Source organism: Hydra vulgaris, chromosome 15, assembly GCF_038396675.1.
Source record: "Hydra vulgaris chromosome 15, alternate assembly HydraT2T_AEP".
NCBI lineage: Eukaryota > Metazoa > Cnidaria > Hydrozoa > Anthoathecata > Hydridae > Hydra > Hydra vulgaris.
The window spans coordinates 41995063-42067151 of NC_088934.1; the positions used below are offsets into that span (position 1 = coordinate 41995063).

General features: G+C 28.5%; 3 protein-coding genes across 3 annotated transcripts; 1 reads left to right on the top strand and 2 right to left on the bottom strand.

Annotated features, from left to right (window-relative positions):
• Window positions 1–14158: 14158 nt before the first annotated feature.
• On the bottom strand, window positions 14159–16700 carry LOC136091597 (uncharacterized). The gene is made up of 4 exons (XM_065819289.1): window positions 16391–16700; window positions 15807–16150; window positions 15542–15734; window positions 14159–15462 (listed from the first exon to the last, which is right to left on the bottom strand). The coding sequence occupies exons 1-4, from the start codon at window positions 16637–16639 to the stop codon at window positions 14284–14286; spliced, it is 1965 nt and encodes a 654-aa protein (XP_065675361.1). The 5' UTR covers window positions 16640–16700; the 3' UTR covers window positions 14159–14283.
• A 23607-nt stretch (window positions 16701–40307) lies between these two features.
• Window positions 40308–41009, top strand: LOC136091966 (uncharacterized). Its single transcript, XM_065819686.1, has one exon. It carries the CDS (start codon window positions 40308–40310, stop codon window positions 41007–41009), a length of 702 nt encoding a protein of 233 aa, XP_065675758.1.
• An 8877-nt stretch (window positions 41010–49886) lies between these two features.
• LOC124813738 (uncharacterized) lies at window positions 49887–60344 on the bottom strand. Its single transcript, XM_065819227.1, has 2 exons — window positions 60048–60344; window positions 49887–50530 (listed from the first exon to the last, which is right to left on the bottom strand). The coding sequence occupies exons 1-2, from the start codon at window positions 60318–60320 to the stop codon at window positions 50375–50377; spliced, it is 429 nt and encodes a 142-aa protein (XP_065675299.1). The 5' UTR covers window positions 60321–60344; the 3' UTR covers window positions 49887–50374.
• Window positions 60345–72089: the final 11745 nt, after the last annotated feature.

The following is a 72089-nucleotide window of genomic DNA, read 5'->3' on the forward strand; positions in this document are numbered from 1 at the left end:
TGAAAAATCGATCAAAAAATACTCTTAATGAAGCAGTGCAGTGGATGAAAATAAAATGGATGCGATTTGAAAAGAGTCGCCCATACATTATTCAATACAAATACTCCATAAAAAGTGACTCATTTATGGAACTTAATACTCTAATAGCACGCGGTCGACCAACTTTGCTTGCAAATCTGTCATTGGCGCCTGCATACAATCGCCGCCTGTCAATCTCGGTGCCAAAAAAGAATGACCTGATGTCACTTATAGAATCAGGCATCATCCCTCAGGAGCATGCACCCTTCTACCATGATCTGCCAAGCAATGCAAAATGCAGAGACCGCTTTCCACAACCAGATGCCACTGAAGAGACTGATGATGACTAAATTTAAACTCATTTGGAATCAACAATACCACTTAAGATGTTCACTATCCTACATTAGATACATGATAGTATGTAATCATTGATAAAATGCCCCCACATAATACTTTGCTATATTTTACAAATGGTTTTGAAAATTAAAATCCGTTTTTCTCCATATTTTGGTTTTTGGACATACTACGTTTGTGCTCTATACAGTCAATATATAAATTAATATTGACAAACTTTTCATATTTTGTTAACTGTTTGACTGTTTTATTATGATAATTCATTTGCCTGAATGAGTTTTACTTTATTTTATTTTATTTTTAATTATTTCTTAAGGCCGAGAAGGCCACTAGAGTCGAGGAGGCTACTTTATAATATTATAAAGATTCGAAAAAAAGTTAAAAACTTATAGAAACTATTCATCAGCAATAAACGAAACCAAGGTATTTTTTTTATATAACGCAAAAAGGAAACTTATGCGTATAAAATTAAGTTAACGATTTTAAAAAATAAACCATTTTACCAGGGGCGCCAAAAGCAATTTTTGGTCTTTGAGATTGCTAACTTCCAGACATGGAGCAAACTCTAAACATTAATATGCTTATACTTATGTCAAATATAGATGTTTTGCAAAAAATTGCGATGATTGGATCTTGGGAACAAAAAAGCCCTAAAATTGGGAGAGCAACAAGTTGATGAAATATTTTGACAAAATAAAATAATGACAAAATAAAATTTGCAACCCCCTCAAATTGAGGGGGTTTAGACTTTATATAGTCATAATTCTTGAACGCTAAAATATTTTACAATGAAATTTAAAATTTATCGACGAATATAAGTCTAGTTAAAAATATTACAAAAATTATTTCATCAACTTGTTGCTCTCACGTTTGGGGCAAGGGGGAGGAGGGCAAAAATTTTGGGGCTCTTTTGTTCCCAAGCTCCAATCACCGCAATTTTTTGCAAAGCATCCTTATTTGACTTAAGTATAAACATATAAATGTTTGGAGTTTGCTCCATATGTGGAAGTTAGCTCAAAGACCAAAAAATGCTTTTGGCGCGCCTGCAACTTACCCCGTTTTCCCTAACTTCTCAGCCAAAAAGTTTTTAAAAATTACAAGGTCATTTTCTCTTTGATTATATGTAAATTTAGGAAGTGACTGTTTTAATAAATAAATTTCATTCAGTAAACAACACAAAAGCACTTTGTTCTAAACATGATTTTTGGAAGAAAGCAAAATTCGGCCAATTTTGAGATAACGTGGTCGTTGTGGAGACAACATGGTCATTGTTAAGACTTTCTCATTCTTATTGCACTTTTTATTCATTTGTTTCCATCTTTTGTCTCAAAAGTCGGGTGTTTTCTATTGCTTTAAACTTTTTGTAAGGACTTCATTTAACTCTTTTAAGTTATTAACTTATTTAAGGATTTCATTTAACTCTATTGAGCATTTCTTTATTGAAACTTATTTATACCAAGTAAATAAACAAACAAATTTTATAACAATTTCACTCATTCTATTATATTTACATTATGCAAATTTTTTATTTATTTTTATTGGACGAATAATTAACAGATTCCTGGAGAGATTCCTTAATTATAAAACTACTATAAATTTTTTGAAGTTTCAAATAATTTTCTTTTTAGGTGTGAATTAAAAAATGACTTTGAATTGAAATAAACATAAATAAAATTTATGTTTTTCTCAATTCAAAAAAGATCAGGTTGTTTTTATTGCACTTTTAATGCAATCAGCTACGCAACACAACACAACGCAACACAAAGGCTAGATGATTTTTATTGAACTATTTGATACCAAATTTGATTACATAAAAAGTAAATAATTGATAAGAATTAAAAAAAAAAAAAATCAAATTAAAGAAAAACGGTATTAAAAAACTGCAACACTGCATGCAATGTTGCAGTTTTTTAATACCTTGCATGCAAAGTATTAAAAAATCAATAATGGTAAATAAAACATTTTTTAACATCATGTTTGACCTTTTCCTCTAACTTTTGAGCGGCTCAGGTGGAATAAGTTATTAAAAGAAAGAGGAATGCTACCATAATTTTAAAAAAAATTTTCGGCTCTCAGAAGCATGTAAAAATCTATAATGTAGCACAATCTTACGTTTTATAAAAAAAGAAAAAATAAGCGATTGATATTAAGAGCACTGGCCATATAGCTCAAAGCTGGTATTTACAGAAACCTTACAAAAATATTTAAGGTGGTACTAGCCCATAAAAATTAAAACAGTCAATTTATTTAATTTTGATGCAATTTTTTTTTTAAACTATGTGCATTAAAAAATTATTTAGAGTAAATATAATAAAAAGTATTAGTATACTCGAAAACATGCTGAGTCAGCAAAAAATATACAATTTTAACTACATTTTTAAACAAGGATTTCTCATGAAATAGTCAGTGTGTGAAGCTAAAATTTTGCAAAAAGGTTAACAACATGTTGATTGAGGGATTTGACCAGAATCACTATCAGAACTTTTACAGAATCAAAATGGCTGCACTTTAAAAAATAATTTTTTATTTTTATGTAAAATTTGTGCTGCTAATGTTAATATCTCGACAACAGCTAACTATAAAAGTCTCTTTTTGGTCAAATCCCTTCACAGTAACCTGATGAACAATCTGTGAAAATTTTAGCCATAATCTCCAAGTAGTTCAAAAGATATTCTTGTTCAAAGTTTAAAAATCTGTTAACAGAGAAAACGCAAGAAAACAAAATAAAACAACTTTAACAATATATATCTTTAAAAATTTCCAGACACAAAGGAGTCATCCTTGCTAAATCCTTTTTTTATACCTCTCAATTTTTTCCTTCTTGATTTTGTAACTTCTTTTTCCTTCCTTTCCATATGAATGACGCGATTTTTGTCTTTTTTAATTGCACCGAGAAGGAAATATTTTCCACAATGAAATCCAAGTTGCCTAAATGTTTCTTTATGGGAAACGTAACCTCCATTAAAAGATATAACTGCAGAGAAAACAGCTAACTCTAAAACATTTTTTGAAACAAAATGTGTTTTGGGGCATTTTTCCCAGATTATTTGATTAAAAGATTCATTAGGATTTTGGGTATAGCTGTGTAAACATTTTGACAAAAGATTGTCCGAACTAAGTTCCATAAATATTGGGTGTAATAGGTCTTTTATAGCAACTGGTAGGTTTAACTTGTTTTTATAAGTGCATTGTCCTGTAATCTTATCCCTTTGCCATTTGCACCAGCTAGTATTGGTTCTGGGACAAAATTGATGACGCGTAGCTGCATCACCTTCGCAGCAGTGCCATAAAACTGCAAGTACAGCTTTTTTCATAGGGTAGAGTTTATCATTCTGACAAATAGCCATACCAAAGTAATTCTGCAATAAGTTAATACTTGCATCAGTTAGTCTTCCTTTACCTGAGAGAGTTTTACTGTCATTCAACTTTTCTTTTTTTTTTATTGCACGTAAATTCCGAAGTCTTGTTCCAAGTCTCTTTTGAACATGACCGAGACACTCTAGTTTTTTTGGTATCAACGTTTCTCCATAAGGTCTTGCTTCCCTTACTTTGCTGTATGCTTTAGTGTCCCCATCTCCTATGTAATGACTGTACCTTAAGTTAAACTTACTTAATGAAGAACAAAAAATTGAAATAGCACCAGCGGACTCCATAGCACCAGATGATTCGTGATGATTAATTGCACACTTATGTCTTGTTTTCCATAGTTCATAACCAGCTGATCCTTTTTTTTTGACCAAATCTCACAAGATTTACAAAATTTTGACATAGTGTAATAGTCTAAGACCTTTTTATTATCCTTTGAAATTGCAGATACCACACCATTCAGGGATGAATAACCCCTTTTTTGCCATGTTCCATCAATAGAAATATGACAGTCATATAATATGACAGCTTTTTGGGTACTTTTTTCAGCAGATTTTTCATATGCACAATAAAGAGTCTTATTAATTTTTTTATAAGTAGTAAATGCAATAGAAAATGGCATATTCATCATTGTTGTAAATGTTTCAATTCCAGCATGACCTTTGCCTATCTCGCGAAAAGCCATAACTGTGCGATAGTTAATTTCATGTGCTTTTTTTACAGTTTTACTTTTTTGTAAAGGTATATATTGAGGAGAAGTATAAGAAAATCTGCATGCTGAACAAACACTACATTTTATACATAATTTAAGTGAAAACCCTTTGTGTTCATTTTTATTTTTGTGTAAGCTCAACAGGTGAGCTACACTCAGAACAGCGTGAGAACTCCTCAAATAAATCTTTCATAATGCCAAAATGTATAAATATAAAAAAATTAAGGTCGTTAGATGTCTGTTTGTTTTTAGCTGAACTGCCACTACAATTAACTGCTTTGTTTAACTTTTTAGCACTTGTACTATTAGTACTACTAAACATATTTGAATAAGAAGCACTTTCAGGTGAAATGTTTTGTTGATCAGACATTTTATGTTGATTTCCATGAAAATAATTTCTTTTTATTCTTTTGCTATTTTTTTTATTTCCCATCTAAGAATAAAGCAGTAAAATGTGAAAAATAAATGCAATAAATTCAATAAAATAATCATAACAAGCTGTTATTGATATACTGTTATAAATTCACTTCCTTCTCACTATACAATTCAATTTAATATTACTAATGGAATTAACGTATTTGCAAAGTTGATATAAAGCAAAGGAGATATATATGAAATGTAGAATAATAATAGAAATTAATTGTTTGATGAAATTTAAGTTAGCCCAAAAGTAAGCATTGTTTATTGTTGCTATGCGGTTGCTAAGGGCTTCTTTTTGAGATCATATTACCAAATTAACATTTTCTGTCACTAAATTACTTAAAAACATAGTAAAACTATACATTTTTGAAATCTACAATGATTCTATTTTTCAAATTTAGAAAAAAAAAATCTGAAAATTTTGAAATTTGTCGGGGTAGTACCACCTTAAAGCATTTACGAGATTATCAGAAATTCTATATCCAAGCTAAGGTGTTCTGCAAAAGGAAAAAATGAATTGTTTTCCAAACAAAGAATATTATTACTGATCTGGCTTGTTTATCGCCACGTTATTATTGTTCTATAAGAATTAGATTTGTCAAAGAATCTTTTGATATAACAAATAAAGAAATATTGAACTATTTTGAAAAACTAATAAACTTGTCTAACTAAAACTAGTAATATAATTATCTATATATTACATTTATTTAATATATAAATTACAAAGTTCAGTGGCGGATCCAGCATTTTTTAATCTTTGAGATAGCTAACTTCTAGACATGGAGCTAACTCCAAACATTTTTATGTTTATACTTATATCAAATAATGAGGGTTAGCAAAAAATTGCGGTGATTGGAGGCTGGGAACAAAAAAGCCCTAAAATTTTTGCTACACCTGCCCCAGACGTGAGAGCAACAAGTTGATGATATATTTTTTGTATTATTCTCAACTAGACTTATATTCATCGATAATTTTTAAGTTTCATAGTATTATCTCTCAGCGTTCAAATATTATGACCATATAAAGTTCAAATCCCCCTCAATTTGACGAGGTTACATACTTTATATGGTCATAATTTTTTGCAAACCCTCATTATTTGATATAAGTATAAAAATAAAAATGTTTAATCTCAAAGATTAAAAAATGCTGGATCCGCCACTGAAGTTATAAATTAGAATAAATTTTTAACATTTAAAAGAGAATTAATAAAAACAGGGTTTAAAGAAGATAGATGAAAAAGATCACAGCAATATTTTTATAGAGCTCCCTGAGTGAGCTTTACAAATCAAAAGATTGTTAAAACTACAATGTATAACAATAACAATGCTATCAAATATTTTTTTAAATTATGTTTTTTCAATTATGTTTTTTAAATTATTTTTAAAAATATTTTTTAGATTATACTTAAGTGAAATAAAAATCGGTGTCTCAAAATTAAAAAAATATACTGTAAAAACTGCAGAATTATATGTCCGTTTATACTCATGGTATCCAATGACCCATACTATGCATAAAATCTTTTCTCGTGGTTCTATTGTAATAGAACATGCTTTGCTGTCTATTGGTCAGTTTTATGAAAAAGCAGCTGAAGTGCAAAATAAGTATTTTCTTTATTACCGGGAAAATAGTTCAAGAAAGCTATCCACAGAGTCTTTCAAACATAATGCGCCTAATAGACCATTAAATAGCTCAGATCCAGTTTTTACTGGCAAGAGATAACAAACAAGAAAAAATACCAAACTTTACTTAAAAACCATGATGAAAAAAGACTTCAAAACAAAATTAAAACATTTGAGTGCAAGTCTAAACAACAGAATACTTTCAAAAATATTCAGTTGTGTTTTCAAAACACTAAAAATGCCCTCATACGTTTGTGCTTGATGATAAAGAATTGTTCTGGTAAGCGCATTCAAAACTTAAGATGGTCACAAGTACTATGGGACAAAAAAAGTCCCATATTACTTAATAGTAATATAAAAATACACCTGGTTTTACTAAAGAAAAAAAATTTTTATTCTATGTTGATTGTTTTAAGAAAAAATACGTTTAAATACATTAAAGATTACTTTATTAGTAGGAGAAGGGTTTTTAAATATATTGATTCTACACGCGCTCTCACTTGATCATTTCATGAGCAACCAAATTACCCAAGCATAGTCATATAACCCCAATAACCTCAGGTTTTGGTTAAAATTTTGTATGTTTTTTGTTCTTTTTAAGAAGAAAAATTTGTTTCCAGGCTCTAATAGATACTGTTAAAAAAAACAACCAAATTTTACAAATTTAAAATAAAAGTAACTGAACAAAAAATTACATTTTTAAAAACACACGACTCATGGTTGAGAACCTCAACTTATATCGCATGTATTTTTAGTTTCTTTCCTCAATTTATTTTATGCTTTTTTTATAATTAACTTATTTAACAATTTTTTCTGATCACGTGAGTGTAAGAACAAAACGTTAAAGAACTCACGAAATGCATAATGAATATTTGATGTTAATAGTTGATAATAAACAAAAAAAACTTTGAAAATATTAACAAAAATTCAAAAACTCATCTGTTAAAGATAAAATTGTAAACTTTATGTATATAATGTATATAATGTATATATATATATATATATATATATATATATATATATATATATATATATATATATATATATATATATATATATATATATATATATATATATATATATATATATATATATATATATATATATATATATATATATATATATATATATACAGAACTTTCGGGAAAAAACGCCTTTTTATTTTTAATTTTTTTTTCTTTCAATATAATAATAATGTTTCTAAAAAATGTTTTCCAAAATAAACTCAAGTAAACATGCAATAATTAAAAGTTTAGGAATGTTTTGCCAATAAAATCAGTTACGATGTTGAAAACCAGTTACGATGTCGAACGGTTTATGAACCCATAAGTAGTTACAACAAGCATAAAGAACAGTGAAAACCCCAAAATTAACCATTTTATAGTTTTTTCGCGTCTTGAAGGTTGTCGTGAATTTTTGTTGGATATACTTCCAATGTTTAAGTTTTCCTAAGATTAAAACAAAACTTGTAATTTTACCCGTAAAAAGTTTACGGATTTATTTTTAATATAAACGGTATTAATTAAAAGATCGTGAAATTTAATAAAAATACTTTATGATTTGTTTATTTAAAGGAAAACTATATGTTTGGTTTTATCTACATTCATTGAAAGCTTGTTACTTAAAAAACACTTCAACTTTACAATTAAGGTGCTCCAAAGAGCCATACATAACGATTAGTGAATGTGAAATAGCATTTAATAACAAAATTGCAACCTTCTTTACAAGCGCTGCTGCGTTGGTGTTGCATTGCTGATACGCCACGTTGCTAGTACTTTGCTCTAATGGCTTGATTGACTATTAGCACACTTTCGCGTGTTCAGTTGAATGCATTTTTTTTGAAAAAATGCATTCTACTGAACACGCAGTAGTCAAGCTAGTAAACTTTTTTATTCATACGAAGATATTAAAATACTCTAAACACGTTAATGAACAACTAGATAAAGTTAATGAGTGGTTTGTAAGTTACAAACTTTCTCTGAATGCTGAAAAAACTAAATTTATATTATTTCACAGATAAAATTAATACTAATAACATCCCATTGAATTTATTAAACCTTATTATAAACAAAACTATTATTTAAAAGAATTAATCAATAAATTTTTTAGGAGTGGAGTTGAATGAAAATTTACGATGGAACTTTCATATCAACAGTTTAGAAAAAAAAAATTCAAAAAATATTGGAGTGATACATTCTTTTGAATTACATACAAAACTACAAAAAAAAATTTACAGTAGGGGAAGTTGGTGCACAGTGGATCGGATTTCTTTATTTTTTAAATTGAGCAAAAGTTAAAATATGTATTTCATTTTTTTCAAGGTGAAAGGGTTGAGATATATGTCCTTCATGATAATAAATCACTAAAACCCAAATATTCATTATTTAACGGCTCACAGAAGGGTTTAAAGGGAGTTGTGTTATATTATTCATTGTGACCCAGCACTGGGGCACAGTGAATAGTTGAACACAGCCGTGAACTAATGATAGTGAATAGAGGCATAGCCAAATAACTTTAAGGTTAAGGGAGTAAATACACTATACTTTTGGTATACTTTTATTAATTAGATTATATATAATCTAATTAGTTAAAGTATTAAAAATATTGTATAAAATCGAAAAAATAGACGTTTTGGTAATTTAAAAGAAAAAAAAATTTTTATTGATAAAAAAATTTATAAAAGTATTAAAAAATTATTCAAATATTATTATTCATAACTTAAAACTAATAAATTCATTTTCATGTAGTTTGTTTGTTAAAAATGCAAAAATTTAATCTTTATGATCATTAATGAGGCAGAGTGAATCAACCTACTCACTGTACCCCAATTCACTGTCTAATTTCTTGGGACATGAGTGTTGTTAATTTCTTGGGACATGAGTGTTGTTAATTTCTTGGGACATGAGTGTTGTTAATTTCTTGGGACATGAGTGTTGTTAATTTCTTGGGACATGAGTGTTGTTAATTTCTTGGGACATGAGTGTTGTTAATTTCTTGGGACATGAGTGTTGTTAATTTCTTGGGACATGAGTGTTGTTAATTTCTTGGGACATGAGTGTTGTTAATTTCTTGGGACATGAGTGTTGTTAAAAGAAAAGTTAAACTACTAAAAGGATAAATATCAATAATTGAAATGAAAAACTTTAACTTTTGAAATTATTTCAACCATGATCTCAATAACAAACATAAGGACGGTAAGAAAGTTTACTTTAGTTAGCTAAAAACAAAAATTACCTAGTAAAAACCGGTAGTCAAAAATTATGAGATAGCAACTATAAATAAAGATATGGGCACATAAGATAGCTATAATAAGGATAGCTATGGGCACATAAGATAGCTATGGGCACATAAGATAGCTATGGGCACATAAGATAGTTATGGGCAACTATAAATAAAGATAGATATGGGCACATAAAATGATTAGGTTATCAAGATAAACAAAATTCTAATCTTTTTAGAAAATGCCTCTTTTTCACTGTGCCCCTCGATCCACTGTACCCCAACTTTTCCTAAATGCATGTCAAATTGCATTTAGAGCTAAGAGAGAAGAACCTTGCAAATCTTTCCTGTGTTTACTCAGAGCTTAAATATTTGTAAAATTAATTTAATTCTAATTTTACTCTTTATAGAACTAAGTTAGGAACTTCGCAAAAAATACTATTAGTGAAATCTGTCATAAATACACTACTAGATTCTCACAGAACAACTTTGTTGTTCCAAAATATAGCTTGAAATTAGGCTCATACTCATACTCTTAAGTATCATTGAGAATTTCTATAAAAAATATTTTTAGATAATAAAAAGATAACCACTCTAGATCTATTAAAAATATAAATATAAAGGGTTCTTTTTTTTCATGGATTACGAAACGTTAGATTTAAATGTTTCTTTTAAATAAAATTAAACTAAAATAAAAAATAACGAAGTTTGTTAATGTTATTACCTTTATCTCAGAATGGTATATGTGTGTGCGCGTGTGTGTGTGTGTTCGTGTGTGTGTGTATTATATTTACTTGTTTTTTACTACTGTAGAAAATGTTTAGCAATTACTATTTGTGATAAAACTTTTATATAACAATATTATATATTATATTCTAGCTTATATATTTGAGAATTTATAATAAGTAAATCATAAAAATTGGACATATATAATTATACAGTGGGTGGCCATTGAAATAGGGCCCTTGAGTTTTCTACACATTTTTGTGAAATTTTATCCGTAATGCAAAAAAAAAAAAAGGTTTACGGTAAAAAATAATTAAAAATTTAAAGAATAGTTGTTTATTATCAAATATAAATATAAAAACAAACTAATTTTTTTTTATATATATAAAAATTGTAATGTTATCAATATTTTGTAAATCCACCCTTTGCTGCTATAACAGCTTCTACTCTCCGTGGCATGTTGTCAATGCATTTCTCTGCCAATTCTTTTATGTGAGGGTTTCGATGCCAACCTTCAATTAATTTTTCAATAAGCTGGGTTTTATTTGTCACCAGTTCTTTTGAAGAAACCTCCCGTTTTAATATCTCACACAGGTTTTTTATAGGATTTAGATCCGGGGAATTTCCAGGCCATCAAGCAGTGGAATTTTTTTCTCTCCAAGAAACTTTTTAATGGATTTTACCGTTGGCAAGGGGCAGAATCTTGCATAAATATAAATTCGCTATCTGGAAACCATTCCGAGACTAGAGGAATGAGCTTTTGTTCCAAAACATCTTTGAATTGGTCCTTTACGGGAGGGCTTTACATGTCCCTTGGACTATGTAAAGCCTTCCCGTACCCTTACCACATATAACGGACCACACCATAATTGACAATGGATGTTTTACTGTCTCGATAATGCAGTCTGGATTAAATTTTTTACCCACCCTTCGTCGTACAAATGAGGCTCTGTCGTCCAAGATCTGAAACGTGGATTCGTCAGAAAAGCACACCTGAAAACAAATGTTTCAAAAAATGTTAGTCTTTCATTAATGTAAAGAAAATCGAGAAATAAAACAGAAAATGACATGTTTAAGAAATAAATACCTTTCTCCAATCATCTGTTGTCATATTGCGGTGTTTTGTAGCCCATTTCAGTCTTTTATCCTTCATGGCAGGCGTTAATTTTGTTTTTTTCGCAAGACGATAACACTTAAAGCCTAACTGATCTAAGCGTCTCCTGACTGTGCGATCACTAATATTAATTCCAGCATCTTCAATCAATGTAGTGATTGTTTTTCTGGGTTTCTTTCTATTCTTCAAGCAAATATTCCTGATAATTCTCTCAGACCTTGGCGTTGTAAGGCGTTTTCCTTTACAGTTTTTACGGAGAGTGGATATAGGGTTTTCGCCATTTTTTTGTTTTTGATGCTATTCTTTGCACAGTCTGCCTAGATACGCCAATTCTTCTTGAAATTTCTCGTTTAGAATAGTTAGTGTTGCTTAAAAGTGACATTATTTCACTTTTTTTACAAACATTCACATCTTTTTTTTTACCCATTGTCAGAAACTTTAAAAAATTTAAAAGACAAATAAACACACTACAAAAATATGTAAAAGAAAATTATAAAAGTTGAAATAATACATTATTTCAACTTTTATAATTTTCTTTTACATATTTTTGTATATTTTTGGAAAAACTACTTTCAAAGAAGTCTTTCACTTAATAAAACACTTAAAAAATTAAAATTTTGAAAAATAGTCGTTTAAAACTAACGTTTGAAGAAAGATCCTCAACACACACAAAACAAGCTTCGGCACTCTACAAATAGTAACTGAATACAATTTCTCGGTTTTACTTGTCAAAACATGCAAAATACAGTGTTGCTAGCAACAAAATAGTGTTGCCTACACAATAATTTGTAATAATGTCGTAAATAATTATGAAAAATTGTGAATTTTACTTTTGAAAAGTGAATTAATGCTGACAATATAACAAAAAACGTGATGGCCCTATTTTAATGGCCACCCACTGTATATGTATATATATATATATATATATATATATATATATATATATATATATATATATATATATATATATATATATATATATATATATATATATATATATATATACAGGCCGGGGAGTCCCACGTCTCTATAGAGACAAAACAAAAAACGTCAAAGAAAAATTATATATGAATCAGCTAATCATTATTATTTATTCAACCAAAAATTGAAAAATTACAAGTTTTTTATAATTTAACAAAATTAGGTTAGGTGTCACTCATATAGTTAAAAACTAGTCATTGGAATGACACCTAAATAAAATTAATAAACAAACAAAAAAATTAACAGCAATAATAATAAATAAAAGCATGCGTAAATTAAATTAATTTAATAAATAATAAGACAAATAAATATGAAAACACTCAATAACAACAGCAAACGAAAATGAAAATAATTAGCAAAACAGCACAAATAAAAACAAACTTTACACAAAGGAAAAGGCAAAACACAAAAACTTATGTTATTTTTGGCGAAGAAAGGTGAAGAAAATGCGGTAATATAGAAAAGCAGAAAACAGCAATAAAAATAATTAGCTACAAACGCACAAATAACAACACACTTTACGCAAACAAAAAGGCAACACATAAACTACAAAATGAAGGTTTCTTGGCAATCTCTTTATAAAACCAACAAAGATTTTCAGTGCAATTTAGATCTGGGCTATTTGGTAGCCAAGTTAGACACTCAATATTTTTGCTTTCGAACCATTCAGAGACAATTTTAGCCCTGTGACATCTTGCTGAAAAATGAACGGAGTGCTTTGCTCAAGTGCATCAGTTGATGGTAACAAGTTGTTATTTAAAATATTGACGTAATAAATAGAGTTGAGTTGACCATCAAATAATTTAAACATAACTAGACCATAATATGTCATGCAGCACCATATTCCAGGCCTTGTTAAGAAGCGCTACGCAGCTCGCATTTTGCTTGCGAAAAGGCGATTTGCCTACGCGTTCAGCAGTTTTGCGCTACGCAAAATCTTTTATTTAAATTATCTTTTGATTACCGTTAACGTGACGTTTATTCAGAAGAAATAAAGTCGTTAACCGCAACTGTAAAATAATAGATTTTTTTGTTAAAGAAACAGTTTGTTTCATAATTTTTTTTTTGTTATTAAAAATTAGTTAAAAAAAAAAAGTGTTTTAAGTTTTATCTTAAGGAATTAAATATATAAATTCCTTTTAAATATAAAAATTATTTTTAGTCATAATAAGTTTAAAAAATGCACGATTTATTTTGATGTAAATATTTTATTAATAAGATATATTGTTTATTGTTAATTCAATAACGTAGAGTTTTAATGACGTTCATTTAATTTATGAAAATAAATTATGATCACGAACATGTTATCGCACAGTGGACCAGAGAGACCGCCAGGTTTTATGTCGTGTCAATTAAACAAAACTTTTTTTATTTAAGAGTATTTATTTTATAATAATAGAAAAAGTTGTTTTTAAAATCTAAACCAAGTGCTAAGGGTCCCAAATGGAGCAAAAGGGAAGATTGAGGGGCCCCAAACCCATTTAAGATTTTTTTTTTCAATTGTATTTTTTTTTTCTCCCTGCATTTAGTTTAGAAGTTTATATTTGCAAAATTATTTTAAAATTATTATATTTCATTAGTCAGATACAGTGCCCCCAGGATCTAATAAAAAATATAAAACTCTTTTACTTTTTTAGTTTATTTTTTATTTATCAATCTTTTTTCTTTAATTTATTTAGATAAATTGAATAAAATTTAAAACAATAAAACGAATAATATTTACAAATATTACTGATATATGGAACATAAACCAACTAAACATAACTAACTCTTCTTCCGTTAAAGTCAATCACAGAAGAGAGGAGTCTTTCGCCATATTCTTTGTTTGCAACTTTTCGCTTGAACCTGTTCCATGTTGGTTTGAATTTTGAATGAATTGATTCTCCGCATTGTTCAGCAAACTTAGACAAGCCACAATTGTGGTATTCAACAAAAGGTTGCACATGACATAAGAGTATATGTACTTTCCAACTAATTGAAAGTTTTTTCCCAAGTATGTCAGCAATTTCTTGAGCAGATAAAAAGGAGTTCTTAAATTTTAGAATGGCCTGCTGATACTCAAGCTCAAGTGTTCTACCGAAACAAGAATCTTTTACAACCTTAAAATCTTTTAAACACTGAACAATTGGCACAAGATCAGGATATTCATACAAAACAACTTTTTCCAACTCATCAACACACTTTAGTATCTGGTTTGAATTATTCCCATCCCAACCTCTACCTTGATATCCTCTCTGTAGTACACCATTATTTTTCAAAAAATTATCAAATCCTGGCCAAAGATCCATTAATAAACATCCCAGTGTAGTTACTATTCCTATCAGGATATGTAATTCAGGTGGAGGTACTAAATGTTGGATTAGTGTTTCTGGATCTTCATCGAGGTAGAGAATTCTTGGATATATCACATTCATAAAATGTTTCATATTGGATTTCCTTGAACTATTTTCTACCGTGTATCTTTGATACCAATAGTCAAGGCTTCCAAGTGTTCGCAGTTTACCACAAACTTCACTTGAGTCTCCTTCACACCAAAGACAAGCTTTTTTTCCTGCATGGCTTGAAATTCCAAAAACTGCATTAGCACATTTCAAATCAAAAGCTGCTGAAAACTTAACATCTTGTAAATTTAGTTTCTCTAAAATTATTCTTAAATTGAAGTTTGATTCTTGCACATCTTCAACTATGGAGAGGATTTGACAGCGTTGTACACCACTGTTTAAGTATAAATTTGAAGTAGTATTTTCATTAACATCAAAAACATTTACAATGACCTTCATGAAACCACCTCCTCCATCCATAGAAATACGAACAAAAGCTGATTGAGGATCAAGACTACGTTGATTTATTAAATCTAGAATAAAACTAGATGTGTTTTGAACAAAAACAAGGTCTTTTATAGAAGTACCATCAGTACTATCAAGGAAGTTGACCTGAAAAATAACAATAAGTAAAAAAAAAACTTTAAACGATATAATTAATTTTTAATACTAAAAAATATATTAGTGCTACCTTTTCTACTTGATAAAAATGAGATAAAGACTCTTCTAGGTCACTCATTTTTCCAAAAATGTTGTTTTCTACTGCTGACTTACTTCCCATTCCTTTTCGAAGAGTAGATATCAATACCCCTGTTTTATTCAGGGAAAGTTCTAACACTATTTGAAGTTCCTTAATCATCTGAAGAGATACTTGTTTTACTGACCTAGATATAAATGAAAAAAATAATAATATTTTCTCATTTGATAAATATGTATTCAACAGTCTATATATGTACCTTCTCTTTGCTTTGTTATCAGGACATCCAACTGTAATCGTCAATGGGTTTCCGCCAGAAGACAAAATAAATTGTTCCCCATTTGCAATTTTGTCAGTCTTCATTTTTGCTTTTATTATACCAGACGCAACTTGCTCTGCTTGCAAATTTCCTAGACTTAATGCTAATAAGATCAGGTTCTCTACTGCAGATAAAGAAGAGCAGTTGTGTAAATATCCTTGTGCAACAGTTGAAAAACATCTACTACATAATTTGGAAGACACATTTGAGTTTAATATATTAGGAACTTCTTTGGTATGAATTATTGAAGATGAAGCTGTTCTTGTCATCATCCTCCATTCAATCTTAAATCAAATTTAAAAGCTATTAATTAATGATATAAATATATATAAATATAAATATATGAATATATATATATATTTATATATATATATATATATATATATATATATATATATATATATATATATATATATATATATACATATATATATATATATATATATATATATATATATATATATATATATATATATATATATATCAATTTTAGAGATTTATTGTTTTGTTTAATATTTACATACTTTAGCAATCTTTTCTCCCCATAAACCTCGATGAGGTTTTCCAGCCTTTAGTAGGTAGAGATTTCTCTGACAACCAGAACATATAACATTAGGATAGCTGCACACATCCAGAGAATATCCTGAATAAACAAACAACTTCATCATTTCTTCTACAGTTGAATTTACACTACTTAAAGACTTTGATCTGGCTCCAAACATTTGCCAACAACAGCAGCATACAGCATCTCGTTGAAAAACAATATTTTCCATTTAAACAAGTTAAAAAAGAACTAGATACGCTATATTTTTTATAATCTGCAATATAAGATATTATACTAAAAATAATAAAATATAAATTTATAGGTATCTTTAAGATAATAAAAAATAAATTATATATATATATATATATATATATATATATATATATATATATATATATATATATATATATATATATATATATATATATATATATATATATATATATATATATATATTTATGAAAAGTAATATAAAAGCACAATATCCACATATAAAACCCTTTTTAAGCTATCTTTTTTGCGATTATATAAAATTCTTTATATAATCGCGCACCCTGGATTTTATTTGCTATGCGAAAGAATTATACTTTTAATGTTGCCTAATTTGTTATTTTTAGTTAACGTTTGTTTATAAATAAAAATTATCATTTATTTTATATTTTTATAATTTAGTGTTATTTTCATCATTTAAAAAATATCAGCTTCTAAATTTCTTCTGTATAATAATTATTCAAACATTTTTCAGCAATTGATGATAATAAAAACCAGTTTTTTCAGACACCATAAATAGTTACTTCATTTCTGTTAAATTTTTAAAGGCGCAAAAAGGAATTTTTAAAAAGAAGTTGGTTTTTTATATTTTAATTCAAATATTTTTAACTTCTAATGTAAAAAAGACCACTTTTTAGTAACTTTCAGACCTATGTTTTTATATGATTTCTAATCAGTATAATATTTTCAATCATAATCAATTGAAAAAATGGGTAGGTGGAAACTATCTTAACACCCTGTTTTGGCCCATTTTTGGCCCTTAGCACTTTATTTTAATTTCAAAAACCCTTTTTTCTACATATAAACTAAAAATACTCTTGAATAAAAACGGTTTGATTCAATTGACACGACATAAAACCTGGCGGTCTCTCTGGTCCACTGTGATCGGTAACTGGATAAATAACAAAAAAAAAATTTGTTTAAAAACATTATTAAAAAGAGTTCACAAATTAAATAAGAAAAAATGTATTAACAGTTAATAAAATAACCAAAAACCAAATACAAAATCATAAGAAAATAAACAAATATTTTACGTTTCATGAAAAAAATATTTTTTTCAAAATAAAATTTAGTTCATATTTGAAAAAAATAATAAAAATGATTTTTTTAATAAGAACTTAGATTTTATTTGTAACTTTTGTTATAGTGAGAAAAAAACAAACTGTTTGTATGATTTTTAACGCGTTAATAAAATAACTTTAATTACAATGCGGTATTTGAAAAGACGCTAGTGACGCAATATAACTTCTAACGATGCAAAATATATTTGCTGAGTTGAGTTACTTAGAAATGCGCTACGCGTTTTCGCTACGCAGCGAAATCTCGTAACAAGGCCTGATATTCCAACCGACCCGCTACCTTGTTTTGTTCTTTGAACGATATAATCGAGATTATATTTTTTTAAAGGCTGCCTGCGAACTATAATTCGGTTTTTTCGGTCATCATCCTCAATATTTATCTCATCACTGAACATTACTGCCCTCCATTTTTCTTTAAACCATTCTTTGATGCTTTGGCAAAATTCTTTTCGCTTTTTATATATTGTTTGGTAAGTCGCGGTTGTAGAACAGCTTTTTTCCATAACATATTATTAGCTATAGGTTTCCTACGCACAAGTGATGCCGATGCTTGACGTCCATTTGAAAGCCTCCATTCCCTACTTAATTCATACGACAGCATGGTTCGATTTTTCTTTGCCAACCTGATTAAAAGGCGATCATCATTGGGTGTCGTCAAACGCGATCTTACAGAACAATTGCGATCAATGTAAGATTTTGACTTTTTGGATCTTTTGATGATTGTTAGCACCGAACTATGCGATCGCTTTATTATTTTTCCAATTTCACGAGCGGTTTAACCTTCCTGGTGAAAAATTGGCACCACTTTTACACGATCTTCATAGCTTCTTAGCTTTTCTGCTCATTTTTTCAAGAGAAAAGAACTTTTTTTGCTTGAAATTAAATATATATTTTTTTAATACTTTTATTGGTAATGACTCAGGTAATATTTAAACAAAAAAAAGTAATAAAATAAATCAAAAAAAGACGTTTCCGTCGCATTTAGCACAAAAAGTTCTTTGTGGTTCTTAACTTTTTCACACAAAATATATTTAAAAAAATTAACTCATAATATTTAATCCTTATTTTTATAGGTTCTATGAACTAATTTTCAAAAATTAAAACTTTTTTTTTCATGTTCTACTTAATATGTTTGAAAAAAAGAGACTATTTTATTATCTTATGAATAAAAATTAATTTTATTTGAAAAAAATATTTTTTTTTATTTAGTGGTTCTTAACTTTTTCACACAAAATATATTTAAAAAAATTAACTCATAATATTTAATCCTTATTTTTATAGGTTCTATGAACTAATTTTCAAAAATTAAAACTTTTTTTTTCATGTTCTACTTAATATGTTTGAAAAAAAGAGACTATTTTATTATCTTATGAATAAAAATTAATTTTATTTGAAAAAAATATTTTTTTTTATTTAGTGGTTCTTAACTTTTTCACAATATTGTGTGTGTGTATGTATATATATATATGTATATATATATATATATATATATATATATATATATATATATATATATATATATATATATATATATATATATATATATATATATATATATATATATATATATATTATTTTAAAACATCAAGAAATACAGTTTCTCTCAATACAAATAATATTATTTTATAAGAAATTTTCGCTGGGTTATAGATACCAGCATCATCAGCTTGTAAAATGTTACAATAATTTTTAATCGTTATAGTTTATATAAAATTGTTACTATTGACGTCAGCGGTTGAATGGCTTCTTTTGATTTTTAAATTTTAAAAATGGCGTCCAAAACATAGTTTTTACATATTGGCCTTCATCAAGGTTAATTCCGCCGTTTCGCGCAGAGCACATGTTGTTTTGTATTTCTAACGCCTCTCTAATTTTTCTTTCAAACTTTTTATTTTCTACTTTTAACGTTCTTGTTTTTTCCCAAATAATATTTTCTTTGCAAAAGGTTTTATGATATGCTAATGCAGATTGATTAGGCTTGTTTTCATTAATGCTCTTCTGATGTTGATGCATCCGCGTACTTACCTGCATTTTTGTTTCACCTATGTAGACTTTGGAGCAGTTGCATTTTATTATATACGTTCCAGGTTGGCTGTGACTTGGTAGTTTTGTTTTGTTTTTTGATGTTAATAAAGATCTTAAATTTGGGTTTGATTTAAATACTGCTCTGTACCCTGCTTTTCGGAATATTTTTCGAAGTTTTGGTGAAAGGCCTGGTACCCAAGGTAAAGACACTACTGGAAGATTGTTGCATTCTGATGGAATTTTGTTTTTATTTTGTCTTCTTTGGGGTATGAATTTTTTATATACTTTTTTTTAGGTATGAATATAAATTAGCTCGTGAATATAATTGGAATGTCAAAAATAAAGCTATTAAAGGATTTGAGGTAATCAAATTTTTTCGTCAATTTTTTCACCTTAGTGATGTGCATTGAATTTTCCAAATAGAACACAAGTTTTAGATTTAGAGCGAACATTTTTTTAGAGGGACAACCTAGCATGAACATTTCCAGAGTAATAACAAGTAGATAAGTCAGTGATACCGTTATATCATTTTGATAAAAAAAATTATTGTAACATTTTACAAGCTGATGATGCTGGTATCTATAACCCAGCGAAAATTTCTTATAAAATAATATTATTTGTATTGAGAGAAACTGTATTTCTTGATGTTTTAAAATAATATATAATATACTCTCATACAAGATGTCATCTTTCAAATATATATATATATATATATATATATATATATATATATATATATATATATATATATATATATATATATATATATACACATACATACATACATACATACATACATACATACATACATACATACATACATACATACATACATACATACATACATACATACATACATACATACATACATACATACATACATACATACATACATACATACCCTGGGTATTGTAGAGAGGTCACCACCGCCTCCCACTCCATAAAAAATCAGAAAATTTTTTTCCTAAAATAAATTCACCTCCCCAAGACTCCATAGTGTTAAGTATGTTTAAATTTTTTTACTGTAGTGATCCTACAGTAAAGGTAGGGCTACTAACACAGTTTATTTTTTCGCAACTTTCTAAACCTTGAACTCTAAAACATGAACCTTGTTGGCCACTGCTCGGAAAAACAGTTTGAATTAAGTTAACTAAGGCATACTGAAGAGACTTTTTGTTATCATAGAAAAGAAATTGCAAAGACTAAAATATATCTAATTGATTTTATTGTTTTAGTTTTAAAACTATTCATTTTGTAGAACTCTCTCCTACTCAAGATCAGGTTAAAAATGAATCAAACATTGTTATTGTTTATGGATTTCAATTCATTTAATTTTAAGATTCAGTTTTAATCTAAACTCAATCAAATGAAACTATATATATAACAAAATGGAAGCGATTTTTAATTAGGACAAAAGCGGCTTTTAGTATCGAAATTAGACATCTACATTATACAATATATATCATTAGTGTGAATAGGCTATAATTAAATATATTCTATTCACTATTTCCACGTTTAATAAAAAAAAAGCAAAGTACTCCAATGAAAATTGAAAAATCAAATATAAAAAATTAGATTTTTTTTTTGATATTTAAATTCAAAAGTAATCTAGAACATTTGAGTGTACATTCGTCGACTGACTATTTTGGGATAGGCGCAGTCTAGTTTATATATGGAGACTGACTATCTAGGAATATGTGTAATGGAGTGTAAATACATCAATGAGAGTTTTGTCAGGCAATCTTTCAATTAAAAAAAGTACTTCTCAAAGTTTTTTTTATCACGTTACTATTATTACAATTTTATTTATTTGAGAATGAAAAGTTATCTTTATTTAAAAAATTTTAATTTTCTATTATTACTTTAGATTAAATTGCTTTCAAAACACGAGTGAAACTTTATTTTTTTGAATTAGTGTAATTAATTTTTTTTCTAACGCGCGAATAGGCTGTTATAAGGTATACTCTATTTGCACGAGCGTGCTAATAGACTGACCCTATATTTAAACGGTAGAAAAAACAAAAAAACAAGCTAAACAACAATAAAAAAGTTTATTGTAGTTTAGTTGAGTTACTTTAAAACATAAAATAAAAATATAAAAAAGTTTTTATATTCATACTCTTACCAAAATGGTATTTTAAGTAACAGTCAAAACTTACCAGTTCAAAGTTCAACTTTTTACCGGTAACTACTTCAAACTTTGGTGGTTCATCTATAATAAACTTTTCAATCAAACTTTTGTAGTTAGGCAACGTTGAATTTAATGAATTTTCTGTTGAAAAGCCATCATCTTTTTGGATTATCGGATTTTGTTTATCGCGAATTGAAAGTATCAAGTCGTTATTAGATTTAAAACCATTTTCATGTTTTTTTTCGATTAAAAATGTTCGTTCCAGCTCATCAGCATTCTGTAAGACGCCAAAAGTTTGATTTTCGGAGTTATCTTTTACATTTACGGAATTCATTTATTTTTTTCAACTTTTTAAATAGTAGTACACTCAAAATGTTTATGAAAAAGAAATATACTAAAAAAATAAACACTCTCAAAAATTATATTTAACAAATTTAATTGTTTTAAACTTTTTGTCAAAAAAAACTAATTTTTGTTCAGTGCGTCATAGAACTGTGGCTTTGAAACATATTATTTTAAAGCCACATAAACTTAGTTTGCCAGGTGTGTATTATAAAACTGACTTACATGAATAGGGTTCGGACTGTTGTAATTGTAATTTAAAAATTAAATACAATAACACATTAAAATACAATAACATTGTATTGTAATACCAGAGATGTAAATAAAACATTATTTATTGTTATTGTATTGCTGTGATGAAAAACAGTTACAATCACAATTGTATTGTTTTTGTTCTAACAATACATAGAAATCCTAAAGCTTTTGTATTGTATTGCAGTGATGTAAAACAATTACAATAACTATTGTATTGTTATTACAATAACTATTGAATTGTCTTGATAAAAAACAGTTTCAACAAATATTGTGGTGTATTTATTGTATTACTATTTTAAAGACCAATAGCTATTGCATTTTAAAGTATTTAGATTCGTTGTCACACGCATTTATTGTTATTTGGGCACTAAAAAATTCAGAGGGCACGTGAAGATCGTTTTTAGCAGTCATTTACATATATAGTTTGATTTATTTTGAGTTCAATTGTATAAATGTTGAAGGAATAATTTATTTAGTATTAACATTAATAACACTTATTCAAAGTCATACAAGTATAAAATTTATAAAATGTTTGTAATGTTATAATGTTATTATGTGTTATAACTTTTGCCTTTTTTTTTAATTTTGTCTAAACTGATATTGAAATGTTTCACCGGATGATGACGTCTAAACGAATTGATTAACTACATAAAGCGCGTGAAAATAATTTATTTTTATTATTATAAATAACCACTAACGAGTAATAAATTACAGCATTATGGAATCAGAGAACCATTGACCTGGATAATTATATATTATATTGTCTAAACATGTGAACTTTTATTTTGCTACAATTTTTTCTACATTTTCAGATTACTCATCATCTATCAGACTAGAGTAAGTGTTATCAAAACATTTAATGTCTGTTGTAAAAGGAAAAAACTAAGTGGAAGAAATGGTAGGAATTGATTATGTATACATATCTATCCCCAGCAGTAAAGGAGAAACAGGTCAAATAAAACTCACTTCTATAAAGCTATGTAATGTTTGCAACTAGGATGAGTGATATTCGAAAAATAAAATAGAAATAGAATCGATTATCATATATTGATTGTATCTATTGAAATAGGGTACAAATAATATATGATTATTGATTCTATTTCTGGTCACATGACTAAGTTTTGACATGACAATATTTTTTTTCATTACAATAACAATAAATTGGTATTGTATTGTAAAGATGAGTTGTGATGCAATATCTATTGTTATTGTAGTGGGTCATTACAATACTTTTTTTTTCAGATATTTGTTATTGTATTATGAAGATGAATTGCAATACAATATTTATTGTTACTGTATTACAGTATCACAAATATTGTAAATCACAGGTTGTTGTTATTTGTTATTGTTATTTGTTATTTGTTATTGTTATTTGTTATTTGTTATTTTTATTTGTTATTGTTTTTAAAAAAGTTAGTAAAATAACAATAGTTATTGTTTCTGTTTTTGTTTTCATTACAATTACAACAGTCCAAACTCTATACATGAATTTAACTCTACACATGAATTTAATCACAATTACAGTTTATAAACAAGGCATGAGTTACCAAGACACTTTTAATTTTATAAAAAGCATCAGAGAAAAAAGGCTTAGTTGTTTAAATTTACCAAAAGAAGTTTATTTAAACATTAAACGTTATTTCTTCCACTTTTTTTTTCTTTTAAAGAAGCAAACATTTTATGTTTTACATAATAAAAAAATATCATATAGGAGTTATAATTTTTCCATCACACAGTGAATTGCGATATATAAGTTAGGTAGAAAAATTCCAATTCAACGACTAATTGATATAATTGTTAATATTTTTGTAGCAGCGACCCCTCATTAAAAAAATGTTAAGGTCTTAAATGTCATAAACATTCTAAGGCAATTAGTATAAGCCATTTAAAATAACGTTTAAATTTAATTTATGAAAAAATTTAGTTACAAATTTTATAATAAAATAAGAATGTATGTTAAAATATGGTTTGTAAGGTTGTAACATCATTTTTTTAAATTAATTTTTCAACGTACACTGCTTTATGTATCGACATGTATTCGAGCTAATTTTTGAAAAGTGTATAAAAAAGACCATAGCTGCACAAAGATTTATAATTTATCATTCCATTGGTTCACAATTTTTTCAGATCGTGTGTGCTTTTTTTTAAATATATAGTTATTTAAAGAATAATAGAAATAAAATATTATAAAGTTTTGTTATTTTGTACTTTTACGTTACTGATGTAACTAATGCAACTCACAGTTCAAAGCAGCCGAAACGCAATGGTTAGCGCGCTTGCTTCAGAAGCTAAAGATCATGATTCAACGCCACCTCTGAGAAAATTTTATAACATCGGTTGGCAAAGAGGCGTGAACTTATTTCAAATGCTCTCCCGTGGTGCTCTGTAATAAGACTGTAAGGACTTCTGGGGGCACCTAATATCAAAAAGAAAAAAAGAAAAAGAAAGAGGTCTTTGCCGTTAAAAATTTCATGAATTTTATGGTCTGCAGCCAATAGCTTCAGGGTTTTCACATATATGTGATGATATCTGGTTAACAAATAAATGTGAAAATATCAGTGTTATCAAATATATGTGATGGTACCTGCAACCCATTTTATAAAAGACCATTTTTTAGCTAAAATTATAAATGGGTTAGTGCAGATAAAAAATTTAAAATAAGTATATATCATATCTATCTTTTTTTTTTCACCTTAAGAAAGTTGAGGTAAATCCGAAATAAAAATATTCATTTTTGTAAACAGAAGAAAAAGACAGGATATTTAATGTTTCTTTCTTATCATAGCCGACAGAAATCTCTAAATATCTGCAAAAAACTTTTTTTTTTTAAAAACCATAATTTTACAACAGTAAATTTATGTACAAATAATCTAAGAAATATTTTAAACGAGTTGATTCTTCTGACATATGTCACGAAAATATTCTCATAAAATTATAATTTTTGAGTAATATTTACATTGATCAATAAATAAAAACTCAATACAATTGATGAATTCCATCGTGACGGAATCACCGATTTGAGCTTATTTTCCACATTTATGTTATAAAAATAAAAAAACTGTAATGTGCATATTGTTATTCTATATGATATATGTGTTTATACTTGGCCTGATATACTTCTAATACCAAAAAACTATAAATACATAATAATAACATAATTTTACCTCTAAAAGGTACATAATTTTACCTCTAAAAGGGTACTTGAATAAAGTCTAGAAAGCTACTGAATAAAACTACGAAACATTCAGTTCAAGATTCAAATTAATTAACAAATATTGATAGCAAGTGCAACTTAGAAGTATTGTGATCTACCATCACACTATCAACAGTGTGATTTCCTGACAGAAACTCATACATGTTTACAACAAAAATGTTACGCATACACAGCGACTTCAAAGTGTATGAGTGGTGAATTAAATAAAAGACTTTGTCGTGAAGGTGGTACACTAATAAAGCCAAACACTAATATTTTTCTGGTGAGATATATAAAAAAATACGAAATGAAGTTCTTTTACATCCATAATGGCAGAAAAGCTGCCTAAAGTTGAATAACTTTGTGACGTAATGTCTCATAAATTTTTTCTCGTTTAAACTTAATATATTGTTGCATTATAGTTTTTTATTCCGGTTGACAGATGCATTTTTAATTTAAGGACTTTTTTTAAATTTAATCACAAATTATTGAAAATATGCTCAAAACACTAAGTGATTTGATTTAATATAGTAACTAATTTCTTTACTAAAAAATTGAACAGGATTTTTTAAAGCCCTATCAGTTAACTAAATTTCTGTAGTACTCTGAATTTAGCCTAAAAATTTCAGTCAAAGATCATTAGCCATTGTAAAGATATTACGTTTCAAAGTTACCCTAGTATTTCGAAAATCAAAAATTGTAAAAAACACATTTAATTTTTTTTTTGAGTAAAATCTTGTTTTAAATCCACCATAAACATATGACAGATAAACAGTTTCATTTGGCTTTTGTTACTCTTTGACTACTGATCTTAGCTTTTTTTTCTTTGCTTTTGTATTGACTTTCGCTTCATTTGATTTACACAAGATTTGTCAAACTGAGTAGATGTTATGACTGTTATATACCCAGTCAAAGTTTTAAACACTCAAAATATCTTTACTCTTATCAATAAAATGAATAACAGCAGAGTATGGTACTATTTCAACTATTTTTTTACTGAAAAAAGTGTTTTTGTTCTTCGAATCTCTGGACCTTATGATGGCATTCAAGGACTTTTTCAGATTTTGTGTCTAACCATGGAGATATTTCAGTAGTAGTTAATTTTCTTGCAACCTTTTATAAACTGTTGTTAGTAAGTTTTTAATCTATAGTAGAATTGAGTTTGGTGATATATAGTGCTTTGTTTTAAAAGAAGCCGATTTAACTTACGCTTAAGGGGTTAAAGAGTTTTTGTTTTAATGCTTATGCGTTGCTAAGGCTCAAAGCCATAAAAAATGCAATTTTTAAATGTTTTATACTTTTAAATAGTACAAGATGATTCATGGCCTACTGTTATTATAATATTTAATAACAGTAGGCCATGGATGATTATATCAAATGAAAGAGAATAAAATTTGAAATTTTTTTCACATTTTACTCCAAAATCCACCAAAAAGATGACAGTTTTGGCTTGTTTACTTTGCATGACAGATTTGTTTTTTGAGTTAATTTGTTAGCAGTTTTAATAGATATATTAGGTAGAAAAATTCTTGCATAAGAAAAAAAATGTAATTTTTACAAATCTTGTAAATTTTTTCTTTCAAAGTTTTTCATGAAAAACTTAAAGAATAAAAATAATAACCGTTTTTAAGAGGCTTTGTTGTATTGAAATTTTTGAAGCGCGGATCTCTGGACGGCCACTCTTACTGCGAGATACGGCCCAAGATATTATAGATTTTATAACATGTCGGGACGTATTTTATAATAAACTACGTAGTTTATAATTATATATATATATATATATATATATTTTTATTTGATTTTTTTTAATTTATTTTTTACTTTTATAGTTTTTTATTTTTTATTTATTGCAATCATTTTTACAAACTAAGAATATGCAAGTTTGCTTGCCGTTTAAACGACGATATTCCATTTAAGTCTTTTACTTTTTGATTTTTCTAGTTTTTTCATGTTATGGAGCCTTGTGACATAATAGAAAATTAGGAACCCCGGGTTTTAGTTTTTTTAATATAATAGTTATAGAAGGTATTTGATCGCAGATTACAACTTTGAGAAAATGATGAAAAAAATGTGTCTAAAAAGAGTTTGATCGCATATTATTGTTATATTTGAACATAAAAACAAGAATCTGATATAAATTAAGTTTTTACAAGTTTAAGACTTTCATATTTGTTATCGCATTAGAAAGATTGTCCATTCTACTTAGATAATCAATTGCTTTACAAGCATGGTTTTGTAAGCCTTATAGTTTGATTTATTTTATTTTGTGTATATTAGCCCACACTATATTAGCATATGTGAGATGACTATTTAGACTATTAGACTGAAGTAGAGTTTTTTTCTTGAGCAGAAATCAAGAAACGGGCGGCATTTATACAAAATACCTATTGCAGATGATATTTTTGATTCAATGTGTCCAATATGATTTCTCCATGATAAAGTTTTATGAATTTAAACACCAAAAAACTTTGCATATTTTTCCCGCTTTATTGTTAAGTTGTTAATGAGCAACTCTGGAAATTTTAACGATTGAGACATTGATTGACCTGTTTTATGAAATAAAACGTTGTTAGTTTTTTCACGGTTTAAGGATAGTTTATTTGCTCTAAAACATAAATAAAGTTTTCCAGTTCAGTATTGATTGTTCCAAACATCGGTTTTAAATTACTATGATTGTAAAACAAAGTTGTGTCATCAGCATACATTATTGGAGATACTATGGATGATACGCTTTATGCATATCATTTATGTAAATTTAAAAAAATAATGGTCCTAATATTGAGTCTTGAGGGACCCCACACTCAATATCAAGAACACTTGACTCTTTGTTTATTGCAAACTACTTTCTGTTACTCAGATAGTTTTTCACCCATTAATACATTAGTATACCATAATGTTTTAATTTTGATAGTAAGATGTTGTGGTCAATTGTATCGGATGCCTTTGAAAGGTCTATAAATACTCCCACTACATGAGTTCAATGTAGCTGCTATGTTGAACAACTTTTTCGAAAATCAAATTGATTTTCATATAAAAGTTTGTTTAACTTCAAGTAATTATAAATTCGATTGTAGATTACTTTTTCATAAACTTTAGGGAACACTGGTAGGAGGGAAATTGGACGGCAGTCAGACATATTATTATAATCTCCATTTTTATAAACAGGATTGACTTTAGCAACTTTTAACATATTAGGAAAAGAACTGTATTCAAAAGAAGATGATATTAGATAAAATAAAGGTTTTCTAATACATTCAATGACGTGCGTTGCTAAATTGCTAGTAATGTCGTCATATCCGCTTATTTCGCTTTAGTTCAGTCGGAGCTTTGTTAAACTCTTTATACAATATTTTTTCATTTGATATAGATGATAGGGGTTTTTCTCCAATAAATTCATCAAACTTCTTATTTGGTATCACTATTTTTAAAGCTAGACTGGGACCAAGATTTACAAAGTGTTTGTTAAGTTCATGGTAAATACCTGATTCATTTGTAAGGTATTTATTATCACAAAATATTTTTTGAGGTATGCTAAAGGATTTCTTTTTTTCTCTATCAGTTACTTCGTTTATAATCGACCATGTTATTTTAATAATTAATTTTTATTTAGCAGATTACAATAATACATTATTTTAGCTTGTCTAATACTTTTTTGAAAAAACTGTTTATAGGCTTTGTATGTTTTTTCATCACTTTCATCCTTTGATTTAAAAAATTTTATTTAAAGTTTTTGCTTTCTATTAGACAATTTTATAAGATTACTCGTCAGCTATAGATTTTTTAACTTTTAATTTTTTACTTCAGACGTTATTATTGGACTGACAGTATCAAAAATATATTTAAAAGTAGCCGTAAAGTTATTAAATGCCTCATTTTGATCCTTAGCTGAATATACATTTTCCCAAGACTCCTCAAGTAGTTTATTTTTTAAGTTATTGAGATTTTTTTTAGTAAGCTTTCTTTTAGTGACATGACATTTTTTATTATCACTATTAGATAAAATACCAGGTGCAATGTGAAAAATGGGGAAATGATCAGAAAAATCAGCAATTAAAATACTAGATTCAAAATCAGAATTATAAGAGTTGTTTGATAAAATATTGTCAATGGCAGAAGAAGTTTTTTTGCGTATTTCTTGTTGGTTTAAAAATAGTAGGAATTATATTAAATTCAAGTAATGAATCAAAAAAATATTTAATGTTGGAAAACCTTTCGTAATGTAAAGCATCTAGATATTATAATAAACTTGCTCTAAACAGTTTTGAAAAATTTGGTTGAAGTAAATAAGACGTGGCAAAAAAAAAAACAACAATTTAAGCAAACAATGTTGTCAGCGCAACCGACAGTTTCTAAAAATAGTATACATTACTTCTAACAGCAAGATTTATTAAAGAGTAATAAAGAATGAAAAAAACAAATTTGAATTATACAAACTTTACATATGACTGTAATATTGAAGCTGTGCTGACTAGATGTGGGTGATAATACTTATGCCTAGGCCTAATGCAAATTGAAATAATGTTTGAAACTTAAAGAAAAAAGCACTTAAACTTTAAACATTTAAAAACGTTTAAAACATTTAAACTTTTTCTGAAATAAAATTGATTAAGGAGTAAAAATTCTTTATACGAACAAAAGCTCAAATCAGCCCAGTTAGACTGGTCAGCATTGTTACTAAATTTAAATTGTATTTCCTTTACTTTTCGCAGTTCCATTAAATTTATTAAAGTGGATATACCTCTTGAGTTTCATTAATTATGAAATCATCTCTGCAGATTTAGATCTCAATGATCAGACATTCAAAGTTATTGGGATTTATCGTAGCTGTGGTTGTGGAAAAATAGCTATTGACGATATGGAAACAAGAGTTAAATGTTTTTTTAAATTGTGTTCCACTTATAAAGTTGTGCTCATACGTGGGGATTTTAACTTACCTGGTTTAAACTGGCACTTTTATCATGGTCCAGACAGTGTTATCTATAACTTTTTTTTACGATTTATAAATAACTATGGTTTTAGTCAGTATGTTAATCAACCTATAACATATCATCTTAGATCTTATATGAGCACTTCTTCTACATTTATCAAGGATCTTTGCATCAAACCACCCATTGGAATACAAAGGGAGGGAGCGGAGAAAAAAGGGGGAGGGAGATAGGAATTTTATCCCAGATTTAATAAACAGGGAGTGGGTTTAATATAAGGAAACTTCTTGCTTTATATAAATAAAAGTTTAGGTTGTTCAACCACGTATATGAAAAAAATCTAAACATTTATCATCAAGATTTGAAAACCGAAAACTTATTTTTTCGTAGATTGATTGAAAATAGAGAACGACGCGTCGTAGAATAACTGTCGCGACCGTTATTCTATAAACGAGTATTTGAACGAATAATCGTTTGTAGAATAAACTTTATAGAATATTTAACTGTTTCGAACATTTGTTTGTTTTTATTTGTTGAACGATTACTGAACAAATAATCATCGTTCAGCAAATAAATGTTTTACAAATCGTCGCGTTAGTTTGACAAGGTTCTAACTGAACCGCGATTAGTTTTGAGTAAATCATGTTAAAAATTGTTATGTTCCTACCATCAAAAATTATCAAAACTTATCGATAATATTTTTTACTCATGATAACATAAGCATTCGATATAAGTATTACTATTTTTTATTAAAAAATGTTTCACTTTTCATAGAAAAATAAATACCCCAAAATGCAATTAGAACCTTGTCATAAATAAATAGTCATATTCTCACTATGACAAGGTTCCAACTGCTGTTTAACGGTAGTTGGAAACATGTTAGTTACTATGAAATTTTGTGACTGAAGCAGTTAGTTAATTTAAATTTTGTTACTGAAACAATAATATAGTAAAAAGCTAATTTTTATAAATTAGATTATTACTTTTTTTTTCAAAGTCTGCAAGTTCCTTTGTACAATTTGAATCTTTGGTTTTACATTCAAAGCAGTGGAATTTGATGGACTTGTTGCTGCATTCTTTCTGTTAGGTTATTCATTGAACTTGACATTCGCACAGTTCATAGGTTCATTGCGATCATGACTAGATTTAAAATGTATATTGTGAGATGTTTGAATAAATTTTAGAACGGGAACGTTAGAAAAAGGAACTAATTACAATTAAACAGCTTCGCTGTTACTGAATAATCCTTAAAGTCATGTGGTTTCATTTGAATGATACGATAAGGATTTTTTCTGTTAACTTGTTTCAACATCCTTATCAATCCAATTGGACTATACAAACCAGTTTTCCTCATGAGCTTTTCAATTTTGCTATGGGCATGTCCACCTCTCGGACGCATGAACGAACTGGAAGGGAATAGTTCATAGTGATTGAGTTAATGTTTGGATTATCTCTTAAAAAATGTAACACAGCATTTGATAATATACTGTTTCAATTTTGAGGAACGCAGGAGTCAGACCAAGTAATTAAGCCACTTACGTCGTTTTCCTCTGCCACATTACTCAAATTTTGCAAAAGGCACCATTGCCGCTTCTTCCATTATTATCATTGCCGCTTCTTCCCGCCTTTGAAAAATAAGATGCCAAATAATACACGCTTAGCTTTGTCAGATAAAAAAGAGAACTAATTTCTGCATGCGAAGTCAAAATATCATTTTAAAGGTCAAAAAGTAACAACCGGAACATTTTTATCTTTTCTTTTTCAGCACGTATATCTTTTTTCCTTTTTAAAAACTTGATGTCTTTTGAAGTTTTCTCTCAATTTTTCAGATATAGTATCAGTGTTTTCAGCAACTTTAAACTTCTCACAAAGGTCGCATCTATCTTTTTTGGGAATGTGAAAACCAAGACTCTTTGTAAAGACTATACATTTTTGAAACATTAAGGTGTGCTCAAGGTATTCTCTATTGGTAATTACACGACAATAATGTGACTCAACTGTTGGAAAAGATTTATGTGATCCCTAGCTGAGTTGGCATCACTGTGCGGTGTACGATTGCCTTTTATGATTTTACCTCGTAGATCTTGTGCAGGAGTATTTGTTTTAACATCTTTGGTGTTGTAAGCTGTGTAAACTGGCTTTTGTGAAATTGACAGTGTAGTAAGTTAAAATGTTTTGCAAACACGCACTTTTTCTCCTTTTGTATGAAAAAAATATATATAGGCCTACTTACTCTTTGAAAAAATTTGTTTTTCAGCGTGGTCATCAGTTTCTTTATTTGCATTTTCACTATCAATGTTTTCCTCGTATTTGCATTTTCACTATCATTGTTTTCCTCGTATTTGCATTTTCACTATCATTGTTTTCCTCGTGGTTTATTTTTGGTCTAGCAGTGGTTGTGCGATCAGTCGAAGTAATAAAGAAATTCCTTTTTTCAGTAGCTGAATTTAAGGCATAAAATGATAAAAAAATATCGTTTCGCTCATCTTCTGATATTTTCTTAGCACATTCGTACTTACAGTTTCTTTTTTGTTTGAATGATCTTATTCGGTACTTGTTTTCCTCTTCGACTTGTATAATTTTTACCAGCTTGGTATTCCTTTTTTTATATTACATCCCCAGGTTTCAGGCTTAGATATTTGTTTTCGGAATTTTTTCTTAAACGTTTGTTGAACGTGATCCCTAGAAGAGTAATATTACTTAGTAGAAAATAGTATGTCTAGTATATTTATTGTATAGTAGACAATAGTATGTCTAGTATATTTATTATATAATTGAATCATTCTTAAGTGGTTAAAAATTTGTATATAATAGTAGATTTTAATGTCAAAATCACATTTTAGATAAAAATTTTATGATAAAAACAAACCATAAATATAATTTAAAATACTTAAGACCTAGAGGATGATCGAGGGGGAATACTACATATTTTTCTTATTTGTTTGTCACTAATTCAGCATCATTCGTAGGTTGTACATTCATGTCTCAAAATTATTTTCAGTCTGTGCTTCATAAACATTAATGGCATTGTTTCCAGAAGCTTCTACAATATTTTGTTTAGAATCTTTTGCAGTTTTGGTTAAATTAAAACGCCTTTTCTTCCTGTTTAAACATGTTAACAAGTAAAAATCTTTTTAAACAACTATTCCGAAGCTTTTAAAGTTACTTTAATATGTAAGTGCATGACCTAAGTCACACAAAAAAGTTGTATTAAGATAACCGTGTACTTAATTCACTGCAGTCGTCCCCGTTTTCCAGGGCCGCCGAGAGGGGAGGGGGCAAGGGACAGTTTGTCAGTTTGGGCGGCAGATATCGATGGGGCGCCAGATGCCGTAGTAAAATAAAAATAGTTTTTTTAATCTTAAAGTGCTATAGTTGAAATGTATATACTACTTGTGTTATATCATTATTTTTAATTCCTCGAAAAAATTTTAAAATAGAACTCATCATTGATTTCGTACTCTGATGCGCTATTAAATTAAAAATATTTTTTTTTTTTTTTTTTTTTCTCGTAAGTTTTTGTTTACATTTGACGTAATATATATAAATTACATATTTTTTTCAAATACAAACAAGGCTTCTAAAAGAAGATCAAATGATCTTATCGTCAGGAGCCTTTTACAAAACAGAGTACATAAAGTATTATAAAAACGCCTTTTTACAATAAGAGAACGTAAAAAATTAACATAAAAATATTAAAATAGTACTTAGATAAATAGAAACAAATTGTCAACAAGTATAAAACAAAGATTGAACATACATTTCAAAATTATTATATATCATAAGACAAATTAAAAATATTCTAAGATATTTTCAATAGAGAGAATGAGATCTTTTAATTTAATTTTAAAAACAGAATAAGTTAGGGGTAAGCCGAAGTTAGGCAAAATAATTTTGTTCCAGAGATGAGCTGCACGATAAGTGATACAGAATTGATTGAACTTTGTTCGACAGAGTGGTTTATTTAAATAGTTATTATTCCTCATGTTAAACTTGCTTAGAGGTTTCAAAATAAAAAGGTCTTTAAAAATTAAAGGAGATAAATCATACTTCCACATATAAACAAAAGATAAATTTTTATATACATTTAGTTTATAAACATTGAGGATTTTCATTTGATTGAAAAATATTGAGGAATTTGAGAACCGATCCGCAAAATTAATTACACGGATCGCATGTTTCTGACGGCGATGGAGACATTGTAACTTACTTTGATCAGTACTACCCCAGGCAATAATTCCATAACTTATATAACTATGAATAAAAGAATAATAAAGTTTAGTTAAATTATTTTTATCTAAATGAGTACGCGCTTTATATAGAATTCCAATACTTTTTGAAACTTTCGAGCAGACATAGTTAATATGATGTTTCCATGTGATGTTCTCGTCAATGAAAACCCCCAGGTATTTAGTTACAGAATCTCTTTTTATTTCATTATGGTCAATAAAAATTTTTGGTAAATTTTGGGGTAGAGAACGTTTTTTGGAGAGCGGGTGGAAAAAAATCCATTTTGTTTTGTTTACATTTAATGTTAATTTGTTACTTTTAAACCATTTAGATATGTTTTGAAGTTCTTTGTTCATAACGGAGAATAGTAGGTAGATGTCACTGTTAGATAGAAATAAGTTTATGTCATCAGCAAACATAATACTTAGAAGATTTGATGCTTTATGCAAGTCGTTGATATATATTAAGAACAAAAGAGGGCCTAAGATGGAACCTTGCGGAACACCACAGGAAACATTTAAAAACTGTGTATGATTAAGATCATTACAAGAAACAAATTGTTTTCTGTTGGATAAATAACTTTGAAACCATTTACTAACTCTTTCATTTATTCCGTAATAATTAAGTTTATAAAGTAAAATATCATGATCCACAGTATCAAATGCTTTTGAAAGATCGATAAAAATTCCTAATGTAAATTGAGATTTTTCAAAAGAATTGGAAATCTCACGTACCAACTGAATAATTGCATGCTCGGTTGAGTTATTCTTCTTAAAGCCAAACTGATTGTTGTATAATAAATTATTTAAACTAAAATAATTAAATACTCTATTGAACATGATTCTTTCTAGTATTTTTGAAAATATAGATAAGATAGAAATAGGCCGGTAATTACTAATGTCAGATTTGTCACCACCTTTAAATAGTGGAATAACTTTAGCAATTTTCAATTGATCAGGAAAGACTCCTTGTTCGATTGATGATTTAAAGACTTTAAAAAGAATATATTTTAATTGTTCATAGCAATCTATAATTATGTTACCATTGATTTCGTCCGGTCCAACTGCTTTATTTTTTTTTAGTGTTTTGAAGGCTTTTTCGAACTCATCAAATAGTAACTCTTTAGATAACTCATCCGAGTGAATGCAATTATCCATCGGTACTAGAAAACCTTTAAATGATGTTTCAGTGTTAGGAATTAATTTAGATAATTTAGGGCCAATTTCAACAAAGAATTTGTTAAATTCGTGAGCTATTGTTTGAGAATTAATTATATTATTGTTATCTACTTTGATCATGTGTGGCAGGGAACCTGAGCACGGTTTTGATTTACCGATAATTTCTTTTATTATTTCCCAGGAGCGTTTACAAGTATTTTTGGCTTTATTGAGAATTTTAGAATAGTAATGTTTTTTTTAAGTTTTTTCGAACTTTTTCAAAAAGATTTTTGTAGTCTTTGTATATTTTCTCATTGGCGAATGATTTGTTTTTTAGATATTTTATGTATAATTTCTGCTTAACTTTTGATGATTTTTTTAAACCTTTGGTAATCCAGGGAGAATTAATGTTTTTTTGATTTAATGTTTTTTCATGTAAAAGAAAATTGGCATCATAAACTGAGTAAAATGTATTAAAAAAATCATCGTAAATTTTGTTTGCGTTATCACTAAAGTCGATGTTCTTCCAATGAAGTAATGATAATTGTGTTTTAAATTGCTCAACATTTTTTTGGTTAAAGTTGCGTAATTTAACTTTTATGTTAGTTTTGGTCATAATTTTAGAGTTGTTTATGATAAAAAAGATAGGGAAGTGGTCAGATATGTCTGTTTTTAAAATACCTTTATTTAAGTCACTGTTAAAAATATCAGTTGTTAGAATGTTATCAATTAGAGTAGCCGATTTAGGAGTTACTCTGGTAGGGCGATTTATTAAAGGAATGGCTCCCATTTCAAAAATAGAATCATAAAAATTTTTAACTTTAATGTCCGTAAAGTAATGGAAGCAATTCATATTGAAATCCCCTAGAATAAAATTCTTTTTTTTTTCAAGAATGCCTATTTTGAAAAGGTTTTCTTCAAAATACATGCTCATGTTCTCGGCCACACCATTTGGGGGCCTATAGCAACAGCTCAGTAAAATGTTTTGTGATTGATCGTTTAGAATTTCAATAGTTAAAATTTCTTTGTCGCCGTCAGAAACACTCAAATCATTCCTAATATAATGCGCAATATTTTTCTTTACATAAATAAGAACTCCTCCACCGCGTTTATTGATAAGTCTCTCTTGAGAAATTAAATCAAAGTAAGGAAGATTAAAATTTGAAGTAGTTTTTAAATCTTTTTCAGTTATCCAGCTTTCGGTTAAACAAATAATATTAAAAAAATTGTTGGTTTCTTGTAACAAATTGAGAAATTTTCAAAATTGCGGTTTAGGCTTCTAATATTTATATGAAGAATTCTTAGTTGATCAAACTTATTGCTTTTTGTATAATTATAAAAAAATTCTTCTAATTTGTTAGGATAGTAATAAGAACAATCCGTAATAATGTCATTGAAATAATTAATATCTGGATCAAATTTTTCATCAGATGCTGAAAAATTACAACTAAACGATTTAAAATCATTTGTTACAGACATTTTGATTGCGTTATAAATTAGAAGAACTTTCTTAACACTGTATGTAAAAAAAAATTGTAAAAAAAAAATTATTTTTTATGATCTCTACAAAAAATAGAATCGAACTTGAGAATTGCGTATTTACCTTCTTTTCTCAATTTAATCACTTCATCCCAGAGTCTTTTACGCTTTTCCATTGTTTCCTTTGCAAAGTCTTCGTTAATAAACACACCTGTTCCGCGTAGTTTTTTTGAGTTTAGCAGAATTAACTTTTTATCGTTGAAATTTAAAAGTTTAAAAACAATTGATCGCTCTTTTCCTGACTTTATTGACCCTGATCTGTGCGCTCTTTCGATTATAATTTCTTTATTAATTTGGAGTTTTTCAGAAAATATTTTTTTAACAATTTTTGTACTATCTTCCCAAGATTCATCAGGTAGTTCTTTAACACCATCTATTCGCAAATTGTTTCTTCGGGATCGGTTTTCGAGATCTACTAACTTTTTTTTTATTTCTTTCAAAAAATTTGATTCGTTATTCGAATCAAGAAGTGTTTTTTCATTGTATAATTTTTTAACTTCGTCTATGCGTTTGTTAGTTTCAGATATCCTCTTCATTGAAATCTCCTCTTGGAAATCAATACTCTCTTTTAATTCACTGATATCTTTTAACATACCTTTTATTTTTATTTTGTCTTTGTTCAAATCGCTTTCAATTTTTTCTAGTCTTTCTGTTATTATTTTCATATTTGCACAAGTGATTTTTGCAAAGTTACTTTCTTGTTCTTTAAGTAGTTTTTCTGTTTCCTTTAAAATAGACTTTCTCTGTTCCTCTAACATGCTTTTTATTAGTTTTTCGATGTTTTTTATAGAAACTTCCATAGTAATTGGTCTGATGTAAATGGTGTAAACAGATTATTAAAAATAATTAAATACTAAAAACTTAAAACTTTTTTTTTTTTTTTTTATTAATTCTTACACAGCAAAAAAAAAACACGTCTGTTCACGAACAAAGCATGCGGCAAAAAAATATCCCTTGTGATTTTCGCATTCATCAGACTAAAGTAAAAAAAACGAGATGCTTCTAATAAAAAAGTTCTTTATTGTTACAGAACTTTTATGGTATACATTTAACTAACGTAGAAATTATTGTTTAAGGGAAATATTCGTCGATGGAGAAAAACGAGAAAGAGAACTTTTTAAGTTGCCTTGAACTTATTTCTCGTCACAACGAAACATTAAAGAATCATCTTGAAACAGTTGCTCGTCATCAAAATAAGGGAACCAGAATGCAAGGTCACTATCTTTCCTGGCAATCACAAAACGAATTCATTAGTGAATGCGCTACATTAGCTCAAGAAGCAGTTGTGAAAGAAGTAAAAAATGTCGTATATTTTACGATAGTTACCGATGGGACCCCATATGTATTTCACACCGAACAAATCACATTTATTCTTCGATTTGTGCGATTCAACTCGGGTAAGATGATTTGGGAAGTTAAAGAACGATTCTCTGCGTTGAAGATATGGAGAAAAAGAAAGGTGCATATATTGCTTATTTAATTTGCAATGTTTTAACTAAAGTGAATCTCGATTTACAAAAATTGAGAGGCCAAGGATACGACAATTGTTCTAATATGGCTGAAATCTATAATGGAGCCCAAGCTCATATACTTGAAAAAAAATCCGTTCGCTTTATACGTTCCTTGCGGTGCGCAAGGAATTTATAAAGCGCAAGTTTATATTTAGCTGGAGTTCATGCTGCTGAGTCTTGCGCTGAGATAAAAACGTTTTTTGGCAGTATCCAAGCCCTTTACGTTTTTTTCAGTAGCTGAATTTAAGGCATAAAATGATAAAAAAATATCGTTTCGCTCATCTTCTGATATTTTCTTAGCACATTCGTACTTACAGTTTCTTTTTTGTTTGAATGATCTTATTCGGTACTTGTTTTCCTCTTCGACTTGTATAATTTTTACCAGCTTGGTATTCCTTTTTTTATATTACATCCCCAGGTTTCAGGCTTAGATATTCGTTTTCGGAATTTTTTCTTAAACGTTTGTTGAACGTGATCCCTAGAAGAGAAAAAGAAAGGTGCATATATTGCTTATTTAATTTGCAATGTTTTAACTAAAGTGAATCTCGATTTACAAAAATTGAGAGGCCAAGGATACGACAATTGTTCTAATATGGTTGGAATCTATAATGGAGCCCAAGCTCATATACTTGAAAAAAATCCGTTCGCTTTATACATTCCTTGCGGTGCGCAAGGAATTTATAAAGCGCAAGTTTATATTTAGCTGGAGTTCATGCTGCTGAGTCTTGCGCTGAGATAAAAACGTTTTTTGGCAGTATCCAAGCCCTTTACGTGTTCTTTAGTTGCAGCCCAGCAAGATAGAAAATTCTTTTTGAAGAAACTGCTTTATCACTTTACAAGCTCTCAGATACTAGATGGTCAGCCCACATTGCAGCTGTAAAACCCTTAGTAAAAAAACCACGAGAAATCACTGCTTTTTTTTTTTTTTTTTATTTATTTATTTTAGGTGCCCCAAGAAGTCCTAACGGTCTTGTCACAGAGCACCGCGGAAGTGCATTTAACCAGGAAGTTCACGCTTCCTTCCTTACCGTGACGCGAAAATATGTCCAGAGCTCGTTTCGAACTTGGATCTCCTGCTTATAAAGCAAGCGTTCTAACCACTGCGCCACGGCTGCACTAACTGCTGCTTTGGATAGAACCTTTAATCAACTTGACTTAACTGCGAACATGCTAAATCAAGTGAAATCGTTGGGAAAATATTTTAAATCATTTGAATCAGTAGTTCTCCTGACCATTTTGTATGACACAGCAAAATATTGATGGTGCTAGTCGATGTCTGCAGTCGGAGTCAATCACCATTGAAGAAGAAGTTATCCTCATTCAACAACTTCTAGATGACCTAGGTTGCATTCGTTCGTCGTGGAATTGTATATTGACTGACGCAAAGCTAGTGGCTGGAAACCTAGGCTTTGATAGAGAATTTAAATTTAAACGCACAAGAAGAGTGAAAAAACTCCACGAGGAACCATTAAATACAGAAAACTACCTCGACGATACAGAAAAGAATTTTGAAGTAAATATTTTCAACGTGGCATTGGACCACATAATTCTACAAATTCAATCAAGGTTTAATGTGGTGAAAAAGGTTTCTTCTCAGTTTTCCTTTATCTGGCTTCAGTCTGAAGACCCTTCTTTATATGATGACAAAGCTCGTCAACATGCGAAATTCTATTCAAATGACGTTAAAGAAGATGATCTTGTTGAGGAAAATTGTCACTTTGACCGGTTGAAAGCATCTTCCTTGTTCAATAAAGGCAACTCTCTCAATCTTTTAAATCAAATATATTCCAACGGCTTGCAACCAATTTTCCCGTCGATATGCATACTTTTGCGCATCTTTCACACAATGCCAATATCCGTTGCAGAGGGTGAAAGATCTTTTAGTAAACTTAAGATTATAAAATGTACGGCAAAATGTACATTGACTGCGGTAAGTTTGTAAATTTATTAATGCAAAGACATCATTTTAAAATTACTTTAAAATAAAAAAAATAAATTACTTTAAAATAAAAAAATAAATTTAGCTCATAAATCCCCTTTTATTTTGAATTATAATAGTTATTTCTATGCTAATCGAAACCAGTATTTTGTTTCCCTATGTGACAGGTGTCAATTTCAGTAACGTTATAAAAAAGATTTTTTTTTAATTTTCAAATAATCGTATTTTATTCTACATCGGTGTCCAATAAGAATACTTTTTGTAGATTTTCAGATCTATTTTTTATATGATTTTTGATGGGTATAAAATTCTATATCATAATAATTAGGTAATAAAAACCAGCAAGAGATTATGCAGCTATAGTTAGTTAGAACCTTGTCAAACTAAATATTAGTTAAACAAAGTTGCAGATAGAACTTTGGCACATAAGTAGCTGGCTTGTTTTGCGCTATATCGCTGTAAATTTCAGTTTATTTTGTTCATCATGATTTAAATAGTCTAATAAAATGGTAAAGTCATTTTTGGCAAAAATGTCAGTTAGAACCTTGTCAAACCAACGCGACGAAATATTCATTAAACGAATGTATTTGCTTTTGAACATTCATTGAACAAATAAATAATCGTTTAGTGAATTTGCGGTAGCGAATATAATCGTTAAATTTTGTTTTTGAAATTTCGTTAGTATAGTAATCAGTAAATCTACAAACTGTTCTTAATTTATCTTTAAAATATAGTTTAATGTAGCGTTTTTTATTTAATATTTATTTTAATATTTTTATATATTTTGTGCACTTATCTATTGATATATGTATCTTTTTTTAATCATTATCCTGTGATAATCTACTTGTTAAAGACTACCTGATGGCAATACTTTCTATTTTCATACTATTTGGACCAGATTTTAATTTAGAAAAACAATGAAGAAAAAAAAATATTTTTATAAGTGAGTTTTTTTATTGTTACCTTCTTCATACCCAGGTCAGGCGAAGATCTCCATTTTCTTCATATTTTCTTTCATAAAAACCATCGTATGAATATTTTTAATGCAATTACTAGTTCTTCGTTTCGATAGAACTTTACCAGTAGTTGATAATACTCTTTCAGAGATAGCTGATGAAGCAGGGATGCATAAGATCTTTTTTGCTAGTCTACTGAGATAAAGAAATCTTGTACGGTTGGTCTTCCAATATTCAATAATATCTGCGTTGTCGTGTGCAACTCCTACATTAACAAATTGTGCTATATCACACTTAGCGTCAGTTGACTGACAGTTTTTTTCTATTATTTCATTTTCCCCATATAGCTTCTTTAAAGCACTGGTTGAAGCCTCTTCGTTGGACGAATTCTCATCTTCCGATGGTTGTGTAGAGTTTGTAATGCTTGCAGAATTTTCGCTTGAATTTCCTCGGCGCATATCAATTTTGGTTTGAGTAGCGGTATCCTTGATATTTTTGTACCTTTTCTCGTCAAGTGCAAAGATTATTCCTCGTTTTGTCTTTGATCAAAAAAATGTGCTATTAAATACTCAGGTACTTTTTGACCGCAATCTGGAAAATGTTGTAGAAATCCTGCTATTAGAGCTTGAGTTATATTCGTGACACATGCAAGAGAACTTATTTTTCTAATTTTATCTAATTTTTTCCTATTATTATAGATTTTCAATATCACCAAGTTGATTGTTGGGACTTTGTCAGAGCTTAAAGTTTGGGAAATTTTATCGATTGAATTAAGGTATTCAACAATACTTTGGATTTTAGCCTCTTAAACAGTAGGTATTTACAGTAGGTACCTTCAATTTTAATTGATATTTCTACCATAATAGCAAAACATCATTTTAGATTATCAATGGATTTTAGCTGCCTTATGTCAGAACTCCAACAATTTGCCCCTCTCTAAACAAATGTAGTTCGTGAATGTTTATGTTCAATAGTAATTTTCCTCAAAATACCTGTGGCTGAAGAATGACTGAAGCGTCTAACTAGTTTGTTTAGTTTTACTAACATTTCTAACTAGTCAGGAACAAAGATAAAGGATAAAGCTCAGGATAAAGCTTGTGTGACATTTAAATGTATCTGATGATCAGCACACCCATGGCCTACTGTTATTATACGGCCTGATTTGTTGCATTTTCCGTAAAAAACTAAGAGGCCAGTTTTTTTACGGCAAATGTTTATTTTATTAAGCTACTAAAACAAACTTACATATTGCAAAGGTTACTTACAACTCTTATGAGGAAATTACAAAAAAAATTACAAACAAAGGTTTGTAATTTTATATGTATTAAGGATTTGAGAAAAAATCTTTTATTAGCATTAGCTATCAGTTCTTTGTCTTTTTTAAACTCTTTTACCTGATATTTTCGTACAGAATCTGTAAATTCTTTTTGTAAATTATTATAAAAAATATTAATAACAATTCGAGATCCATATTTAATTCCCCATTCTTGGTGATTCTCGCATGTAAAATCAACACTGCTATAATAAATCTTAAAAATTTGTTCTGCAAAACTTTTAATTGATAAAGAATAACTGCAATGTTTGATTAGAATAGGAGAAATAATATCTAGAATACTAAAAAGATGACAAATAAAATCAGACAAGGATTGACTTGGACATATAATTCCACCTCTGGATGATATTTTCAGATATTCGTTAATAAAAACATCTTGGTCTGTAGAAACCATTTTTTGACCACAAGATAGATATTTAAATCTTTTTTTCAATTTTTTAGCAATGTAGCCTGCTATAGTAACAGCAACTTCCATGCTATCTTCAGAAAGTTGACACTCCAATATCTCTGAAGACAACAATGTAATATCTTGCATAATGTTTTCTAAAGAGTATTCAAATGTTTGATAAATATTTTCATCCCAGAAATTAATATTGTCCTTTAGAAGACTTCTTACTGCCAAAATCTTTTCACTGTTGCAAACTTCTAAAAGACTTACAAGAAATCGACCACCGCTCATTTGTCTATACTTACTAAAGCGTAGCTCCAAAGGATCACTTTTTAACCTGGAAGTAAGAACAAATGTACAGCTTTCTTCAAGAAAATCATCAATAAGAGATGCAGTTGCACGTAATGTTGTTATAAGAGCATGAGAAGTTTGTTTAGTTAAAGTAAAATATTCACATGTTGACCAAATTTCAATCCAATTTGCTATTTCTCTAAAAAATGTGGGTTTTTTTATCTCCTTTTACAGCAGCATTGCCGAGCTGATTGGATGTATTAAACATCTGCTTTGAATTAAGTGTGATAAATAACTTATGAAACAATGATAAAAATTGTGCAGCATTATTTCTTTCAGGAAAATAACTTAGTATCGCAGCTGTAGTTGTTTCATCAAAAATTGCTAATGCAAGGTCAACATCTTGTTTATTGTTTTCAGGATGAGTGACCTGATAATTAATTTTCCTCGCTTTTTTCAAGTTTCCATTTAATAATTGGTCTTTTTCATAAACTTTATGAAATAAATCCCAAGTAATAAAACCAGCTGGAACTTCAACTTTGTCTCTGAAGAAATCAAACGAAAAAGAAGGAAAAACAAATTTTTTTCCATTCAACAAGTTATTCCTAACAACTTTTATTAAATGGATTATATTATATAATAGATATGTTTTTAAAACTCCATTATAAGGAGGTCTGCCTTGAGGAGAATATAATCTAATTTCATTTAACTCTGTCAAAATTGAATTCATATCATTGGCTTTATTTCTAATATAGACAGGAAAATTTTCTAACATACTCCAGTTTGTTAATTTGCAAATATGACCACTACGAAACCATTTAGGTAAAGAAATATGATAGTCTTTATATGACAATGAAACATACAGATCATTATTTACAGTTATTGATTGAAAAACAGTTGGTATGCCTGATTTTTTAATAAAACATAGTTTATAATAAACAACACTATCATGAACTTTTTTAAATGTAAAGCCTGCCGGAGAATGTTGTTCTGTCAAAGAATCAAGATTAATTATTTTATCAACACTTTGAAAATCTTCAAACTCATCTTTTCCTAAATATCTCAAAGTTGGTTCTTTTCAGGGCAACTTTGGAACCCTTAGAGTCGACGATCCACTTATTTCATCGGTTTGAATAGTCGGAACTGGAAGAAGATTTTATTTCAAGGTGCATCTTTTTCCGTATTTAATAAATTTTTCATCAAAATGATTCACACAAATAGCTGAATATTTTGATGGAGCCCAATCTTTTCTGTTAACAAAGTATATCAATCGTTCTCGCAAATCAAATTTTTCAGGAAAATGAAATGTTGACTTTTTTGGACCATTAGAGTAACCAGTTTTACAGTTTGTAACAACACATTTATTACCTATTTTATTACTAAAACAAATCAAAAAAAAAGGAACACAGTTATTTTTAAATATAAAGTTCACTTACATTTATTATTGGAATTATCTCCACTTAAATAACATCGCATAAAAAAGCTTCGACGATATACAGTAATAATAATAGACTGTCTGTATGTCTATTTCATTATTCCACTCTCTAATGGAATATAATGAAGCAGGCAATCAGTCAGATACATTCACATAATAATCAGTTCAGAATATATTACATATTAAATGACTAAAAATGCATAAACCAATGCATGCAAGCAAATATTTATATAGTAATTGTTACAATATTATAATACAATATTTTATTCAGCACCTTTGTATAATATTCACTGGTAAATATATTGTTATTGTTGTTGTTGTTAATAAACCTTTCATACATAATTCAAAATTTAGAAATAAGCTGTAAAAAACATGGCCTCTTAATTTTTTACGGAAAATGCAAGAAATCAGGCCGTATAATAACAGTAGGTCATGGCACACCGAAAGTTGTCGTTGGTTACTTTACTAATGCGCACATCTTTCATAATATTTAAACCTTCATCAGTTGTTGCCTATGTATATGTTTATTTTTTTCTCCAAGTTCAAGCGTTTTATCAAATAATCTAACTTTTCGACAATATTGTCGGTATTATGTGCGTCATGAAATGGGTTAGTTTGAAAAGAATTTGTTTAACTTTAAAATTTTTTTTAATAAAATGAAGCGTAAGAGATTGGAAAGCTAGATTATTAGAAGAAGTCCATATGTTAGTAGTAAAGTCCCAACCGTCTATATGTTAGTAGTAAAGTCCCAACCGTCCATATGTTAGTAGTAAAGTCCCAACCGTCTAGATCTAACTTTTCAATAATATTGTTTATGTGGTCAATGATGAATTTATATAGTTAAGGAATTCTGTCCTTAGAAAGTGATTTTGAATCAGGGTTATACTTCCCTTTCGTTACTTGCTTCATTATTTCATGAAATATTTACTATCCACTGTGTTAAAATGCAATTGCTCATGGAAGACCCACTTAGTAACTATATTTACATTGGTAAAATTATCTTTGGACCATTGAACCTACCGACATACCTTCTGATTACGACTACCTACGATATAGCAACCAACATTGGACAACAAAGACACTCGGTTAGGCAGGAAGTTTTTTTTCCATATGATTGAAATAGCTAAAGATTTTAAAGACAACTCTTAGAGTTGTCTTTAAAATCTTTAGCTATTTCAAAGTTTTTGTGTTTAAAAAGGTTAAAAAAATAAATAAAAATGAATCGATAAGGAGAATTTTTTTCATCTTTATTTGTTTAGTATGAATCTAAAATGACTATCAAAAAATAATAATTTTATTTTTAAATGCTCCATCATATTTAATCGATCTAAATCAAATCATATCTAAAAATCAAATCATATCTAAAAATCAATTTTTTTTTTTTTTTTTTGCCATTTAAGATATATATGTAGCAGGGGCGAGAAGAAGACTAATATGTCTTATCGCCAAGCCCCTTGATAAATTACGTAATTTTTTTTTTTTTTTTTTTAATTTTTTTGCTCTTTAATCTTTACAAATTCGTAATATATAACAGAATCTTTACAAAGTAAGTAAAACTTAAAAAAAAAAAAAATCACAAAGTTACGTTATACAAAAAATATATAAAATAAAACTGTAAAGTATTAGAAATTACTTCAAAGAACGCGGAAAACTTGCAGAAGACCGACGGTCTTGTCATCAAGAAATCGCTCTGCGTTACAAATATTTTTGGATACTTCATTTAAAATAAGTTTATATTAAAACAAAAAAATGTTATCAGTTTTCTGCAGAATGAAAATAAAAATCCAAAATGCAAAAAAACAAAGAATGCAGACAATGTTGGTTTTGGTTTTCTTGAATGATTTATTAAAATTTTACTTTAATGAATAACTTTGAAATTTGAATATATATAGCATTGCATGACCGTAAGTTAATCTTCATGTTATTGAGAATAAACTACTTCTTTAACTTGTATTAAAAACAACTTTGAAAGACTTTAACTATTTTGGATTTTATATTAACTTCTTTGAAACATTTTTCTTTTTTCTCTCATTTTTTATATTTAATTTTAGTTACAATGTATTTATATAAATGTCAAGAAAAAACAAGGGATTTGGTGATAAGGCAAATCTGTCTTCTTCTCGTCCTTGCCATTTTTATATATATTATAAAACACGGAACTTGTAAATATTTGTACGGCTAAATAAAAGGAGAAAAAAAAAAAAAGCTACACGATTTGCTAAATATAAAGTCGTTCAAGTGTTGATAAGTAAGCCTATTATTTGTTTTTGTATTTTTGTTATTGCTGTTATTTTTTAGTTATTTTTTTATTTTAAATATAAAGTTTTATTGAAAATAAGCACTTCCTTTAACAATATAAAATAAACACACGTAAAATATATATATATATATATATATATATATATATATATATATATATATATATATATATATATATATATATATATATATATATATATATATATATATATATATTACAAAGGTCAACAAAAAAAAAAAATTTTTCTGGTGCCGAGCAAACAATTTGTTTTTTGTATAGTATTTCTCATTTTGATTTCAAATATGCAACTCTTTTTTTACCATCACGTCAAGTTGTAAAGATATTTAGGTTCAAATCTTTAGTATTTAGGGTTTTAGAAAATATAAATATTTTTCCTTAAAATTCATTGACAAAAAAATTATGTAAAAAAATACTAAAAACTTTTAAAAAAATTTCAACAGAATGTTACTTAGCAATAATACATAAAATACTTATTTTTATTACAAATGAATAACATTTTTAAAATCTCTATGAAAATACGCTTCTTTTGAGACCTACGTTGACATACTTTTGAATAACTTTTTTTTCGACAATATTAGGGACTTTACCCTAAATTCTTAAGGTTTGAACCTAAATATCTTTACAACTTGACGTGATGGTAAAAAAAGAGTTGCATATTTGAAATCAAAATGAGAAATGCTATACAAAAAACAAATTGTTTGCTCGGCACCAGAAAAAAAAATTTTTTTTGTTGACCTGTGTTATTCAAAAATAACAAGAAGCGCTTTTTACTTAACCATATTCTTCTAAAATCACGGAAAAATTTAATTTTTAATATTATAAAATCATGAATTAATTTTTATTATTATTATTTTTTTAAATATTAAACTTCAAATAACAAAACCAAAGTCTAAGGATCAAAAAATAAAAATAAAAACAACACATATTAAACAACAAAAACAAAAATAAATTTGAAAAGTTACCAAGTGCATTTAACTTAAGCGTTTCTAAAATGAATATACTTTAATCGTAAGGATATTTTACATTTTTAGAAATAGTTTTGTGGTAGATCAATTTTTAGTAATAACTGTCTAAGTTTAGCTTTGAACTCATTTAACATTGTAAGAGTTTTAAGTTCAGTCGTGAGTACTTTATTCCATGCCTTAGGTCCTCTAATTGAAATTGAAAACTCCGTTGCCGCAAAATGTTGTATTTAGGTGTTATTTGAATATCTAGTTAAGTATTTATTCTGATTTGTTTTGAATAAGAGATTAAAAGTTTTTGGAATAATTCTTTTATTAATTTTGAACATAAAAATTAGAAGATGAAAAATATTTATTTGGTAGATATTTAGTATATATAACTTAGTAAATAAAGTTGGCAGGGTGTATAGCGGCTTTCATTGGATATAATTCTGATCGCCTGTTTTTGCATATTAAAGAGTTTTTTTGATTTATTTTTATTGGTACTACACCATACAATATAAGCGTAATTAAAAAAGGAATGAATAAAAGAAAAATATAAGAGTTTTAAACAACTTGAATTTAAAAAAGGTTTTGCCTTATAAAGTAGGCCAATGCTCGTTGATATTTTACCTTCAATATATTTTATATGATCTCTCCATATTACATTTCGTCAAGGAGTACTCCTAGAAATTTTAATGACACTTCTCTTTTTATTTCGCAATTGTTAATACAAAGATTTGGATGTTTTAATGGAGTTTTGTCATTTTCCCAGCAAACATTCTATAGCAGAATTTCAGTGAACTTATATAGGCATTTTGAGGGGACCGCTGTAGTTTTTCACATAGATTTTTTAGTGAACTATTAGTGGCAGCCGCCAAAAGTGGCTAGCCGATTACTAGGCTCTATTAACCATGTCGAAAAATTATCGGCTAGCCATTAATAGCGACTCCCACCAATAATACTCGAAGTAACTGATGAGCAAAACTCCAATGAACCTTCTCCAAATACCTACGTAGGTCTACCGCAAAACTATTAAAACAATGTTTTGGTTTGGTTCGATAGTCAAAGGGAGACTTTTAGTATGCTAGGAGGATGGTTAGAGCATGTATATAACCAATTGAATTATCAAGCTTGCAGTAAGGAAGAAAGAACTTTCCTTAAGATTTAAAAAATCAAATAAATAAAAATTTTAAAATTACATTTGATGGAAATAAGAATATCATTATTTTTAAAATTTTAACAAAAATAAAAATTGAAAAAAACTCATCATTATTACTTTTTATTTGGTTTTTACAATTTATTCGGTTATTACAAACTTCTTTTTTAGTTTTACTTGTAAGTTTTTATTATAAGTTTGAGTATTTTGCATTAAAGCACATAAGTGCCCCAAACAGTCCCAACGGTCTTGTCACAGAGCACCGCGGAAGTGCATTCATCCGGGAAGTCCACGCCTCCTTCCTTACCGTGACGCGAAAATTTGTCCAAAGCTCGTTTCGAACCTGGATCTCCTGCTTATAAAGCAAGCGCTCTAACCACTGCGCCACGGCCGCACAACGACTTTAGATGATTTCTCTAATTCTAAAGCAAAGTGTTTTACAAAACTGCTTTTAGCAATCGTACTTAAATGAAACTAATAGTATTTGAAAAAACTTTAGTGGACTACAATATTAAATGATTTATCACAGGCTATATTATAAAATGATTTATCACAGGTTTCGATATTAAATAATTTATCACCGGCTACGATATTAAATGATTTATGAAGCCATAAAAAATTAAAGAAAAAACAGTGGATAGCGAAAACACGAGAATGAATGCAAAAATATATTTTTCGCATCTTGTAGATTGTCGAGAATTCGAGTTGTTGTTTGATACACTTTCGTTGTTTATGCTTTCCTAAAATTAAAAAAAAAAAACGTTTTAAATTTATATAACAGACCTTCTCGTAAGAGGCGTGCGATCACACGTCTTAAATGACCACGCACATAAAACTTTGTTTTGATAACGTGTCCACGGCTCTTTGGAAGTATTGACTAATTAGCGCTTATAAAAAAAAACGCTAAAAAAACAAAGCAAATTAAAATTAAATAACCCATACACTTAAAAGGAAACAAAATTTAAAAAAAATAATTAAACTAAAGTAACAAAAATTAAACTAAAAAAAAAAATAACTAAAGAATAACAAAATAAATAGCAGAAAAACCAGAAAAAATTAAAACATTTATCATTTGATGTAAACTTAATTGTAAGCGAAAGTTAAAAAAAATTATCACAGCTCTATCAATCTTTATCATTCCCTCCCATGAATAAATTGGCTGATACAAGGGCGGATCCATAGTGAGAGAAAGGGTCATGAGACTGCCCCTCCTTCCCTCCCCCCTACTCCTCAGAGTTTTATTTATTTTTTCGAAATCGATGTTCAAAACGTTAGAAACTTAGGCTGTTTAAGAGTGCCATGAATTTTAATAAAATTTTGTGGTGCGAATTTTAATAAAATTTTGTTTTTATTTTTTTATAAAAAACACATATTTAAAATAAAAAAACGATTAATTTCAGAGACTTTTATAAAAATCCAAAACGTAGGGGAGACCGGCGCTAGTTGGCCGCAGGGGTAAGTTGACGAACTGCGTTTATCTTTAGAGTCTTTCATCAGAAAGAGACAAAAATTACTCAGAAACTTCCTTATTGACCATTTCATCATTCACTGTAGTATTGTCAGGATTCGCGCATGCGCATGAAAGATATTGAGATTTATGCGTTTTTTGGACAAAAACGTAACTTTTAGAACACCGCTTCCTTTTTACTTTACAAAGAAAATATTTAGTCGTATAAAAAAAAATTATTTTGAAAGTTCTAGTCATAATTGGTTTACTATATCCAGTCAGACTTTTTTTTCAAAGCTGACGGTTTCAGGATCTTATAGAGTGTTTATTAAAAAAAAAGCTTTCGGGGTAAGTTGACATATTTTTTACGGGGTAAGTTGGCTCATAGCATTTACTATGGAAAAAAATATTTATTTTTATAAAATTAATATTTTTTTTTTAATTTTTAACAATATTGAAAATATTTATTCTTACAAAAAAATTTAAAAAAAATTTTTTTTAGTTTTTTTTTCCACAGATAAAAGGTGGGCTATTGTTTGGCTTTTATACGGACTAATATTTGGTACCAGCTAAAAGTAATATTAAATTTTGGGATAAAATTGTTGCAAAAATTAATTTTTAAAAAATTTCGATTAATTTTGCACTTAATAGTGCATTAAAAATCATTTTTATAGTTTGCGCTAACTTACCCCTTGGTGGGGTAAGTTGGCGCAAATTTTTTTTTTTTTTTTTTTGAGGGTCCGGAAAGGCTCCAAGAATTTTTTTTTGTAAATGAATGCAAATTTTATAAGACATCCTAATCCATACTCTTTAAGACTACACTGAATATTTTTAAAAAATGTACTGTTAGGGCTACAGAGCTCATAGAGTAAAAACCGAGCCAACTAGCCCCGGTCTCCTCCCCAAATTACTTTTTTCAAAAGCGTTACTTTTAAGTAAAATAACTAATTATGTTTTAGCATGGTTTTAGCATGCGCTCACAAAAGCATCCAAAATTTTAATTAAAATGAATGGTTTTGAAAAAACTTCAAAAGAAACCGTGCTTAAACATTTCGTTGCTTTCTTTTATTGAAGAAAGTAATCATAATGTTTAAGCATGGTTTCTTTTATGTAATTAGCAATTACATTAAAGTAAATGAATTTATTATAAATAAAGTTTTGCATGCTTTTTTTTAAATTTTTTTATTTTCCTTAAAGTGAAGTAATGTTTGTTTGCATATTAAAAATACTTTAAAAAGTTTTTTGTGCATTATTCAATAATTTTGTGAATGTAAAATAAAATTTTTTTGAAAAACAAAAATTGAACAAAATTTACCAAGCATCTTTGATGTATTTAATAACTTATTAACTAGAATAAAAATTATTTGAAAATAAAACTGCTTTATGTGTAGGGCTGCCATAGTCCTGATCTTTTCGCTGGAGAACGCGATAAAAGTTTTAATTTTAATTAGTTTAGCGCTGGGCTCCTCCGTAAAAATCAGGACTATGGTAGCTCTACTTATGTGGCATAAATCTCTTAAATTTATTTGCTGACGTTCGTCAATAAATAAAGATACGCAAGTCAACGTTCATTTTTTTAAAAAAAATAAACGATATGTCGCTCCCTGTGATAGTTAAAAAATAGTTGCCAGATTTTATTAGAAATTATATTTCCATGATAAAACGGTTGGTAATTATTTTTTGATATCTTCTGTACTCAATTTGCCTTAAACTCTAATCTAAATATTTTTTTCAATGATCGCCTGTATAACTAAAAAATTTATATAACTAAAAAATTATAATACTAAAATATTTATTCTTGAATCAAAAAAAAAAAAGTGAAATTAACATCAGATTGGTTTTCAATGGCAATAATTTTTTTTTTCTTAAAGTTTTTTTTTAACTAGATATTGTAGTTTTCTGCGTTGTTTTGCATTACCTGTTAATAGAATAACCTCTGCGGCGAAAAAAAAAATTAATTTTAAAAATTCGAACTATTTTTGCCTCAATGATTTTTGAAAAGAAATAAGTTTTTGTAATAAGTATTGCATAGTTTAATCTTTGAAGATTTTTGAGACCTTTGATGATAGTTTAACCTTTAAAAGGTTATGTTAAAATTTCTTAATTTTTAAAATTTTCAAGTCTCCTTCAAAAAAATCCACTCCGAAAAAATCTACTCTGAAAAATCCCTGTTTGAAGTCTACTCCAAATAATTACTGTTTGAAAAAAATAAAATATTTTTCTTTAGTATCAAACTCCAGCATTGCCAAAAAAAAAAAAAGTTTTTATATAGCTTTGTAGGGATAATTTTTTTTCTGTAATTTTATTATATAAATAGTATTATTCAGGGCTAAATTTAAATTTCGAGTTTAACACCGTGGAAACACATTTTCAACGCCTTTTCAGAAAACAATTCTACAAACAAAAGTTGCACCATTTAGCACCACCTGTTTGGCGAAACTGGTGATGGTATTTATCATCCTCAGATTTAGTCCGATGCAATAATATTGGCAAAAGTAACTTATGTTGTATATTTTATTTGGTTATTACTGTAGATTGTATTGGTTATTCCGTAGAAACTCTTTATTGGAAGAATATTTCTTTCCGTATGTTTTCTAATCCCTAATAAGAGTGTCATTTACCTTTATAAATTTTGAATAGACAGTTAAGTTTTGTCCTGAAGGACTTCTAGATATAATCTGGACACTCCAGCATATTTTGAATATGAGTTTTATTCAAGAATTCTTTATATGATGAGGCATTGCCAATTTTATGGCCATTTTAACTAAACGTCAAAAGCCCAATTTCAAGAATAACTAACAAGACCAAAAATGAGTCAAGCTTATTATAATCAAACTTACTTTTCTTTTTTTTCTTCATAAATAGCACATTTTTTGCAATGCTGAAAACAAAAACATGCTTTCTTAAGCTTATTTCAGTGACTGTTCTGTTCAACATTTTTGGTTCAAAACTACCTCGTGTTTTACATAACAAACATAGTAAAATGATTGTAACTTAAAGTCCTTCCACAAAATAATGTAATCAATGAACTAAATAGGTTTATATTAATTTCAAAACGGTAACGAAGGTGCTTTCGAAAATTTATTTGTTTATGTACCCAGGGCCCCTGAGATCTTTAATACATCTTAAAGGGATAGGGGGGGGGGGGGATGAAAGTTCAAAAAGGGTTCCGTTTTTACAATTCTATTTAACGCATATACTTCGCACACATACAATATACTGCAGTATCGCAATATACTCACTTAAAATATATATTTATATATACTTTTTAAACAGTCATTTCTCAAGTCACAAAGCTGTTACTTAAGACAGAAAACTTTTGAAACGCGTCATTATAAATATATTTATATTTCTTATATCAATTAAATATGTTTAATTAACCTAATAACTAAATGTTTATTATTTAAAAATATTCTCAAATGATGATTATTTGTTAACATTCAATTAATAAATGTCAGTTGTCTTTTTTTCTTAAATGTCTTTCTTCTAAAATTGATATTCTTAAAGAGCACTCAAGAAATGTGTTCTTGAGTGCTCTTTAAGAATATCAATTTTAAAAATGGAAATAATGATCAAAAATATCGAAAAAATTAATACAAACAAGTTTTAAGAACAAAAAAGAAGTTTGCTCAAAGAAACAGAAAGATTGTTAAAAAACTAAGAAAAAAACTTCACACTAATAGTGAGTAGGGATATAGAAAATGAATTAAATATCAACAAAGTAAATATGCGAAACATTGAAAAGGATATAAACGAAGTGAAAGAAAATCTCAATTTTCAAGAAGAAAAAATAAAGGAAGAATTAACACAAATAAGAAATGGTCTTGAAATAATATAAATAAAAAAATACTGACTTACGATGTTCTCGTCGTAACAAAATAAGAATCGATGGTCTGAAAGATTCGCCAGGAAAAAGTTGGACTGTGAGAAATCTGTGAAAAAAATTTTCACAAACAAACTTAAAATTTCAAGCGAAGTTATTGTGGAACGAGCGCATAGAATTGGGTCGTATAAAGAAGACAAAACACCAAGAACTATCGTAGTGAAACTACTGTAATACCAAGATAAAAATAAAATCTTAAGTTCACTTAAAACGTTTTACTTGATAACTTTAACGACCCAGATTTGCATTCTTTTAATGGAGATATTTTTAACTCGCGGTTTTTTGATATAAAAACTTTTTAAAATGAATTAAAATCATTAAATAATAACTTTACGGTAATACACATAAATATAAGAAGTATAGTTAACAATATTTTAAATAAACATTTTTTTGTAAAATGTAACTTTTTGTTCAGTATGATTTGCTTAACATAAACCTTGTGTTATGAAGAATCGTCCAGAACAAATTCAAACTTATTAATTCCGAACTACAAACTAAAATTTTATGAGCGAAAAGTTCAAAAACGAGGAGGTATTATTATGACATATTCATAACGATATTACAACTAAAGTTTGAGACAATCTTTCGGTTTCTGATGCCTATGGTGAGGTTTTTACAATTAAAATAATAAACCAAAAGTTAAAAAATATACTGGAGCTCACCTGTTACAGACCACCTAAAGGTGATATAAAAAAATTTTCAAATCACCTTAAAAAAATATTTCTAAAAAATAACAAAGCGCACAAAATGTTATTCTGTATTGGAAAAATTAACATAAACTGTCTACAGCACAATGAAGATGCTGTTACCAAAATCTTCCCTATAATAAACGAACCCATCCGGGTAACATCAAATTCAATCACTGCAATAGAAAACATATTGACTAACTCATTTTATGATTTTTCATTAAAAAGAGGCGTAATCAAAACGGATTTATCCGATTCCTTTCCGATATATTTTTCTTTGTTTCAAGATACAATAACAAATAACTTTAATGTCTATAAACGAAATATTAATAAATTTACTATTTAACAGTTTAGACTCACTATCGGAAATGAGGCGGGATAAGATTTACCAAAAATGCAACCTTGTGCACACTAACTCTGCTTATAATGAGTTTTTAGAAATATTCTTAAAGCGCTAAAATGATTGCCAATTATAAGACGACAATTAAAAGTAAAATACTTAAAATGTCCATGGATTACAAGAGGTATAAAAAAATCTTCAAAAACAAAACAAAAACTTTACATCAAGTATTTAAAAAATAAAAATGAAAAAAACCTAAATACTTACAAGCAATACAGAAATTTAATTGAAAAAATAAAAATAAAAAATTCAAAGAAAAATTACTATTCAAAGCAAATAAAAAATGAAACTGGCGACATTAAAAAAACATGGAACAAAAACAACAAAGAAATAATTGGGAACAAAAAAACTAAATCAAATAATTTGCCTGCTCGAATCATCATAGACAATATAAAGTATAGTGACAAAAATACAATTGCTGAAAAATTCAACGAATAATTTGTTAACATTGGCTTTAATCTTGCCTCAAAAATTGAGTTTTTTGATAAATCGTTTGAGTCTTATCTAAGTGATGCCCATGAGTGAATATCATATCTAAGTGATGCCCAGAGCGAACTAAAGTACAAAGAACTAAACTATCGAGAACTTAACGTTGCTCTAAACTCCTTAAAATTAAACAAAACTCCAGGAATAGATGATTTCTGTAGTAGGGTAGTGGCAAATGTCTTTACAGCGATAAATACAGCTATGCTTGAAATTTTCAAGTCTTCGATTAAAATAGTAGTTGTATCGCAAAAGTAGCTAAAGTAGTACCAATATTTAAAACAGGTGAATCATACTTAATTAACAACTATAGACCTATCTCGGTACTCCCTACCTTCTCTAAGCTTCTCAAACGAGTAATCTATAATGTTTTACAAATATTTAACCCAAAATAAAATTCTAAGTAACAAATAATTTTGCTTCCAAAAACAGTATTCAACTGAACACGCAATCCTAGACCTAACTAATAGTAAAAGTAATTCTTTTGATAAAAAACAGTATGCTCAAAGACATCTTTATAGACCTGTCTTTTGACACTGTTAATCAAAATATCTTACTTAAAAAGATGGAAAGTTATGGAATAAAAAATATCACCCTTGACTGGTTTAAAAACTACCTAAGCAACAGGCAACGATTTGTTATTTCAGACAATTATAAACACTCAAAACTACTAAGAATAGAGTGCGCTGTCCCCTAAGGTTCCATTCTTGGACCCCTTCTGTTTCTTCTATATATTAACGACCTAACAAAAACCTCAAAAAACTTGATGTTATAACGTTTGCGAATGACACAAGTCGAACTCAATAAAAGATCTTTAAGAATGTATGAACAAAGAGCTTGAATGATTAAACATCTGGTTAAAATTAAATAAGTTATCGCTAAATACAGAAAAAATAGTATACCAACTATACTTCCCTCACTAAAAATAGACGAGGTAAACATTAAAAAAACAGAAACAACTAAGTTTCTTGCGATACTTATTGAGAGAACTTGAAAAGCGCATATTAGTACAATAAACACCAATATTTCAAAAACTATTTGAATACTCTACAAAGCTAAACCTATATCGTCCCAAGATGATCTTAAATCTCTTTATTTTTCTTAAATCCAAAGTTATCTTACGTAAGCTAATATTTAATTGGTAAGTACACACAAATCCAAAATGAATACTCTTAATTTAACTTAAAAACATGCATCAAGATTAGTTTATAATAAAGATAAACTCACCCATGCTGAACCTTTACTAAAAACCTTGAATGCACTAAATGTTTACCAAATCAACTTCTATCAAAATATTCTATTCATGCTTAAATATCTTGGACTATTCCCATTGCATTTTTCAGATAACTTTTTTCAAACTAACTCTAATAGATATATCATAAGAGCAACAGGGAACTTCACATTGCCTAAAAAAAACAACAAAATTCTCACGGTTCTCTATTTCCTACCAAGGTCCGTACCTATATAAAAAAATAATATCCGAAAATATAGAACTTAAAGCATAAAATAATCCTGCCACCTTGAAAAAAAAATTATAACACCTTATACTTAATATCAACAATTTTATTGACATGCATTAAACATTAAACGAACAACAAGATTTATACTAAAATATTTATGTGTATCACTGACTGTATATTGTTTAATCACTTTTAACTATATAAAAATTAATTAGATTTATTTAACCATTTAAAGAGATACTCGATGATAAGACTTCATAGTCTTCTACGAGTCTCCTTTATAACAACATGTTTATATTTAAAGAAACAATAGTTTTTAGTTTTTATTTAAAAATAAAATGCTGTTAGTTTTTATAAAAAAAAATTATTTATTAATCTAACTTTTTACTTTGTTATAATTGCTAAATTACGCATTCTTATGTTATGTTATATGTTATACTTTGCATTAAATTATGTGATAAAATTGTAACGTAATGAAGTGCAAATATATTGAAGTAGTAAAAAAAAGAAGAAAAAAATTGCGTGCATAAGAAGTATATTTTATAAAAGCTTACAATTATTTGTATAAATATAGGCTTTAAATGAAGGATAGGGAGGGAAGAAGGAGAGGGGAGAAGGATATGCATACCCCTCCCCTAATAGTCCTAAAATATCTTAGAAATGGAGAACCTTCTCCTCTTTTTTATTTTAAATATCAATTAATGGAACAGAGTTAAATAATGAAAGTAAAATGGTTAACATTGCTGTTTTCGTTTTTTTAAACAATTTAATTATGTGTTCTTTATCTTCATCTTCAATAGAGTAAAGTGGGGTAACATTGGCACATCTCTAAAAAATAATTTTTAGTTGAGACAAACTAAATTTGGTATGCAATATTTCTAGACATTTATCAATGATATTGCTGCAATAAAATGATAAAGAATTTAATTAGTTATCTAATATTATTGATGGATAATAAAGTTTGTTGATGGGGTTTCAACTTTTAATATTACCTCTATATGGGGTAACATTGAAAGTAGTATGTTTATGCTGTAAATGTGTTTGTTTTAATTTCTGAAACAACAAGATAATTTTTTACGTCTTCAGTTTGTGATGTTTTGTTCTTACCAGTATTATGCAACATTGTTAGGTGGATTTTAACTTTTTGAGAATGTTGGATTTCAGATCTGTTGACCTTTAAAATCTTTGTACATTTTATCTTGAAATTAACTCTTTTAATTTAGGGATCGCTTTGTTTGGTTCCATTTCATGTAATTGTGAAAGGTTCATTATATGTAAGACTTAAAAATTCCTGTCAATGTTACCCCAAAACTGAAACATGCGTTAAAAAAAAAATGTTCGAAAAAAATCTTACATGCTTAGTATTTTAAAACAACATCATAAAAACACAGTAAAATGTTATTGTAGTATGATTTTATTCATCTTTTAACTAAAGTTTTTTTGCAACGAAAAAACTAGAAATTAGTTTAATTATGGCTCTATTATCATGCGGATAAAAATAGTTATCTTTGTTCATTTAACATCTGGCTTCAGCATCTGTTAAAATAATTTAAACAATTGTTAACGGGTGACGGGTAAAAACATTTAATCATACACGTGTCAATGTTACCCAGATGTCAAAGTAACCATGCGTTACCTTACTGAAGTAATTCTAGAAAAAGATTAGATTTAAAAAAAAAAAAAAATGATTTAACTTTGAGTAATGGTTTTTTTAAAGTTAGTCCTAAAAGACTATTAAAAAATAAACAATTGGAAAAACTGTCCCAAAAAGTTCCTGATTACGCATACCTGTATAATAATGTATACCTAACTATTATTTTCGTATGATTGGAAAAAATTTTTTTTCTGTTTTCTTGTCCGTTCCGCAAAAAAATTGACAATTATTTAATAAAACTTACTAGTTCTATGTGTAACTTTTCGCCAGTAACGATTTCAAACTTTGGAGGCTCATCTATAATAAACTCTTCGATTAAACTTTCGTAGCGTGGCAAAGTTGACTGAGATACATTTTCGTTTGAATCTTTATTTCTTGGCAATACTTGAGTTTCTATATCGCTATCTGAACGTATTGAATCTGTAAAAGTCTTAAGTTTGTTACCATGTTTATACAGATTCGTGTCATTACTTGTAATAGGATATTTTGTATTTTCTTTGACATTGACGGAACACATTTAGCTTTTTTTACTTTGGAAGGCTTTTCATGTGGTCAAGTGTTTCAATAAACAAAAAATAACTTAATCGTTAGAAAAATCTAAATAATTGTTCTCAAATACGTAACCGAACAGATTGTAGAGTAACGTGTTTAACTTTGAAAAGTCAAGTGCGTCATTAAAATGCGGCTTTCTGAAATTTTTTTCCAAAGCCTCAATGCGCACTTTGTGGGATCAATAGACGATAGATAATAAAAAGATATAAGCAATTTGTATATATTTTAAATTAAAATACCGAAGCTATTTTTAAAATGATCTTATTTTTAATACCATTTTGGTTTGCATTTTAGTTGTAATATAGAAGCAGCCAGTATCAAAAGTTGCGTCAAAGAATTCAGAAGTTTTCTTTGACAAAACAAAAAAAAATTATAAGTTTAAATTTTATTCCGTTGTATTTACCTCCAGTAATATCAAAATAGTCTTCAGACAAATCTTGAACCCCTTGTAAAAGCGGAAACTTTCCTAAATTATTGTTTGAATAAGTAACAGTAGAATTTCGGCCAACAAGTAAAAACTGTAAGAATGCTAAATAACAGAAAAAGTTAATTCAGTGAAATCACTAAGGGATATCAGTGTAGTATAAGTCCAAGTAATGATTAAAAATTGCATGGTACTGATATACAGCCCAGTGTTGATATTTTTGAAAACATTACTCCTGAACGAGAAGAGAACAAGTTGTCCAATCATTTTTTTAAATTGATATTTGAGAGATCTATAAATGCAATTAACAAACGGTTTAAAACATTAACTTAAGAAATTTTTCACATTTTAGAGATAAATTTAAAGTTTTCCCCGATCGCTATGGGTGTTTTAAGATTTTCAAAATTGTTTAAGAACCGTTGTGCGGGTCACTCGTCATTTTAGAAACAAATTTCATGAACCGTCCATACGGGTCACTCGTCACGAAAGATACAGATCCCGTATTAAGGTTAATGTCTTTTAAAAGTTAAAACAATTTTAAAAATCCGTAAAAACATTAAACTTTATTGTTTTTTAAAAAACCGCAATCATATGATTAAAAAGTTTTTTTATTTAATGGTGTTTTTGTTTTTGTTTTTTTATTGTTTTATAATATTTTTAAAACATGCGAGGAGGGTTACTACATCGACTGACAAATAGGTAAAACGTGCAAGGATTGCTTTTGTTGAATTTTTACTGTAAAACATGCCAGGAGTGTTGCTACATCGACTGTCTTATAGCCTGCTGCTACAAGGAAGTGCTGCTATATTATTTATCTTATAGTCTGCTGCAACAAGGAAGTGCTGCTTCCATTATTTTATAGCCAACAAGGAAGCCAATTATCTTATAGCCAACAAGGAAGTCCTACATTATCTTATAGCTAAATCGACTATCTTATAGCCTGCTGCTGCAAGGTAGTTAATTCCGTCATTATTCTTGACCTCTGTTGAGCTACAAAGTTTAGGAGGGAAGTAACTCGATTTGGCTATAGCCCTAATGACACATTTTTTTGAAATATTAAAGTCTAGTCTTGAAGATTATGAACTTTACGTAGCATGCTCAAGTTTTTTTTTTTTTTTTTAATTTTATTTAGGTGCCCCAAGAAGTCCTTACGGTCTTATCACAGAACCGCGGATGAGCATTTAATTGGAAGTTCATTTCTGAATACCTTTAAATGTTTTAACAGCTGTGGTTTCTTAAAATCTTTACTACATTTTAAGTCGTTTAATATAAACTTTATATAAACTTATGTAATCTTTTAATGCAGTTGAAATTTATTTAATATCAGTCTAACTCTTTGTAAAACTACACGATGAAATGACCAATTTCGAATAACTGGCGTCTTTAGTTTGTAAACCCGATTAGCTGTTTGCCAATACCCACACTCTCCCCAATTTTGCGGCAAATTGAACTCTGCACAGCTTGTGCAGAGCATACTTTGCCGCAAAATACATCTTTATGAGAAGTAAAAATTTTGTTATATCAGTAAACATGAGATTTTTACTGGGTAGTTAAAACTTAAGAATAATTTTTTACTGGGGAATAAAAAAAAATCACAAGAAAAAAAATCTTATACCACACTGGGATAAAATTTACTATAAAAATTGTATTATTAAGGGCAAAATTCAAAGATTTTTTTTAGTCTTTATTTTAGCGTCAATTTTAAGGCAAAAAGATTATATTCTTTTAAGTCAGTAGCAAGAAGTAGTTTGTTTAAGTCAAAACAGTAGACCACCATTCATTCAAGTAAAAAAATCCTCTCATAATATTTAAGAGTTTTTTTTATTAAAAAGTTGAAATTTTCAAATTTTTATAAATAAATAAAAAAAACTTTTTTTTTACTTGTTTATTTACTATGGAAAATAAAAATATTTTTGTTTTACAAAATATTAGGAGCCAATTATCACCGTGAAAATTTGGCTAACTAACCTTAGACGCCTTTTTTTTCCCAATAAACTGTCTTTATTATATTCAATAATTTTTGCTTGAAAATAATTTTGATTATTTAATAAGATAGCTTTTTTATTTCTGATGCTGATATTCAATACTGTTTTTTGTTTGTTTGTTTGTTTGTTTTATTACATATTTACAACTACAATGCAATGATGAGCTGCTATGGATTTGCACCCGCTCGATAGACCCAGTTGTAAGTTAAAAAAAAGTTTGCAGAGGTGGTTCTTAACCCTTTCGCCAAGAACTTTGGTTATACTTTTGTAAAATCATTATCAATGAAATCTTCAATTTTTTTAAAGAAATACAAACTATTTAATTAATAACTAAAGTTGGAATTAATAGCTGATGTTAATAGTTTGCTAAAATTCTTGTTCGGTCAGTTTTTCACTAAATAAAAAATGTTAACTCACAATACATCACAATACAACTAAATATTGAACTAACTGTTTAAGTTAACATCTTAAAGTAACTATCGTTCGCGAAATTTTTTAAGGTCTGTAAATTAAGTTTTTAAAAGGAAAAATTTCTTATAAAAAGTTATTCGAAAATTTGATAAAAAATATGACTCTCAGGCTTATATATTCTAAAGAAATGAATGTAGAAATTCACAATAATTTAACATAAAACATTAAATAAATTTTTGCCCAAGTTATTACTTTTGAATCAACTACATGGAAATGAAATTAACAATTCATGACGTGCGGTAGAAGAGAGCGTTAGGGCTGTAAGCAAAAATCAATGTTAATGATTTTAAAGATTACCTTCTAAATATTTTAGGAAGTAGTAAAAATGAACTTCCGAAAACGGTATAAAAAAAACAAAAACATCTGCCAAGTAAAAAATTGAAAGTATCCATTAAAGAAATGAAAATTGTTTACTTTCATATCTTCATCCATCAGATTACAGAGAGATTTTAAGTTCTGAAACAGCAATGCAGATTATTTTCCTTCATCTGGTCTGCGTCTGATATCAGTTTGTACATAACCAACTGCCACAAATCTAAAGATAAAGATCTCGTACATCTATACCGAAATGATCTTAATGAGTTTATTGATGAGTTTCGCCACTTTTTCTCTGTTCGACGCTATCTACTAACAAATGATCGGCACTTAAATCTTCTGAACAGAATTTATGCAAAGGGATTTAAAGGAGATTTCCCCCAGATATGCATCTGCCTTTGTATCTTCCTTACTTTGCCAGTAAGATCTGATGGCAAAAACTCTCTAAAAAAGAGCTACCATAGGTTAGGATTGTCTTAACGACTGCCTTATCCTTTCAATCGAAATAGATCTAAGTAAAAACTTTGCCGCTAGAAAAACTTGTAAAGTGTTGGTGTATTGAAATGTACATTTTTGTTTGTTGTGTTTAATTATTTGATTCATGAACTATCTTAAATACAGAGTTTTTAAATATTTTGTGAATACTAGAAATAAAAAGCTTTTTTTTTCTAATAATTTTAGGCATCCAGGAAACCTTTTTTTATAATATACCCATAGCATCATGAAGTCTCTGTGCGCCCCTGGTTATAATACCGTCAATATCATTTCGCAAATCAAGTCCGTGTTGTGCAAGCTTTTGTTCTAAAAGCTCAATACACTTGCAGACATTGATCCTGTGAATATTAATTTACATGCACGATATTATCCGTTCTGGAGCTTTGTCTAAGCTCCAGAACGATAATATCGTGTAATATAATGTAAATTAATATTCACTTAGCAACGGTTAGATAGTGATGTCTGTTCATCAAAAGATAAAGAAAATATTACTCCTGAACTGAAATCTGCTTTTTTCTTGCCGCCTATTTTAGCAATTAAAAAACTCCCTTTTTTTGCTGTAACCTAAAACTATTTTACGCACAGTGCTACAGACTGTTGTGGGTAAACTTTTGAATCCTGCAGCTATAAGACCTGTACGTATATCATCAGAACGGCAAATACCGTTTAACAAATCCCTTTTAATCGTGCACGTGCTACAGGAAGTGATTTTTCTTCTTGCTCCAACATCGGAAAAATAATTAGTTAACCTTTTGGATTTTTTATTTGTGGTGTTTAGTGTATGCTGAAATAGTAGTAGGTGTGAGGTTAATTTTATGGACTGAAAGTAAGTGCGTATGGAGACCTATCATTGAGCCACCTCCAATTTTTAAAATCTTTATGCAGTCAGTATACTTACACATCGCTGTCTGCCTTTTTAAGAAGCCATTATAATTTAAAAAAATTTCTGTTCAAGTAACCAGCAATTTTAATTTAATTAAAACTAGTACTATAAAAGAGCCACAAACAAATAACGTCTATTTACAATAAAAATTTTAAGAAACTAGAACAAATGCGACTAAGCACCAATAAATTTTAAGAATGTAATTGCAATCTAATTTTAATTGGATGTCTTTAAACGGAAAGGAACCATTTTTAACTAAGTTGAGTTATTGGCGCTATCTAGAGAGTTGTCAAATTTCGATAGTAATAAAAACCTGCTTTAACTATAGTGTTGTCAGTAAGCAGAAAAAGATCAAGAAAAAAAGTGAAATTTGTATCTAGTATACTACAATAAACAGAAAGAAAACTATTTTCTCAAAACCATACAGATGGCGCTTAGTTCTTTTTTGTTTAAAGGCGTCCAATTATTACAATAAATCCAACCCAATTATTGAAAAACATAATTGCAAGAACTTCGAATTTGTGAAATTCGAACTTGATTGCAATCGAACAAATAAAAATAAATCAGGAGTTTTCAATATAAAGTTAGTCAAATCTCAAGCTAAGAAATTTTAATTTAAAAATGTTCAACCGAAAACAATTTTAGAAAAAATTCCGGGATTAAATGCTTAATCCCGGGATTTTGGAATTGTTAAAAACCGCAGAATCTCGGGATATCGGGATTTCCAACCATAGACCTGCCGTTTGAACCCGGTTTTATCATATTTGGATATCATAGTTGCGTTGTTTGTGGAATTTTTTTAACTTTATCATCAAATGAAAGTATTTTACTTAAATTTATAGACGAAATACTTATTCTTATTTAAACTTTTAGGTTCTATGCATATGATCGAAAATCACATATAAATCATAATCACGATTATAGTAGGACTTATATTTACGGTATACGTTAAGGAGCTTAGTGATAAGACCAATTATGTCTTCTTTTTGCCCCTGCTATTTGTATTTATATTATGGTTTACGACTTGAATAAATTATTAGGCAAAAAAAAAAAAAAAAAAATCATACACAAGTTATAAAACATCAAAAAATAGCATCGTATTAACTAATTTTTCTTTTTTGTGATATTTCGGTCTAATTTGCATAGACCACTATATCTTGGAGTATATCTTGATGAAAACCTTGGTTTAAAATCAACTGTATCATCTTTAAAAAAAACTAACACGAGCAAGGGGTAATGTTAAAGGAGAAAGACTTTCAATGTTTGTAATTGGAAAATCGAAGTATCCTAGATGTTTTAAAGGTGTGAAAAATATTCCTTGTCTCCATCGAGCCCAAAAAGATGGGTGTTGGCAGAATTATTTGAGGAGTGGGTAAAAGAAATTAATTTAAAGTTTAGTTTTCAGAAAAGGAAAATTGCTTTAATTTTAGATAATTGTTCTGCCCATCCTAACGTGCAGAAACTTGATTGGGTGGAGCTTATCTTTCTTCCACCAAATACAACTTCGATCACCCAACCTATGGATCAAAGAGTTATCCGATCTCTTAAAGCCAAATATCGCTCACTTGCAGTGAAAAGCAAATTGCTTAGAAAAGGAGAACAAGATGCTTAAGTTTTCTATCTTATCTGCTATGTTTATGCTAACAAAAGCATGGAATTCCATTCCAGATCAAACCTTCATAAATTGTATCAAAAAATCAGGAATATCATTAGAAGCAGTGGAAAAGCATGTAAATGATGATAACGACCCTTTCTGTGGCTTAGATACAGACGAGACTATAATGGAAAACTTAAGAGATGATCTTGAATTGTTAAAAACAAATTTGATGCAGATTTTAACCTCTCAGCCGACGAGTTAGTAGATACAGATTTCGATATTTGCATTGCCAACAAATTATCAGATGAGGACATCATTACAGAAGTTTCTAAGCATGATGCTATTGAAACTGAAGAGGAATCCGATGATGAGTGCGTTGGTGTTTTTGACAATGCTACAAAATCAAGACGTCGTCTTTGTAACGGCTTCTTTATGATTTTCAAATTTTATATTGTAACGAGTTTAAAATTGGTACTTTACGTCTGATGATTGTCTATACAAATCGGACCGAAATTTCACAAAAAAGAAAAATTAGTTAGTACGATGCTGTTTTTGATGTTTTATAACTTATTATAACTTTACGTACTAAAAGAAATGTCGCTTAAACACTTAATATACTTGTTACAGCAAGAAGGCTTACGATACAACAAAAAACCACAAGAGCAAAAAATTAAATATGCAACTTCGAAAAACCACTTTATATTCTTACAGATATGCATTTCTAAAAATATAATTCCATCATCTTTTAAAGTTCGATCTCCAATTAAATTAATAAAAGCTGAAAATATTACTCTGGAATATCATAGAAAGTTATTAATATGTGCACGAAACGAAGCAAAATATCGGCTTTTTGTAAGTAAGGAGTTTATTAAAAACATTATTTTAAATTTAAAAAGTTTATTAACACCTAATCATTACAAATTTATTGAAAATGTACAGAAAAATCAAAAAACCATCATTTCGAAATTAAAAAGATTCATTTAAAAGAAAAATACAAAAACCTTTATTAAAAAACAAATAACAATAAAATCTATATAAAAAAGTATATAAAAATAATTAAACCAGGAATTTTAAACTTAACTCAAAATCAAATAGATGTTTCCACCAATGAACTTTTAAATTTGGGCCCTAATTTTGCACCTTCTTATAAAAATTTACCGTTTATGGAGGTATTAACATCTATTATGTCATTTGCTTTGAATTTAGAGAAACAAAACAAAAAAGCTGACGCAGAGAACATACGCCAAAATGTTCGTAAAATTTTGACAAAATCACTAAAATATCTGGCAACCTAACAAGATAACAAGGATTAGCATTAAATAATTTAAAAAAGAATAGAGATGTGTTAAATATTTATCCATTTAATAAAGTTCTGGATTTGTTATTATAAATGAGTTCGATGCTTTTCAGAAACTTGATAAAGAAGTTAATAACTCAATAATATTAAACTATGATCCTAAAAATAAAAAAAAGATAAACTTATGATAAAGTTCTAGAAGCTGTGGTGCAAATTGAGAAAAGAAAAGAAATTTGATAAAAAAAACGCATTTTCCAATTATATCCTACTAACTGTATTCCTCCACGACTTTACGGCGTTATAAAAGCTCACAAGCCGCAAAAAATTATCCAATGCGACCAGTAGTTTCTACCACCTCCATATTGTACCTCAGAATATCTTGTTAAAGTTATTCAGCATACCCTAAACAAAAATAGAACATGCTTGTTGAATTCTACATTATTTGCCAATGAAGCAAAATCCTGGTGTGTCAGTCCAGATGAAATTCAAGTATCGTATGATGTAATAGCTTTGTATACATCAATACCAATTGATAAAGCCATACCCGTGATAATTGATTATCTTAACAGTGGTATAACTGATCTTAAATCAAGAACCAAATTAACACTTACTGCCATCCACCAATTAATAAAACTATGTCTTAGTCAATGCTATTTTTTGTACAAAAATGAAATTAGAACCATACCTAATTCAGGTCCAATTGGATTAGCACTAATGCTTGTTATTGCAGAAGCATTCTTACAAAAATTGGAAACAAGAGCTCTACATATTGCGGAAATCAACAATTTTTCACCAAAATCTTATAGAAGGTATGTTGATGATAGCTATGCCAGATTTGAATCTGTTGAAAAGCATAACAAATTTCTTATTTTATTAAATCAACTAGACACCAATATTCAGTACATGTCAGAGGTTGAAAATGATCAAAGAACTAAATTTTTTAGATATAAAATAACTAACACAAATAATTACCATTATCATTTCAAATTCCACCGTAAAGAAGCAATAACAAGCATACAAATAATACCCGAATCAAACATCAACCCTGCAATTATTACTGGAGTTTTTAAAGGTTTCATATCACGAGCCATCAAAATCTGCTACGAAAAATACATTAACAACGAGATTCAGTTTATAATAGATATGTTTGTTGAAAACGGTCATAAGAGATCAAATGTAAAAACAATTGCCGCGAATTACGTTTCAAGTGAAAATAATCCTAACAATAAAGTTGCAAAAAAATTAGAAATTAATGTTGCGATAATAAAGCTACCTTGGCTACCAACACTTGGACCGAAACTACAAAAGGCACTAAAATCATATAATGTCAAAGTTATTTTTACAACACCACCTAATTTAAAAACAATTCTCTGTAACAACAAATCTAGTTTAATGCCAAACAGCAACTCTGTGGCGTACAAGCTTACGTGTTTGTGTGGTGGAATTTATATTATGGAAGCAAAAAGAAAATTTTGCAAAGAAGCATAGAATACCAAACTAATAGCTTAAATGGCAATTGGCATGCTTCTGGAGCAACTGAGCATTGCAAAGAATACCATGGAATATTCGACTTGCTGCACCCAAAAACTTTGTCAATGAATAACAACTATCATGAAAGGAAATTGAGGGAATCGCTTGAAATTAACTATGCTCAGTCATCTCAGGAGGTTAAGGTGGTACAACACCAAAAAAACTAGGAAACTAAAATTTTTTTTGAGTTTTTCATTTTTGCATAAAATATGTGTCAAATTAATTAAAGAACGTTTAGCCAAAGTTTCAGAGCTAAATGATTTATCTTTCTTTAGATATGAGCATTTTATTAGAACACTATGTATCTTTTTTTCCTTAGCAACGGAGATTTACTGGAGTCTTCAAGCTTTGTAAGCTTGATGTCACTTCTATGTTTTCCGAATTGAAATTCAATTAAAAGTCATTGTTCTTAACTACTAAACACATTTTGTAACAGTTAACAGATTTGAAAGATTTGGAGTGTCATTGTTTGTTTACCCCTTGGATTTATATTATATATATATATATATATATATATATATATATATATATATATATATATATATATATATATATATATATATATATATATATATATATATATATATATATATATATATATATATATACAGCTATGCTCAAATGTATGGAGCACCTATTTGTTTAAATATATTTGTGTTTAAAAAATGAGATATACATGATGAATTTTTTTTCAAATGGTATTTTATTTGTTTTTTACGTTTAAGCATTAGTAAATCATTTAATGCATGTTGAATTTGCTTGTCTGGGCATGATTAGACTTGTCTTAACTTGTCTACATACTCACTTAGTATAAATTCTGTCGAATTAAGATATTCATTTCATTCTTATCTTAAACGTAACTATTGTCAGCCGCTCATTATCTATTGTTTAAAAGTAGTGATTTTTTTTATCGTTCTTTATTTATTTTCATTATGAGTAAAACACGCGAACTTTCTGTGAGTGAAAGAAGCCAAATTGTGATACTCCATAAACAAGGACATTCCCAAGTGGAAATTTCAAAAATTATGAAATGCTCAAGGAAAGCAGTGCAAAATGCTATAAATAGATTTAGTGAAACTGGTTCATACGAAAATAGACCAAAAACGGGAAGAAAACGTATACTTTCTCCTAGAAACCATCGTTTCCTCAACAGGATTTCACTTCGAAATCGGACCAAATCTTCTAAAGACTTGGTTAGCGATCTGTGGGAGCACAGAAAAATTCAAATTTCTGCTCCAAGTGTTAGAAGATACTTAAAAGAAGGTAATTTACATGGAAGAAGGGCTCGCCGAAAACCATTGCTGACTGAGCACCATAAGAAACTTCGTTTAGAATGGGCTAAACAGCACCAAAATTGGTCATCAGAAGATTGGGCCAAAATTATTTGGTCAGACGAATCAAATATAGAGGTAAGGCATCATTATGACTTACGGTGTAACCAAAAAATAAAAAAAAAATATCATTTCGAAATTATTCCTTTAAGTACCTGAAATTTTACATGTTGAAATTTATAATATCAAATTTGTATTCCTTTACTTTTTTGACCTAGATTTTCGGGCAACCTGGAGGCACCTTTGTAAGACGACGACCAGGCGAAGCATTTGAGCCGGAATGTATCATCCCTACAGTCAAATTTGGCGGTGGTGGCACAATGATCTGGGGTTGCATGGCCTCCAGTGGCGTAGGTGAAATATTTTTATGTGAGGGTAGGATGAATGCAGAGCGCTACATTACCATGCTAAATGAAGTTTTGGAGCCATCAATATTGAAATTATTTGACGAAGATGTCCCTCAATATTATTTTCAACAAGATAACGCTCCTTGCCACAAGGCAAAAAAAAGTTTGGACTGGTTTTCAACAAATGAAGTTCCCCTCATTACGTGGCCCCCCCAGTCTCCAGATTTGTCACCCATAGAAAATTTGTGGTCTATTTTGAAGAGGAAGTTGTCAATTTACAGATGTAAATCCAAAGAAGAATTTAAAGCGAAAATTCTGGATGAATGGGAAAAAATACCAGCGAATGTATGTAAGGATCTTGTGGACAGCATGCCCAAAAGACTACGTGCGGTGATCAAGGCAAAGGGAGGTGCTACAAAATATTAATTATATTAAATAATATTGTTGAATTGAAATAATTTGTATCAAATAAACACATTCACATTTACTATTTGTTCATTACTTTTGAATTTTAAATAAAATATAGGGGTGCTCCATACATTTGAGCATAGCTGTATATATATATATATATATATAGGGGAGAGTTGCCTTAATTGGAACACTTTAGGAAAAAATATTTATTAACCAAAGATGGCTTAACTATGAAAACATTTATGAATTAAATAATATAGATATACCACCGTACTATGCTTTTATTAATGATTCAACTCTATTGATCGCACCCTTATTGGATATAAACTTTGATTTTTCAAGGCACCATTTTGTTCCAATAAAGGCAACTGGTCTCCTTGAATGGAACACATATATTCTTTAATTAGAACAGTTCTAATATTTGAATAAATTACAGCTATAAAACTTATGGCTCAAAGGAAAAATTAATTGATTAGCTTTTTAATAAAAGATATTTAAAAGATATAATAACAAATAAAAATTACAACAAATACTTGATCTTTTTTTCGCAATTCATGTCTTTTTTTCTTGCAGCTTCTGCACTTGGGATGGTAGTGGTGATATGTGGTGTGCTGTGGTGGCGATGGTGATTTTATTTGATGTGCTCAA

Excerpts from the sequence above, each read along its gene's own strand:
- LOC136091966 (XM_065819686.1), top strand. The coding sequence starts at position 40,308 with ATGACACAGCAAAATATTGATGGTGCTAGTCGATGTCTGCAGTCGGAG.
- LOC124813738 (XM_065819227.1), bottom strand. The coding sequence starts at position 60,320 with ATGTGTTCCGTCAATGTCAAAGAAAATACAAAATATCCTATTACAAGT. Across the intron at positions 50,531-60,047 it reads AAAAGTTACACATAGAACTA|GAAAGCATAAACAACGAAAG; the intron begins GTAAGTTTTATT and ends TTTTAATTTTAG.
- LOC136091597 (XM_065819289.1), bottom strand. The coding sequence starts at position 16,639 with ATGGAAAATATTGTTTTTCAACGAGATGCTGTATGCTGCTGTTGTTGG. Across the intron at positions 16,151-16,390 it reads GGGGAGAAAAGATTGCTAAA|ATTGAATGGAGGATGATGAC; the intron begins GTATGTAAATAT and ends ATTTGATTTAAG. Across the intron at positions 15,463-15,541 it reads ATTTTTATCAAGTAGAAAAG|GTCAACTTCCTTGATAGTAC; the intron begins GTAGCACTAATA and ends GTTATTTTTCAG.